This window comes from Cavia porcellus, unplaced genomic scaffold, assembly GCF_034190915.1.
Source record: "Cavia porcellus strain 051 isolate PalLab524CR breed Dunkin Hartley unplaced genomic scaffold, mCavPor4.1 scaffold_11, whole genome shotgun sequence".
NCBI classification, from domain to species: Eukaryota; Metazoa; Chordata; class Mammalia; order Rodentia; family Caviidae; genus Cavia; species Cavia porcellus.
In genome coordinates, this window is record NW_026947494.1 from 71,706,014 (window position 1) to 71,778,102 (window position 72,089).

Here is a 72,089-nt window from a genome sequence, read left to right on the forward strand (position 1 = left end):
TATCACTATGCACTAAACTAAAGTCACAATGGGTCAAAGATTTAAATATTAAAACAGAAACACTAAATCTACTGGCAGACAAATTAGGTAGAAATTTGTAGACATAGTTGTGGGTAGAGAATTCATGAACAAAAATCAAACTGCATGGGAAATACTTTCTAGAATCAATAACTGGGATCTCATCTTATTAAAATGTTTTTGTATGTCAAAAGAAATATCCCCCAGAGTGAAAAGAAAACCCATGAATTGCAAAAAAATCGTAGTCAAGTGTCCCTCAGACAAAAGACTCCTGTCTAGAATATATAAAGAATTAAAAAAAATCAGAACCCCAAAATTCAAAGATGCAATCCAAAAATGTATATCTGATGTGAATACACATTTCTCAGATGAAGAAATATAAATGGCAAATAAATACGTGAAAAAATGTTCAACATCATTGGTCATTCAAGAAATGCAAATTAAAACAACACTGAGATTCCATCTCACTCCTGAAACAATGGCCAGGATCAAGAAAACTACCAAAAAAAAAATGCTGGAGAGGCTATGGGGAAAAAGGAACTCTTCTGCACTGTTGGTGGCAGTGTGGACTGGTGCAACCACTGTGGAGGTCAGTCTGGAGATTCCTCAAAAAGCTGGGTTTGGAAGTCCCATTAGACACAGCTATTCCACTTCTGGGCGTATTCCCAGAAGAACTGAAAACATCATACCACAGTGATATATGTGCACCCATGTTTATAGCACCACAATTTGTAATAGCTAAATCTTGGAAACAACCCAAATGCCCATCAACTGAGGACAAAAAAAAGATGTGGTATTTTTATCCAATTGAATACTACTCAGCAATAAAGAATGATCACATTGAGGCTTTTCTAGGTAAATGGAAGTGACTTGAGACCATACTCGTAAGTGGAATAAATCAAGCTCACATGTGTAAATACCATAATGTCTCCCTAGTGTAAGAAACTGAAAGAGTAAATAAGATACAAAATCTTCAATAATTATTATGAAAGGGTAAAAAAATGCTCTAAGAGGAAAAAATAACTCATACATGGAAAAGGAAAGAGAAACAAATTAAGATATAAATTTGTAAAGTTAAGATTATTAAGATGTTTGTACTACTAATTCTATTAGTCCTTGGAACAAAACAGCTAACTAACATCCGTAGGATGAGATCAATTTTGCGTGTGTATATCTGGAAACTTAAGTAGGTAACTATGCAAAACAACAAAATTTGTTATGTTCCTACCACCTTATTTTGAAAGCTTACCTTGTCATTGTTTTGGGCTCTTATTTATAGTTATTTATTTTTTGTTTTGTTTTCCCCTTTAATAGAGAAAGGATATATGTACATGCATAGGCTTATACATACCTAGAATTTCACCTAAATTGTTTACAAGAATTGATTTTATTATGTGTGATAGTGTGAACAAATACAGTGAAGAGAAGGAGACACCATGGTTGCCGTTGGTGATTCCCTATCATTTTGTTTTGATGCCCAATAATACTTTCATTCCTGGTTTTGATTGGTTTTAGTCTGTTTTCAGTTATTTTATTTCAATATATATGAAGGTATGGACAGCTGCTTTGAAGAAAACAAGAGATGCGATGGTAACCGTTACTGATTGGTCTTCAATTGGACCCTCACTCTTTGGTTTTGATTGCTTTTATACTATTTTGATTTGTAGTAACTTATTGTGTGTGAAGGTATGGGCAACCATTTCAAAGATAACAAAAGATATGGTAGCCACTGTTGATTTCCTGTGGTTCTGAAATCCTGTGTTATTTGCTTGTTTTCCTCTGACCTGTTTTGTTCTGTTCTTCTGTTTTACTTTGTTTTGTTTTATTCTCTTTAAAATAAAACAGAGAAATATACAACTTCAAACATGTAATCCAATGAGATGTAATGTAATCTAGATTGATCAATCTAGCATGCTAGTCAAGTGAAATTTAACAAAGTAATTGATTAAAGCATCTAAGGACATAGTAAATGCTGCTTTTGTTGATTTTCTGAAGTTGAAGGAAACAGAAAAATCTTTTTGTACATTCTTGTCTCTGTTTCATTTTGGGTTCACATTTTGCTGTTCACGCATTAAATTCTCTCAGTTCTTGAGAAAGAAACCCCAAATTAGAGATGTGTGGAAGATATTTCTCCCTCTTTATTTATTCCTTTGAAATGGCACAGTTTTCAAAGCTTATGCAATAATAGCAGTTAAGACAAATGGAGAGAAAAAAAGAAACAAAAGTACCATCTCAACAGGACATTCATTTCCAAACAATCCTGAGAGAGACCCCCCTCCCGGCATGTAGCCCAACCTGGTAACTCTGGTACAGGATGTAAGACCTAGCATGCGGTATAAACATGAGGGGGCTTCTGAAAGGAAAAGTCAAAATGCCACTTGTGAGAGGCACAGTCCAGGGAACAGAAGTGGCGGTCACCTGTCAGGAGCCAGGCTGGAGAGAGCAGAGTGGTGGCTGCTGCTGTCAGGAGCAGGGCTGGATGGTGGAGGAGTCACAGTCACCGGGCCTTGTTACCCACGCTGAGGCACTGTTAGCAGGTGTAAAGTTACAGCGGGATGGAGAGGCTTTTGTAGCCTCTGCTCACCCCAAGATGGCAGCAGTTGGATCCTCTCAACAGCCCGAAAGGTCTAGTCATGATCATATGCACTAGCCCAGGATCAGGAATGAGGTGTGTCGGTATGTACTACAGAAGTTAGAAACGCCAAAGTGTTTTGTCTCTGAAGAGCGGTAGGATTTCCAAAATCAACATAAGCCACCAGGTTACATGCTGAACCAGTTCAACTCTGGACCCAACAACTAAGATCAAGGCCATTTACTGATAAGAGCAGAACTTGAATGATACTTACCAAGGTCTTTTTTTGTTTATTTTAAGACTCTACAACTGTTTGGGAACATCAGTGTCAGACTACACTTCTAACTTTGACCCGTTGTGTATTTTATTTTCTATACTTATGTTGAGGTGAGTTTTCATTCTATAGTTTGTAAATATTTATTTATTTATTATTTATTTATTGGTCTTTTTGAGACAGGGTCTCGTTCTGCAGTTCAGGCTGGCCTTGAGCTCACTTTGTAGCCCAGGCTGGTCTCCAACTCATGACGATCATCCTGCCTCAGCCTCCTGAATGCTGGGATTACAGGTATGAACCACCAGACCTGGCTGCTAGTTTGTAAACTTTAGTCAAATTATATTTTTAAAAAATCTAATACTACTGAATGAATAACTCTCACCCCACATTTACCGCTGAGGACCTCTATAAATTTGGCTCAAAAATCAAGTTTATGCTTAGAGATAGAAAAGAAATAACTTAAGAGAGAGAGAATGAGGGGTCGCAGAAGCACCTCGCCTGCAAAAGGAGTCCAGATGTTCTAGTATATGCCTGGGACTGTGGTGTGGGGTAAGGTACACTGCCCTCTAGGGGTGGGCAGTGGAAAGTACTTTTGAAAGCTGAAAGGCCCAGTATTCCATTGCACTTGTCTGTATTGCTATAATATTTCTAATCTCCTTTCTCTGTAATCTCCTTTTGTCAAAGATGAATGCTAATAAAATATATTCAAGTTCAGACCATGCATATGAGGATCAAAGGCATGATCATTCATAAGCAAAATGAATTAAATAGGCAAGAATGCTCATGAAAATTAAATCTGCTGGACATGGGGAAGAACATTGGAAAGTGCTTTGACTTTTCCAGGACATAGAATGTAAATTGGAGCCAGTTTCATCCAGAGATTAAAAGAAAAGGAAGTGGGCTGGGGATTTAGCTCAGCGGCATAAGCGCCTGCCTTGCAAGCAGGCAGTCGTGAGTTCGGTCCCCGGTACCGATAAAAAGGAAGCCACTACTACTCCTGGTAGAAACATCTATGCTCTATGTCCGTCTGTCTCTGTCTCTTTCAGATATATATAACTCTCTCCACATAACTCTCTACTTTTCTCAGACTTGGAAGCCATTATTAGCTTCTATTTCATTATACAAATGAATAACAGAGTGGCAAATAGCTTTTCCAGAGCCACCCAGGAGTGAGTGGCAAATTAGGGATTAACAGATATGTAAAGAAATATAACAGATATGTAAAGAAATAAGCAGGACATTTTCAAGGGGTTAACTATGTTGCTAATGTCATCAGTTTCATTTTATAGATCAACATTCATTAGTTCTTTACCAGGATCTGTTTTCTTTGGTGAGTTTGCTCCAGAAAATAAAATATTTCTGTACTTTTAATAGAAATTGAGGGAATTAGAAATTAAATAAAATGAAAATGTGGGAAAGCACATAATTGACAAACGAAGGGTAAGGGAGAAGCTGAGGGGAAATTCCTGGAGAAATAAGCTAGCTATCAATTAATGCATATGAGATTATACTTTAATCACAATTAGGAACAAATGAAAGTTTGAAGATTAAGGATCAGAGGAAAGTTTTAGATTTAGGTAAGAAAGATATTAAAAAATACCTTAGCATGGCTGTTTCTGACAAAGAGTGGCAGAAATTTGAGCCCACATTTGGGAGAGACTCGACTGAAGAGTGAAAGCTGAGATAATTCAAGAATTTATGCAAATCACTTTCAAGGAAAATATGGACTCAGACAGACCCTATTGAGGAGCAAGATAAAGGAAACACAAAGACACTGCCAGTGTGGGAACATTCAAGGCCAAAATTCTATCTTGTGTCCCTTAGAGTGGAGAATTTTGGCGATAGGACAGAATAAATAGAATGTTTTAAAAAACCAATGGATACAGGAGATTAGGAAGAGTCAGTAAGAAAGGATAGTGTCCTAAACTAAGATTAGAATGGAACAAAGTGTGAGGGGTTTTTTTGAAGTTTTTAATGGTAAAAATATCTAAAAGTGAATAATCATGATATACAAGTAGTGATGCACAGATTTAAAAAGACACCGAGTTTGCTAAAAGACAGAGAGAGAGAAAAATGAAAACAATGGGTGAAAATAATGAAGCCATGTGGATATTTTGAATAGCAAGGAACAAACAGGAGACTGAGAAAAATTAAGAAGAAAAGTGATAGATGGACAAACTATGGTCATAAGAAAATGGCAGTAGTTTTAAAAGTTATGCATTATTTCATGTAATTCTCATTATATATCTGCAGTAAGATTTGGTAACCAGGGAAAGGGGTCAAAGGGTCACCAGCTGGTAAATCAAATCACTTATCAAACCCAGGCCTCCCTCAAAAGCCTGTAGTGCATCAGCATTCATATTTTGTGTTAATGACTATTAACATTTTTAACATTTTCTTAAAAAGAAATATTTTAATATATCCAAAATATTATTACATATCATAGGATAAATCATTTTTCCATATACCTTGGCCATGTGTCTCAAGTTTCCCTCTAAATATGGAGAGCCCATCTGTCCATAAAAGGGTCCAGTCCAAGTGTTATTACTCTGGCCACATCCTTACCTCTTCTTTTCATGACACTGACCTGCTCTTTAAGCATTTCGTGTTCTGCATTTTTCTGATTGCTTCTTTAGGACAAGTTATTCTTTTATGAATCTCTTATAAACTAAAATTTTTACCTAAAGGCTTCATAGAGTCAAGTTAAGCCTTTTGGCAAAGAGTAGCACAGATGAATGTGTACACCACAGGGTATGGACTAGGTCTGGATAATGCATGGCGTCTCCACCGTTGTGAATGTCAGTTTGGTCTTGAATTAGGATGGCTGTAACCATATTCTTCATTAGTTCTCCTCTGCCGTTGTCTAGTGTTGGGAGCTGCTGAGCTAGTGATGGTTCACATATGGGGAGCCGAGGGCGTGGAGCACCTGAGGGGTTCCCTTAGGGCAGGGAGTGCTGAAGGTGAGCAGGTGTTCCAGCCTTCAGAACACAGGGCATAAGCAGTGAGCCAGTTAAGCAAAGGGCATCACATGACAAATGCACAAACAAACATTGTGATGGCTGAGCAGTCTCTTCCTCCCATCCATGGCTCCACCTGACCCCAGTTTTCCGTCTCCATCTTTATTTTCTTCATGCCCCCAGAAACCTAAAGAGCTCTTTTAGATGTGACATATGGCCCCCGAACAGGGACTGGGGTAAGAAGTTGCAGGCAAGGGGACTCTTCTCAATGAGCAACCAAAGAGCGGTGCATTGACAACAAATCCATCAGGTGTAAAACTTAGGGCAAGAGAAGAGAGAGGAAAAAAAGTGGGCCAGAGAGAGAGAAAAATGGGCTCACTAGGGCCAGTGAAGAAAAGGTATGTTGAATTTCTCTAGTTTTAAAACATGGGGCAAGCATATTCTCAAGAACCGCCAGGTTATATGGAACTGGTTTTAGTATTTCTGATTCCTCTATTTACTTTATTTTTGTGGATTTTCACTAGGAAGTATTTTAATGATCATTGGTTTCTTAATCAGACCACAAGCAATTTGGCTGGAAGCATTCGTTTAAGACCAAATCCTAGGTGACAAAAGAGAGCAGAACAATGTCACTGCAACAAAGCATAGGCTCTCTGACTTTGTCCAGTTAGATAGGGGAGGAGCAGTTGGGATGGGAGGGTGAGGAGGTCCTTCCTCAATGGAGGAGTGTTTCACGGCAGCTTCAGGTTTATGGTGACTGATAGTTTAGTTGATTCACAAGCAGAGATTTCCACCTCTTCAGCACAGAGGAGTTTTGTTGCACCACAGGGTGAAAATTTCTTTTCTCAGGGCATGGAGCTGTTTTCTCTCTATCACTTGAAATTGACATTAAAGGAAGCCAGACCATTAGGGGAGTCCATGAAAGGTTTTCAACATATCTGCCTTGTTACTGAACTTTGAGTCCCCAATAACCCAGAACAAATTACACACCTTCCTGAAATTGTACCCTTCAAAACCCTTAAAACAAGTTGCCACTGCCTGCGGTCCCAAAGCCTAACTTACCCTACATTTAATAGAGTTCCTAGCGCAAGAAATTATGACTTCAAATGATTGGAAAGGAATAGCTAAAGCATGTTTAACTCTGGGAAACTACCTGTTATGGAAAGGAATATTTTCTAAATTGGATTTACAGGGGGTGGATCAGGCAGCACAATACTGTTCACAGCACAGCTATTACCAGGGATATTTTAATGGGAGGGGTACCTTTGCTCCCACGAGTAATCAACTTATCTTTTAATAGTAAATCTAGAGCAGATTAAAATAGCTGTCACAAGGGCTTGGAGGGTGTCTCACCCTTTGAGGGGTCTCACCCTTAATCTGACCTCCATTCATCAGGGTCCTGATAAACCTTTCCAAAATTTTGCATCATGCTTGTTGTAGGCTAGTGGGAAAGTTATAAGTGATACAGAGGCTAAGGAGTTAATATTCAGGCAATTGGCCTTTGAGAATGCAAATAAAAGGTGTAAAGAGGCTTTCAGTGTCCATAAGAAACAGACAAAAGAAAACCCAGAGGACACTAACTGAGATGATTCGAATTTGTGCCAACATTGGCCCCTCATGCGTGCAGGGGCTATTACTCAAGTTACTTGCCCGCAGTCTAGAGAAGGGGAAGAGAGCGGGCTGCTTGTTTCAGCTGTGGAGGCGGAGGAATTCTTGCTAAAAACTACTCTGCTGCACCTGTGAGGGCAGCACAGCCATTCCCGGTTCCCCTACAAAACCTGGTGTTTGTGTAAGGTGTAGGTGAGATATCACTGGGCAAATCCAAAACTGATGTGGGCAGTCAGACTATTTTGGGAAACTTCCAGTGGGGCTCACTCTGGCCCTGCCAAACAGTGAGAGCACTTTCCCCAATTCCTCCCCCACCACCCTCTCACACCAAGTGTGTCTCCAACCTCTGGTGGCAACAAAAGACGGTGCAGGCTTGGACCTTATTCCCTCCTCCAGATTTGTACTAACTCCTGAAATGAGACCCCAAATTATTCCTATGAGAGCCTACAGGCCTTTGCCCCTTGAAAGAGCGGGTCCCATCCTAGGCTTAACACAGTCTCATTGTAAGAGGTCTTCAGGTGTTGCCCAGTGTCATCTATGCTGACCGTACCGGGGAAATCAAGGTTATGATTCAGTCTACTCAAAACACTGTCCAGGTCAGGCCAGACTCTCATGTTGCCCAATTGGTCATTCTTCTTTTAATGGAAATTGGGAAATTTACGTATGAGGAAAGGGGATCCAAAGGTTTTTGGTCTTCTGATATATTTTGGGTTCCATAGATTAAAAAGATCATCCCAAGATGGAACTAAGTATTGAAGGAAAAACATTGAAAGGCTTTTAGACACATTTATGGATGTTTCAGTTACTGCCCAGCACCATGGCCTAAGGCATGGCCTCTCGATGTGACAACTGTGGATCTGCAGGGCGTGGGAAATGTGTCTCCTCCTAGTAGAAGTGCTAAGTTACTGACCTGGAGTGATGTGGAAAGCCATTGCAGATATTTATTACCTTATATTCTCCCCTATATTCTCATAATCTAGGGTGCAGTGACATATTACCGAGTATGGGGCCATACTTGGTTAGTCCAAAGTGACTCTCAATGGGGCGAGCTTTCCACTCAAGGAGTTGGAAAATACAATCAGGTAAGAATAAAATCCCTTCCAATAGATCTTAAAAAGCACCCCCTTTGGTATAACGCACTCATCCTCACAGTTTCAGGAGGGGCCTTGATCTCTTCTCTCTCCCACAAACAGCATCCAATATAACTCAGCTGTCTAACCAGCCTGTTTGGGTTGCTGTAAGGCTCCTCATTCAGGAAAAGCTTATAGCAGCTCATGTACAGGTTAATGAACAGGCGATGGCAGGGCACTAAAATATTTTTCAGAATAGTCTTTAGAGTACCCCAATTTTTATAACAAAGAAGAAATCAGGGAGATGGAGGTTACTACAGGGTTTATGGTAGTTAATTATACCACGAGACGTATGGGAGCCCTTCAGCCTGGCTTGCCTGGCCCCACCGCTGTCCCCTTACATTTTCCCCTAATGGCAAATAGTCCAACCCCATGTCTAGAGTTTGCAGTTGCAATCATTTGGCCAGTCCACCAGGTTTATCCATCTGCCTATATCATACACTATATAGATAGCATCCTTCTAGCACATGAGTCCTTAGCCATTTTGCATCAAGTATTTACTAAATTAAATGATACCCTTTGTGATTCATGTCTGATGGTGGCCCCTGAAAAGGTGCAAACCACAGCACCTTTTTCATAGTTGGGTCATCTTATCCAACACAGGAATATCGTTACCCAAACTGTTCAAATCTGTTAATTATCTTACAACCCTAGCTGATTTTCAAACACTATTTGGTGATATTAGTTGGCTCCACTCAGCTCTTCAACTAGTAACTCATGATTTTATGCCTCTTTTTAACATCTTCAAGGGAGATCTGGTCCCCACCTCTCCAAAAGCACTTACATCAGAGGCTATCCTGCCTTGGATAACGTTAACTTGGCTCTTTCTAGTGCTCAGTTCTTCAGCATTAACCTGTCTTCACTAACATTTTTAATCATTTTCCAACACAACATCTGCCCACGGGGTCCTTTGGCAGTCTCAGTGCCCTTTACAATGGTCACACACGCTACATAAAACAGTTACTCCCTTTCATAATGCTGTGGCAGGGCTGAGCAGCCCACAGATGAGCACACGCTATTCAATGTTTTGGCTGTGAAGTGCAAAATATTATTCCTTTTTTTTTTGTTTGTTTTGGTTCAGTGATTATGGCAGTTCTTGTCCTCTTGGCAAACCACATTAGCAAACTTCCCTGGTGTTACTGACTGCCATTACTGCCAGTGTAGCTGCCATCCTCCAGACAAATCTATTCACTTCACATCCTCTGTTTTTCCCTTCTAAAAGAAAGATCTTCATACTGGTAAAGGAAGAGACAGCCTGCTACTGACTTGAGGTAGAGGATATGCTTGTGTTTTTTCCCAGAAAACATTGAATGTTCTATCTGGGTGCCAGAGTGTGTTGTCCAGTTGCTTCATGAACCCAGATGCAGAGAAGGAATTTATCCCACCATTCAAAAATCTGATGACAGTGATGCCTCAGAGGCCATGCCACAACCAAGAGACAAGGATGGGGCTGGGCTTGATCTGGGACTAAATGAATTCACGCGGGACACTCAAAACCAAAAATAGGAATAAAGGTCTGAGTAAGGCGATAAAATGTTTAGAGGTAACTGAACTGAGAGCAGTGTAAAAGAGAGACACGAAGGTTACTGATATTAAGATGAAATAAAACACAAACATATATATTAACTATGGATAAAAACTTTCTCAACAGGTCTCTGCTCACTGACTTACAATTAAAACTGAATAGTCTACTCGTAGTTATAAATTCCTAAAATTATAAAAGTGATATTATAATTTGACTCAGTTAAAAATGCATTTGAGTGCACTCTGATTTTGTAAGATGTTTTGAACATTTTTCAGTCTGCCAGTGTATCTGTTAGTCTGTCAACTGTAAAAGTGTATGTTGATTTGTCTCTCATATCCATAAACGACTGTTATTTTTATATAAAAAAGAAAACAAAACAGAAAAAATGATAGAAATGATACAGAATTTCAAAAAAAATAAGAAAAAATAACAAATCACTAGTTGATATATCACAAGTAGTTTTCAAGTTACAAAAGCAAAACATAAAAATGAACAGACAATCGACCAATGACAGTACAAACTATTGATGAACTATCAAAAATTTAGTAGTACGGTTATCTATCTTTCACACTTAAACATATATTCAGTTATAAGTGTATACCTACAGGTTGTTTTTTCTTTTAGAGTACTTTCTTTCTCTTTTATTATTATAGTATCTATTATCCAGTTTGGATCTCCTTACTATTGTCATTATTTCTTTACACTAGAGAGAAAACACAATATTTATAAGTGAGAATATGATTTATTTCATTTATGAGTAAAGTCTCAATTTCCTCCATTTACCTATAAAAGTCTCAAGATCATCCTTTTAATAGCTGAGTAATATTCCATTATATAAAAATATCACATCATTTTCATCCATTCTTCAGTTGATGGGTATCTTGGTTGTTTCCAAGATTTAGCTATTACAAATTGTGCCTCTATAAACATGGGTTGTGTATATATCACTGCAACATGACCTTTTCAGTTTTTCTGGGAAAATACCCAAGAGGGGAATAGCTGGGTTGAATGGAACTTCCAATCCTAGTTTTTATGAGGTATCTCCATACTGATTTCCACAGTGGCTGCACCAGTCTACACTCCCATCAACAGTGGAGAAATGTTCCTTTTTCCCTGCAGCCTCGCCAACATTTGTTATCATTTGATTTCTTGATGGCAGCCATTCTTTCCGGGTGAGATGAAATCTCAGTGCTGTTTTAATTTGCATTTCTCAAATGACTCGTGATGGTGAACATTTCTTCATGTATTTATTTGCCACTTGTGTTTCTTCATCTGAGAACTGTGTATTCATCTCAGATGCCCATTTTTGGAGTGGGTCTTTCAATTGGGGGATTTGATTTTTTCCAATTCTTTATATGTTCTAGATATAAGTTCTTCCTCTGAGGGACTGCTGGCTAAACTTCTTTCCCATTCTATGGGTCTTATTCTCACTCTGTTGGAGAGTGCAAAAAGACTACTAGAGTTTATAAACAAATTCAGCAGTGTAGCTTGATACAAAATCAACACTAAAAATCAATAGCATTTCTGCACACAAACAGCAGACTCACCGAGAGAGAAATTAGGGCAGTATCACCTTGAGTAGAGCAGAGTGCACTCTTTTAAAGTGCAAAAATCTTTTAATAAGATGAGATCCCAGTTGTTGATTCTTTGAAGTACTTCCCATGCAGTTTGCATTTTGTTCACGAATTCTCTGCCTACCCCCGTCTCCAAGATTTTACCTACCTTGTCTTCCAGTAGATTTAGTGTTTCTGTTTTATATTAGATCTTAGACCCCTTTTGACTTTAGTTTAGTGCATGATGAAATACATGGGCCTAGTTTCTGTTTTCAGAATATAGAAAGCCAATTTTTGCAACACCATTTATTAAAGAGACTATACTTCTAGTGAACATGTTTAGCCTCTTTGTCAAATACAAAATGGCTGAGTGTCTTTGTAGTTGTGTCTGCATCTTCTAATCTGTCCCATTGATCCTCAGGTCTCTTTCTTTGCCAGTACCATGCTGGTTCTGATACAGCAGCTTTGTAGTATAATTTCAAGTCGGGAATTGAGATGCCTCCTGCCTTGCCTTTGCTGCCCAGAATTGCCTTTGCTATTCTAGGTTTTTTGTGTTTCCAAATGAATTTTAGAAATATTTTATCTAGAGCTGTAAGGTACATCAATGGTAGGATTGCATTAAATCTGTATATCAGTTTTGGGAGTAAGGCCATTTTCACAATGTTGGTTCTTCCTAAACAGGAGCAAGGAATATACTTCCATTTTCTAAAATCCTCTTCAGTCTCCTTTTTTAGAGTAGTATAATTTTCAGCATATAGATCTTTTACATTCTTGGTTAGGTTGATTCTTAAGTATCTGATTTTTTTAGATGCTATTGTGAAAGGTGATATTACCCTAATTTCTCTCTTGGTGAGTCTGCTGTTTGTGTGCAGAAATTCTATTGATTTTTAGTGTTGATTTTGTATCAAGCCACACTGCTGAATTTGTTTATTAACTCTAGTAGTCTTTTGATGGAGTTTTGGAGGTCTTCTATGTAGAGTATCATGTCATCTGCAAATAATGATAATTTAACTTCCTCCTTTCCTCTCCTTATTCCTTTTATTTCTTTCTCTTGTCTAATTGCTCTGGCTAATGTTTCCAGAACTATACTGAATAGGAGTGGTGATAGTGGACATCCTTGTCTTGTTCCTGATTTAAGAATGGAAGCCTTCAGTTTTTGTCCATTTAGTATAATGTTGCCTGTTGGTTTGTCATAGATGGCCTTTATCAGATTGAGGTAGGTACCATCTATTCTGAGTTTCTGTAGGGTTTTTATTTTGGTTGAGTCTTTCTCTGGTTTTGCTATCAGAGTAATACTTGCCTCCAGAAATAAGTTAGGGAAGACTGCTTCCCTTAATTTCATAGAAGAGTTTGAGGAGTATTGGCATTAAATCTTCTCTAAATTTCTTATAGAAGTCAACCGTGAATCCATCAGGACCTGGGCTTTTCTTTGTTGGTAAGTTTTTAATCACATTGTGAATTTCAGTAGCTGATACTGGGTTATTCAGAATTGTTACAGCCTCTTGATTGAGCTTTGGCAGTTCATACATTTCCAGAAATCTGTCCATTTCCTCTGTGTTTTGTACTCTATGTGAGAAGAAATATTCAAAGTAGGTGTTCATAATCTTTTGAATTTCCATGGAATCTGTAATAATTTCTCTCTTTTCAGTCCTTATTGCATGAATTTGAGCTTTTTTTCTCCTTTTCTTGATAAGGTTGGCTAGAGGTTTATCAATTTTGTTTATTCTCTCTCAAAAACCCCCCAGCTCCTTGATTCATTAATTTTTTGTATTTTTTTTAGTCTCAGTTGCATTAATTACTGTTCTGATCTTTATAATTCCTGTATTCTATGAGCTTTGGGTTTTACTTGCTCTTCTTTTTCTAGAAGCTTGAGATGCAGTATTAGGTTGTTTATTTGTGTTCTTTCTGTTTTCTGGAAGGGACAAATTATTACTATATATTTCCCTCTTAGGACTGCTTTCATTGCATCCCATAGGTTTTGGTATGTTGTATCTGCATTTTCATTGAATTGTAGATATTGCTTAATTTCTTTCTTTCATTTCCCCTGTAATCCATTGATTGTTCAAGAGGTTGTTACTTAATTTCCATGTATTTATGCAGGTTTTGCAATTTCTTTTACTGTTAATTTCCAATTTCAGTGCACTGTGGTCAGATAATATACATGGGATAATTTCAATCCCTTTACATTTACTTAAGAATGTTCTATGGGCTAATATATGGTCTACTTTGGAGAATGTCCCATGTGCAGCTCAGAAGAATGTGTATTCCGATGTGGTTGGGTGGAACACTGTAAACATCTGCTAAGTCCATTTGCTCACAGGTTTGATTCTGTTATTTCTTTGCTGACTTTTTGTCTAGTTCATCTGTCTCTTTGTGACAGTGGGGTGTTAAGGTCTCCTATTATAATTGTGTTCTTGTGTATCTGGTTTTTCATGCCCATTAGTATTTATCTTATATAGTTGGGTGCTCCTGTATTTGATGCATACATATTTATAATTGTTATTTTTTCCTCTTGTAGTTTTCCTCTTACAAGTATGTAGTGGCCTTTTTATCTCTTTTAATCCTTTTAGGTTTGAAATTCACTTTGTCTGCAAACAGGATAGCTACCACTGCTATGTTTTCTGTAGCTATGCTGAGCAACTCCTTTATTAAGGTTGTCATTTGTCTTTATGCGAGAGGTTATTTCTAATCTCATTTCCTCCATAGCCTCATGGAGCTGTTTATTTCACTTGCTATCTTTTCAGAGATTTCCAGTGTGGGACTTTTGAAGTCCTCTACTTCAGTGTCTCCTGTACTTGCTCCTGATGAGCTAGATGTTTAAGATTGCGTTTTGAGTTTTGTCATTTTCACCTTTCAGGCTAATATTTGGGCTTTTAATCTCACTAGTCTCAACTGCTGGCTATGTGTATTTTAGGGTCCTACTGTGTGGTTGATGTTTGTTTGATTGCTGGGTACCACAATGAAGAAGAGGGCCAGTCACCTGAGTTCCTCCTGCAGGGCCTGTTGGGTGAACCCCATACTCTTCCTAGGCTTGTGGTTTAGGACTATTAAGTCAACCCTTTGTTCCCACTGTCCCTATGTCGTCAGGTTGTTCCAGGCCACGAGATCTCCCTGTCTATAGTGTTTGCCTGAGCTGGCTCCCTATTGTGGCACTGGGTGTCTCATAAGCCCTTTTGATTTCCTTCAGGGTGGGGCAGGCCTTATTGGCACTCTCTTCAACCCACCTGATGTTCTCTGTATGGAGGAAGGTCTCACCCATATTCTTGCCAGGCTCACCAATGTTTTATGGCTGGAGTGGACTTCACTACTGCTCCTGTCTGCCCACGGAAGTCCTCTATTAAGGGGCAAACTCACCACACTAATCCATGCCCACTGAGGTTCTCTGTTTGGATAAGGGGCCTGAGTCTCCCATCAGCCCAGTAAGGTTAATCCACTGTGGTAAAAGGTCCTAGGAGGAGGAGGGACAGCCAGAAATCCACAGCAGAGTTAGGTCCAGAAGGTCAACGCGGGCTGGGTAGCTGAAGCCAAGGTCTGGGGTGGCAAAGGGACCGAGCAGCCAAGCTCCACATTCCCTCCAAGGTCCTACTATTCTTTATTTGAGCTCAACAATGTTTTTCTTTTAATTTTGGATCATTTGTTCATAATTTCATCTGGGTTTAGATTTAAAAGTACACATTCTCAGCTGGTCAAAATAGCATCAAAATGAATTTTCTCGGAGGCCTTCAGAAATTTGCTAAGATAACTAAGGGGACCTTTTGGGCTTGAAGAAGTATTGATTAAGGTTCCCTTTGATGAATAAAAGAGCAACTGCCTTGGAAAAATCTCAGCCTTTGTTTATTATTAGTAAGTCCCAATGATCTCCATAGTTTTGTGGGAGATATTCCAGTAAATGTTATTTAAGCTATACTATTGTTAAATGTCTATACTGGTCATCATCAAGAAGACTGTTTCCCAGATGATACAATTTTTGATTTAAAGATGTCTTGGTACAAAGATTTTTTTAAAATTTTATTTAAGGAGAAAAAGGAAAAGAAAAAACAGAAAAAGGGTTCAAGTTATACAGAATTTCAAAAAAACATAAACAGTAGGAAATCACTAGTTAATAGATTACATATTGTCATCTTAGAAATAGTTGTTCACGTTACAAAATTAAAACATATAAAGTGGACATTCAAACAGTGAGACTGCAAACAGTTCTGTTCAATGATCCAACAAAAACTCAGTAATATGGTTATTATACACTTAAATATACATGCAGTTATATCCTTTAGAGCACTTTCTTTTCCTCTCTTTTTTACAATGACTATTACACATTTTGGGTTTCATTACTCCCAGAGTTCTTATTACTTTTTTTGAAGAGAATAAAACCAAATGTGACATAACAAAACAGAGTCAGTCAATTCAAAAGGATGGACATAGTACATTTATCTGTTCCGGTTATAGCACCAGGATTGCATTTCCAGTTGGTGTCTCTCAGCTTAGTTCATTCCTGAGTCGGAAGGATGTATCTCCCCCTGCCTAGGACTCCCCACACCACACCATTCCTGGAGTCTAAGCTGGCTATCTCAGAGAGCCTCCATAGCTGCTGTTATCTATCCACCATGTTCTTCTGGAAGTCTCTGTACAAAGATTTTTATGTAGCTATGAAAATTGATGTCATTGTTTCTGTAGTGTATTGAATATATTCATGCCAGCAGACCTGCAGGTTCTGAGGTATGGAGTAAAGACTGTTTATAACGATAGGCTTTTCTTTCAGATTTGCACAGCTGTCTTTAACAAAGAATTTATGCGACATACATCCCCTTAAAGATCAGTCAATTAGGTAAAGTTTTCTATGTAGTAGATAATTGAAAAAAAAGGAGGTAATACTATGTCAGAATGAAAATTTAAGTATGTTACAAAATGTCAGCATGTCACATTGTAACTTATGTATGATTTGTATGGTTTTCTAATCTTCTGTGTAAAATATGTGTTTTCTATTAATACTCTTTAAAGACCAAATATTAGAGCATCCATAATTGCTAGAGAAAAATGGTTCTATATTCTGTTCTAAGGTGCTTGATATTCAAATAAGATAGTAATATTAAGATTACCGCCTCCATTGTAATGTAATGTCATTAATCTTCTCTTCTCAATGGTCAGTTAACTAAGGTTTAAAGACAAAAAGATTAGAAAGATAGATAGGCTAAGAGGACAGCCAATATTTTGACTGCAGCCCTCTGAGGTCAGCGAGGACCCAGGACACAAATGAACCTCTTTTATGCGATCCTGTAACTCAGTGAGACTCCAGTCTTCTGATCAAGGAGATTATGGGACCACAAAGGAAGGTGATCTGCAAAGTGTAGTGTGACTAAGGAGAGTCAGTAAGAGGGAAAAATCCACCAGACTTTCACAGAAAGCCACTGGGTTAAGCAATGTCTGTGACTCATGCAGAGAGCTGACACTGAAAGAAATACTAAGAGGTGTTGTGTGTGGTTCCAGGATAATTCCCGAGAACAGTTAACTGACCTTGTAACAAGAAGTTGATTTTTATTAGTACAGGTTTTACTTTAACTTGTCTTAAACATCCAGCCCAAAAGTATAATCATAAGGAACGAAGTTGTCTGCAGAGTCCTCCAAACCAGCTCCTCCAAATTCGACTGAATCAACTACAAAAACAGAAAATGGGGAGCTGCTGGGAGCTGCTGAGCTAGTGTGGTGTGGAAAGCACAGAGTGCCCAGAAACACCTCAAGGGCACGGAGCACCTAAGGGACACCCTGAGAGCAGGGCAAACAGCTGGTCCAGCCCCAAGAACACATCATGCTTCCCCCCAGGAATTTAGCTTTTGCAGACACACAGTCTAGCTATGATTTTCACTTTGTGCTAAGAATGGATTACATATCTATGTTTATATATTACTGGGAAAATCACATACAAAATTTATTTCCCTATCAATCGAGTACTTAATAATTTTTACACAAATTGATAACTATTGCCTACAATAGTTTCATGAGATGTTGCAAAATACTAATCATGTATTTCTATTGTCATCTACAGGTATTGACTGGCATTAGTATTGACTGTAAGTACAACTTGGATTTATCAACTAGGACTACCAGGTACTCGGAAATAGTTTTAACTGGAAAGAAAATAAATTCTACTTACCCACTTGAAAAGTAATTCTCTAGGTTAATGAGCACCTCAAATGCTGACAAAGAAGTTTTTAATGACTTGAGAGTTATTATAGGCTTACAGATTTTCGTAACTCCAGAGTGTTGTGGTTATACTTTGAGGTTCATAGGGTACCAAATTAGGCTGGTAGGAAGTGTATCAATATAGCTTTTGTGCTTTTTTAAAAATATAATTCTGTTGGTCATAGAAGTTTTCTTTCTTTCCATCAGAAAATATCCTGGGTTTACATTGAGTTTCTCTGTTGTAAGCCTAGAACTAGCCATTTCTTTGAGGAATCCTGCATACTTTTAGTAAGGAACATTAGACATTAAAATATGGGTTCAAATGATAAGCTTTTTAAAAAATTTGAACTGAAATTCTACAGTAAAAGTTTTCAAGCTTTTTTCTGAATTGCTAGTCACATTATTAAATATCCTACTGGACATTTAAAAATGGCTTAAGTGTTCTATGATGGTATTTTGTTCTATTATGGTACATACTCTTTCTGTTTAAAGCTATTAAGCATTAGGCTTAGCAAAATTGAACTGGTTCTACAAAATCTTCATTGACCTTGTTAATGAATAAACAAAGCTATTTCATAGATTTTACTGGACTGAAAATATTTTTATTAATAATTCTCAAATTCTCTTACTAGAAAAACCTGAAAGAAAAGGAAAAACAAGATAAAACTGTATTTTCCCTGGATTTACTATTTCTCATTTGTCTACCATTAAGCCCATCATAACATCCTCAGACATGCTGTCGGTCAGTGCTTAATTTTCTGAAACAGAAGCAAAACTAAGATCCTATTCTTTTTTCCTTTATTGAGATATGACTGATCAAAACTTGTATATATTTGAGGTACACAAAGTGATGTTTTGACATGTATTACACATTATGAAATGATTACCATGATCAAGTTAACATATGTAGGACCTTAACACACATTTTGTGATAAAAGCAATTGAGATCTACTGTCTTAGCAAATTTCAAATATGCAATAGTCACTATATTGTAATATTAGATCTCCAGAGCTTATTCATTTTTTATCTTGTAAGTTTATACCATTTAATCAGTATCTCTTTTCTCCCATCCCCCAAACTCTGATAATCACCATTTTACTGTCACTGAGTTTGAGTTTTATTTAGGAATATAAGTGAAAACACCTGGTTCTGTGTCTTTCCATGCCTGGCTTGTTTCCTTTACAATAATGCCTCTCATATTTGTCCATAGTATAATAAAGGGTAGGATTTCCTCCTTTGTAAAAGCTGAACAACATTCTACTATATGCAAATATCACATTTTCTTTATCCATTTTATCATTGTAGGGTCCTTAGGTTGTTCTGTCTCATCTAATATAACAGCGCTGCCATGAATGTGGGCATGCAGTTATCTTTTCAAGATGGTGCTTTAACTCACTGAACCACACGAGCGCAACACACACTTGCTCTTAGATGATACAGCTACTCCTCTACATGTAGGTACTGGGGGTGAAAACAGTTGTTCCTTTGTTTCGTATCCTTGATAGTTGCCTAAGATCCAAGTCATTTTAGGAAAGATGTGAAAATGACAGTTTTGATATATCTGACTGCTGCTCAGAAATGATATCTGAGATAGCAAAATCCTTTTTGGTTTACAGTCTACTAGGTGCACAAGATTTCTTCGTTATAGCAATTCGAGGAAGCTAAGATTCGTATCTCCATCAGAAAAAGACATGCTATTGTTACATAACTGTTCAGGAGCCTTCCAAATACTTTTCCTGCCATGTCATTCTTGATATAACAAAGCTGCTAGGACATGCAGGCAAAAACAAAGCTACTATGGTAAACACTGAGGAAAAATGTATCAGCACAAAACATTGAAATGTGTTAGAACACAGGAGTTAAACAGAATCCAGATTACTGAAGCTTCCTAAATCAGCATTTCACTGGAGGATATTTTTAGCAGTAAATTCAAAATTTACCATATTTTCTAGAAAATAGCTTCATGTTTATGGCAATCTGTAAAATGAATATACCAGTATCTCTGCATGTACATTGCAGATTATGATTAAGAAATAGGGAAGACGTTAATGTTAGGGCCTCTTAACATAAAACAGAGCACTTTCACATGTTCAGTCCATTTAATAGGTGAGGCTGGAAGGCCTCAGAAGGATCCCGATTTCTCTCTCATCCTTCTCAGAAGCGATTTGTGGGTGCTGAGATGTAGCTCCTGGGAGCCTGCCTGCCTACCTGCTCAACATACCGGTGGTCCTGGGTTCCATCCCCGCAGAAGTGATTCACAGAAATCTGAATTCCTCAAGACAGGTCATAAAATCACAAGGCCTCTCCCCCAAAGCAAGCTTCAAAACCTAGAAAAAGTCTCTGCTTTCTCTTTCTTCTTAAAGTAGCCTCATAACAGTGATCCTGCCTCACATGCAGAAGAAAGGAATACTAACCGGAGGCCAGGGAAAATTCGAACACACAGGGCTTGCTAGGATTGCCCTGTGTGACCACCAGATCAGACTCCTTTGTCCATTCGTCTTCTGCCTAGCTGTCCATTCCTTATAGAACCCAAACGTAAACAGTTTTTTCTGGGTCTTTGGGTCTTCATTTCTCAAGAATGGTGTGTCATGTAAAACTTTGTTTTCAACTGTTAATTCATCTTTGTCATTGCTGAGAGCTTCATCTTTATTTACAGTGTCTTTACAAGGCATTTAATTTTTTCCCAAAGACAACGAGAGAGAGAGAGAGAGAGAGAGAGAGAGAGAGAGAGAGAGAGAGAGAGAGAGAGAGAGAGAGAGAATATGAATGAGAATGAATGATTATGGGACTGAACCCAAAAATGGAAGACAAGAGAAGAATGGAGGTTAAAAAAAATAAGAATGGAGGTTAAACTTTGTATGTTTGTCGGAAACTTAAACTAAAAAAAACCTACTCCCTCACATGGTATAAGTTATTTCTAGAAGTTTTGGCATCTCCACTATAATTAAGTTTTGTAACAGGAAGAATGATGCAGAAACACTCATGCTTCTGCATATATTTAAATGAAATCAGGTAAAAGCTTTGGAGAAACATACAAGTAAAATTAGTGGGTCTACTTGAAAGCATGAAATAAAAATTTAAAAGTCATGTATTTACATCCTTTAAAGATGTAATCATCTTTATTATTTTCACTGACAAAGTAGATCCCTTTAATTTGAAAATTAATTTAGAAAAAGAAAGTAATTTGGGAATTATCCAGTGAACCTTTGCATCTAAAGAGACCAGATCAAATTAATGTGTGTCATGATTCATCGCGGTGTAGCTTATCATCAGGAATTCAATCAAGTTTCATTGACATTTTCATTGTATCAGAAGCAAAAGGATTAAAACATTGAAAAAAAGATTAAGATATTTGTGGATTTCATTGTGTTAAAAGTAATTTCTTATTCCAAGGGTTATATATAAGAGAAGCACCATCTTTCAGAATTATAAGCTTTAGTGCCATTTTTAACGTTAAATAAACTTAAAATTTATATTTATATTTATATTTATCTAAATAAAAAGGAAATCTATGGATATTTTGTACTTTTCTAGTGTTTTAGCATTCATGAACAAGAACTCTTAAGGGTATTCTCTGATGAAAATGAAGAGTTTTATGATATTTTCTTTTTGAAAAGTGATTCCAAGAACACAGAGACTCAGGCATGTTTGCAGACTGCCTTATCTGTTTATCAAGGTTATTTGGAAATCCGTAAACTCCAGTTCACTTCTGCTTGCGTGGAAGATTGCATAAGGGGGTTAATTTAGAAAACAAGAACAATATAAAATGAAAGTGAGAATATTCTTGGGTTCAGCCAAAGTCAACAGCTCCTCAAACGGAGTTCATTCTGGCGGCATAAGTGTCACATGATTAATGCCTTTAGTATCAATTGATTTTCTGCAGTTTTTCAGTGAGAAATTTATATTTCAGCATGTTCAGTTTACTATTGCTAAATTTTATTGGCTCCTCTTTCACATTCTTGAGATATTAGTCTTTTTTTTTTTTTTTTTTTTTTTGGTCTTTTCCGTTTTTATCGGTACCAGGGATCGAACTCACGACTGCCTGCTTGCAAGGCAGGCGCTTTAGCCGCTGAGCTAAATCCTCAGCCCGAGATATGAGTCTTAGTAAGTGATGAGGATTTCCATTCTAAAATAAAACACTAAAATCTAAACATATTATGTACAATTTATGAAACATTATAAATAGGTATTATACAGACTAGCACTGCACAACCTATATAAATATATAAACACAAAATGTCTAATGAAAATCATATTACAGGCAATCAGTGTTGTGTGGCGTGTAGTTTGTGCGCTCTGCGTCTAGTCTGTTTCTTTCCTTTTCCTCTTCACTGGACACAGTCCTTTGTTCTCTGCCCCTTTTTCTTGCTTTGTCGTTTTTCTGCTTTCTCCCTTTTTATCTAACTTCTGTGCCTACTGCACCCACTTCCCTCTGTCTCCCAACAGGACCCTTTGCCCCATCTTCCTCTTCTAGGTTTCAAACTTCTTGCGTTCTCCTGTGCCCGCTATCTGTCTCTTTGATAGTGTAACTGTGAAGTTTTATTGGTCTTAGTCAACTCTGTAAAATTATTCTCGAATTCCTTCCGACACTATCAGAGACACAGCTAATGCATTCATCAGCTGCGGGTGAATTCCTGGGTGGTGCTGGTGCGTGCACTGCACTGTGGATGTTTCCTTAGGGTATACACAGTGTAGAAGTGGCTGTTACAGCACGTCGGTGCCCAGCTTGTCTCAGCAGACACTCCTGTAGCTGATCCGCCTGATACTACCAGGTCCGCAGAACTGTTGCTGACAATGGGCTGCCTCTTGGGCCCACACCAGACTTCATGTGTGACATTAGTGGTACTACGGTACGTTTTCAGGTAACTCAGTGCCGGGCCAATTACCTGCAGCCTCTTTTCCATATTCACCCTGGCATAGAGGCGAAGGACTACAGTTGGCCAGACTCAAAATACACCACTTAAACTAAAGACACCTCTAAGTGTTCACAAACCTCGGCACAACAGACACACACAAGCAGACAAGCACAATGGGACACAAGGAGATAAGGCGGCAAAAAGCTCAATCAAAAAAGCTGCAGCTGAAACGATCAAGAAGTAGAAAAGGTCACTAAACACAGGAAAAAGTTCAGCACTGCTAACTGTTCCAGAAATGCAAATTAAAAGACACTTGTTACACCTCACTCCAGAAACAATGGCAATATTGAACAAATGACATCATAACAAATGCTGGAAAGGCTAAGGGAAAAAAAGAAACTTCAGTGTTAGTGGGAGTGCAAAGAGGTTCAACCACTACATAAATTGGTACAGTGATTCCTTAACAAACTAAAAATGGTGGTGCACGCCTGTAATCCAGCATTTGGGAGGCTGAGGCAGGAGGATTGCCATGACTTTTGAGACCAGTTTGAGCTACATGGAGAGAGCCTGTCTCAACAAAACAAAACAAATTCCATTTGAGCTATTTCCCTTTTATGTATATTCTCAGAATAAAAGACATAATAGTGTTATATGTATACCCATGTTTACGGCAGCACAATTCATAAAAGCTCAATTTTGGAAACAGCCTGATGTCCACCAACAGACAAGTGGATAAAGAAAATGTGGTATTACACGGAATGGAACACTATTCTGCCAAAAACAAGGGTAAACCTGGAAATTTGCAGGGAAACGACAAGGACAAGACAGTGTAGAGCGAAGTAAACCAGACACACAGGCTTAACCACCACATGGTTTTTCTTCTATGCGAACCTCATATATACATAAAGTGCAAAATTTAAGTTAGACAACAGGAAAAAGTGAGATGGATTTTTGGCATACAGGATGGGAATAGAGAGATGCAGAGAGAGGAGGAGGGAAGGGTGGGAATGGAGATTTGGGAGGCGACTGGGAATTGTTATGTACATGCACCAAGTCCCGGAGAGACAGGGGATCACTGTGTACTACAGTCACATCAAAAAAATCACATTTACGGTGCACATGCACGAGCAAGAAGGGGTGCAAGAGACGCAGGGAGGGGAGAAGGGGGCAGGGAAAAAAGAACGGAGAAGTGTCACGTCCACCTAGCAACTCGCTCCGAAACATGTAGCTTTATATACCACAAACATGTACCACTAAAGTAATTAAAAAGCAGTACAGTGAAAGGAATGTGAGTGGTACGCAAACAGCACGGTACACAAAGGCTACAACCACACGGCTCATACCGGAAAGTCAAGGTACAAATAATTTGAAGAGAAAACACATTTTGTGGAGATGGGAAGAATGGTAAAAAGGGCCGAGATGTGGCTGGCCTCTGCAGGTGCCAACCTCTCACCGTCAATGTGTTTATTATGTGTGGCAACGTACTCTCAGGAAAGGACAGGAAGAGAATGGCAAGAACGAGGGGAACTCTTCAAAGGGGAGCGGGATTAACAGCAACCCGTCTTTAATTTTAATGGAATTATTTTTATTTACAAAAAAGGGCATGGAATAAAAAGGGATTGCAGTACTCATTTTGATACTGTTCCATTTCTAGGGGTAAAGTGAAAAGCCTCCCCAACTAGAGGCTGTTTCTCACACCACTATCATGAGTATAAACTGCAGGAAGCAAGAGACAGGAAGGAATTTCATGATGAAAAGGCGGCAGCTGCCTCACCCCTCCACCCGCCTGGCCCTCTTCCGATGCCACCTAAATGACATACATGTTAACCAAGGCCTAGCTAAGAGAAAAGCCTGCCTTACCGGTCGGTCGGGTCCGTGTGATGTGCTTAATGTGGTCTGCCTGCCCAGCCCTGCCACACCCCCAGTGGTGCGTCAAGAGAAACTGAATGACAGAAAACGTTACTCACGTTTAGAACAATCGATTATCCACTCTAGTAAAACTATAAATCAGACACTTGCAAAAACATTTTCAGTATCAGTGAAAACATACTTTATTGGTGACCAGACACTTCAAAGTTTTGATTACACACATCATGCAAAACAATTTCCTTCACGTTTGTCTAACTGCTCAGTTTTATGACCTTTTTGAGATAATTATGAATTTTACAGTAACTTCAGTAGTAAAAATCATTCAAGAAAATGACTTTCAATGATGCAAACACTATGCAACACATAGGAACATACTGTTCATCTTTCTGGAAGCTTAACTCTTATTTACATTAGTAAATAAATCTAAATTTTGGAAGACCGCTATATACAAAAAATGGCAGTGGTTTTCGTGTATGCCTCCATAGGTACTCACTGAACTGATAAAAAGAAACAAGAAAATAATTTAAAAAGTTAATTTTCCAAGTAACTTTTTCCTGTTTTGTTAACCCAAAACAGGGCAATGCCCTTGTATTTACAGATGCTCATTTTTGTGAGCACAGCGGTACACACCTATAATCCCAGATACCTGGGAAGACTGAGGCAAGAGGATTGCTTAATCCCAGTCGTCTGAGTCCTGTCTGACAACACAGCAAGACCCTGTGCTGGAGGGGAAAAGACATTCACCTCCTCCAGCAAGTCATTTCCACAGGATAACAGTTTGTTCTATTTAAATGGTACTTTATTCTGCTAATCTTTGTGAACTGGGCTGTTATTACCCAATTTCTCTTTAGTAAACAGAAAGCAGCAGGCTTCCTATTGTCCAGGAAGACTTAGGAAGACTCTTCTATATGGCACTGAGGAAAACTCTCCGCGGGAGGGAGACCCACACTTTGGCCCGTGGCAGCTGCGATAGCACCCTGGTGTTCAGACAGCTAGAAAGAGTGTGAAGCTGAGTAACCAGTACCCAGGAACAGGGTCCGCTCAGGTCACCGGGCAGTGAGCAGCAGGGGAGGCTCTTCTAGGTGTCGGACGGTGGGTGTTGGTTACAAGTGTCCAAAAGGCAAAGTGGTTTTCGGATTGAGGGGTGGCAGAGGCTGAACAATTTTGAGGAGCACGATCGAACCCAGAGTCCCTTAAACAGATCGTTAGTAAAAATTAAGTTAGTGCTAGGGAGGGCATGAGGAAGTGGGGAGGCCGGCAGAGAACACCTAAACCTGCAGGGAGATTCCCCAAAAGCTCACCCACACCCTCTTAGAAGATGGTGAAGGTGCTGTCACTGAGGGCTCCAGGAAAATGAGTAAAACACTACTGGGAAGCCAGAAGACACCTCGCCACACAGTGACAAGGCCAGCGGAACTGGATACTGTAGTTACATGGGAAGCAGGAGCTTAGAAACAATAAACGGCTATTTAGCTGAAACTTTCAAGGAAACAGTAAGATCTGACCCGCTCTCTTCTTTCTAGAGTGATACACTGAAGGAAGAACTCATAAATATGAAGAAGCCAGGATCTAAAGACTCAGGAAATTCTCAGCCTACCCAGAGGGCACAAGACACTATAAGCAGAAGTTCACAGCAGGGAGGCCTGCGTGGAGGGAGAGCCGGCGTGACTCTACCATCTTTTTTTTTTTTTTTTTTTGTTCTTTTTCCTTTTTATCGGTACCGGGGATCGAACTCACGACTCCCTGCTTGCAAGGCAGGTGCTTATGCCGCTGAGCTAAATCCCCAGCCCCATCTTTTGCTAGTGTCTCAGAAAGATCAAAAGGCCTGAGTATTCAGTCTGTAAAGAGAGTAAGCGTGTGACTCACACACCTCAGCTATGTCAGAAAAATCCAGAAGCAGAGTGGGAAAGATGTGAGGAGAAAGCTCCTGTTCCACAGAGTAAACCCTGGTCACATACACAGGAGACCCTCAAGTTTCTGACATATTATAATCGAAGAAAGGCATAGAGCACGATCTGAGCGGAAGAAACAAGCTGATAAAATTATTTGGCTGCAAATGCGCACTTCTGTGGAGAAAAGGCCTGTGAGCTGCAAATTCTCCCCAGGCCCTGCAGCCTAGTGATGCGACTGGCTGGCTCGCTTTTCACCCCATCTCCTGCTCTTGGAACAGGAACGTCTGTCACCTACCCTACAGCTGTACGCAATTATACAGGGAGGCCACAGTTTAAGTTCCAGGTTCATGGGTGGTGAGAGGCCACGCCTGGGGATTCATACCCAAAGCCTCTAAAGGAGATGATTTGAACGGTGAGATTTAGGACTTCTGAGTGGAGAAATTCAAGTCAAATTTTGTACTCTGAGTTGATGCTGTTACAGGTTCAGACTTCTGAGCACCTCTGGATGGGATGACTTTATCTAGGATAAATGTGACTCTTTTAAGAGAGGGGTGGACTGGGGTAGGTCAGCATACTAATGCCCTCTGCCCAAGGTCATATCCTAATTCCCAAACCTGTGAACACGGATCCTTCAAGTGAATTAAACAACAACAACAACAAAAAAACCCCTGCTAACCAATTTGCAGGTGTGATTAAGATTACTAATGTCCCTTAAAATGAGGTGCTAACCGTTAGGTATCTGGCAGGTCTAATGTAATCGTGTAAGTACTTATAAGCAAAGATTTTTTCCTGGGTGTTACCAAGGAGATGTGGTCACAGAAGGGTCAGAGACGCAATGCCATGATGTTATTAAAATGAAAGAAGGGACAAAATGCCAAGGAATCAGGGTAGTCCCCAAAAGCTGGATTATCAGGAAATGGTTCTCTAGAACCTCTTAAAAAGAATGCAGCCCTGTTCATACCGGAGTTTGGCATAGTGAGACCCACACTGGGCTTTCATCCTATAGAATTTTAAGAAAATAAGTCTATGCTATTTTAAACTACAACTCTGTAAACAAAGCAGAAAAGGTGGCCAAAAAGGAAGAGGGGTCTGGGAACGGGAATTCTGCAGCTTAATTCCTGACGTAGTGTACCACACTGGAGAAATCCTTGGTTTCAGCAGAAATACAAACACTTATGCCAGTAATTCTTTAGATTTAGTCTAACTGAATTTACCTTCCTGTATTTCTACAATAGCTTTGTTCCAGAACAGAGTAAACTAGGGTTGACTGGAACCGTGTTTAGCATATGTAAAGGATATCCTAGAAAAGTGTTGAATGAATGAATGAGACCAAGGCAGACTCTGAGAGGGCCTGTAGTTACTTGACTTTAAAGCATTGCTGACTATACACCTTCATGAGAACTGCTGATCTATATAAATCATCTGATCCTAGTTTATGATGGTTATAATTCTGTAAAATAAATGTAAGACAAATGTACTGTGATACTACTAATACAGCGAAATGGGTAAGTAAAAAGGGCATTTAAATCCTTAACGGATGAAATAATTATAATATGACCAAATGATTTCATAATATATAGAATATAGATTTCAGTAAATATTACAAAAATTTTCAACTTACTTGACAAAGAAATTCTTACTGGCTGCTGGTCATTACTGCATCAGGAAATTTTAGTGCAAATTTTATCAAATGGATTTAACAAAAAGGGGTTTTGTTCATTTACTCTGCAACGAACGCTGTTACATTAATACTTAGCATGTAACAAACTGTTTTGCTTAGATATTTATAAACTATCAATATAAGTCAGCCCTGTGACTAAAAGTTCAAACATATTTATCTTGAGATCATACCAAGCCAAGTTCATCTATATTGTAAGCCTGGATGATACAATATCAATAAAACCAAAATTTATCTGTACAATTAACAAAAATAATATTGAGTTTCTTATGCTGGAAGTACAGTATTCTCCTTATTAATATGGCCCATTAGTTACTCCTATCGGCAACTGCGTGGATAGGAGTGATATTATTTTAGTTGCTGCAGTATCACAGTGTTAAGAATATCTGCTTCTTGTAGTGTTAAGCTTTCATCTGTTAGCTCCTTATTTGGAAATGACGTCACAAGAGTAAAGTTAAGATTTGCAAATTCAGGCCGGGACCTTACAATAAAGTCCCGGACATCCAGGATCCTGAAGGAACAAGAAAAAAATAATTTGTTATAATAAATGCATATTTAAAATTTTATTTTGCAAAAAAATACACAATTTCATAATCAAATAGTAAGAGATCAACAATAGTTGTTAAACTGTGTGTCATCTTTAAAGTAGAGAGACTTACTCAGAGTATAAGACAAACCAAAAGATTCTTACAGGAAGAAATACAAATCTTTCTTCTTCACAAACTAAGATAAACTAATAGTATAAATGAAACTAATTCACATGTATACTAAAATATTTTTAAAACAATGGAACTTGGGTAAATATTTGAACTTCAGTTCAGGCTGGCCTCGAGCTCACTTTGTCCCCAGGCCGGCCCTGAAGGTGTGTGATCCTCCTGCCTCGGCCTCCCAAGTGCTAGGGTAACAAGTGTCCACCACCACACCTGGCTGAACTTCTATTTCCGCCTTCACTTTTTGTTTGTTTCTCTTAGTAGAGAAAACACACGATGTGTGAGTGTGTGTCTAAACCATTTCACTAAACGTTTCGATACAAGCTTTTAGCTAAACTCAAATCATCAGGGGTAAGATCATACAATTCCAATTCTTATTTAAAGATGTTGTAACTGTAAGCTCCACTTTGTCTACTTTGGTAGAAGAATGTATCTTAGTCTTAAAATAAAACATAACGATTAACTTTGGAGTGTTCGTGACACTTTTACTGCAAAATAGAGACAATTTTCAGGTAGAATGTGAAAACAATTATTAACAATACTGTTTTATTAAAAATGCAAGCTGTGATTTTTTTCCTAGTATAAAATGCATTAGCACTATATGGACAAGAAAAATGTAACTTGGATTGGCATCTGGCAGGATCAGTCTGTAAATTTTAAGAATAATTTTTTAAAAAATTCGTTTGTATTTATATAGCAACTCAACTAAGAGCATAAATGCATCCCTTAGGGTTTTTGTATCAAGGAATAAAGATATTTTATATGCACAACAAATTTGTGTCCAATATTAAAGGGAATTTAAAATAATCAGACATTCTGGATAACATAATTAAGCTGTATTTACACTATACATAATTATATGTATAATTTCTACAGAAAGTTTATCTCAATTAGAGATAACTTAAGGTTTCATGATGCTGGATTAATTCTGATTCCACTTCATGTGCTTTTGTCTACCCTGCAAAAGGGGTATTTGTGTGGTTTATTTGTGTGTGGCATTTGAATTTACAGTAGTATTTGGATGGTTTACAGAGATTAATTGCTATTTTACTTCCTATACATATTATCCTTCTGTTTCCTCTGACAAAAACTTATTTCAACAGTAAATAAAGAATTTCACATTATAATTAAATTGTGCTCGTTGTACTTGGGGTGGTAACAGGAGCCAGGGCTGGGGAGACGCTCAGGGGCACAGCGCCTGCCTGGCAGGTGCAGTAACTGGGAACTCCATCCCCAGGGCACCGCCACCCCACAAAAGGAAGCGAGCAGCTTCGCTGGGAAACAGCTTACCTGTGTGTGCTATTAAATCTCTGGATCAAACGGCTCCCGTCTGCTAACCTGATCTGAACTTTTGTAGTTGGCACCGAATCATCCACAAGAACAACTGCGTTAAATATGGATTTGTCTTCCTCTTCTGGGGAGGAAGGCGTGCTAACAATTTCAGGAGTGAGGCTAAAAGGGAAGAATTGAAGAGTGAGAATACAAATCTGAGTGAGTGTGACATAAAAAATGATGATAATAAATACCACGCTGTGGAGCTGATTCTTCAGCGACTTCTCGTGATTTCCAGAGCAGCAAGACCATGATTTTGCTTGAATCTCCTCCACCTCTTCCAGCTCCTTACATTATGTAGAATTAAAATTCTCCATGGTTCTGTGTCTAATATTGCTCAGAAATCTAACTTTATATCCTTTCCACAATTATCCTTTTGGAATTTCATCAGATTATCTAGCACAAGAGTTTTTACATCACCTTCTTTAATACTTAGCTTTTAAAGTCTTTCTACTTAAAACTTCCCCGTCATTCAATTCATCAGACAATAATGACATTTTTATATACTATTTAATTCAAGGTTTCCATTACAAAGAAAATTTTACTACTATCATCATTCCTAAACAATACAGTGTAACAGATATTTGCAGAGTATTTATATTGTATTTGGGATTATAAATATTGTAGGGATGAACTAAAGTACACAGAACACAGGCACAGGTTATGATACATACACCTTTGGTCCACTTAGCTAAAGGGAGCGTTAAGTATCTGTGTTATTGTGTGAACATATACAGTGTGCTTACAAAAGCAGAGAAGACTGCATAGCTTACTACATACCTAGACTGTAAATTTACACGGCATAGCCTACTACTAATGCTATGATGAACTAAACAACAGGAGGTTAAATCAAATACAGGAGAAAACGATGGGATCAGGAGATGTGGCATTGATGAGGTATGTGAGGCCCTGCTGGCATGACACAGTACAGTATTTTACAGTGAACTGCAGTAATTCCTATAAGTACACAGCCAGTAGCAGCCATTTATTATCACGCATTATGCAGTGCACTTTGGTGTATGTTCTCTGTTCTTGTAAGGCTGGCAGTGAGGAAGTCTATACCAGCACTGCCACAAACAAAGTGCTTTGCAAAGTTTTCGGCTACACTATAACCCTGCAGGACAGCATGGACATGCAGTTCTTTGCACTGACTGACATGCTGTTACACAGCACATGATGGCATCGTGCAGATTTACAGACAGGACTTCAGCACCTGTCTGTTTTCATATGCACAGGGGCCCTGAAATTACACACCCGCAGACACTGAGTAACAATCCTTTACTTGTACTATAAAGGCAATCACTGTGAAGAGGAAGGCATGCTGCTCTTCTGGTACCCGGTGACAGACCTGTTGGCTGTTATAGCACAGTCATGATGGAATGTTCTAGTGTTCCTGCTTCATGGGCGTTACACACCTGACTGGGGGGGGGCATTTTCTTTAGAAACAGTGTTATTTTAGGTTTGCTTTTGACCAAGGAAAGCTTTGTTTTCCGCCACTTCGAGGTGCTAATAAACTAGCCAAAGCATAAAAACCTCCTTCTTTCCTTAAGATAGCAGGCAGATTGCTGTCTACAATCAAAGCTTGGTTCAGGCTCATGATGAATGTGCACTCTTACCACCAATCTCCCTTGTATCACTTTCTGGCATTTTCAGCAGCTATTTGCTTTATAGAGAAAATGGCCTTTGCGAGACAGCATCATCAGATAACAAGCTTACATGCAGGAGATGAATTTGCAGATTATAAACAATGGCTCTTCTCAGTGGTCTTTCCTTTATGCTATCCTCTTTGACTTAAATACATTTAACATACTAAAACAGATTACATTTTAATATACATTCTTGGCCATAAATTTAAGCATGCACACAAATACAGCAAAACCATAATCATAATCATAATCTCAATAAGTACCAAATAAAAGTGAGAAGGCCTAGAAAATTAATGGGAGTGGGGAAGAGGTTCCTAGTCATAATTTTAGATAAATCAAATAAACAAACCAAGAGGGAGGAAGCCAGACCTGGCTGGCAGGAAAGAGAGATGAGGAACATTTCTAAATAGACCCAAGATTGGACAGCGATGAGTTAAAAAAGCAAAACCAAACCAGGTTGGTCAACGCATCTTTCTGTATTTCTCACAACTCCTTGGATATTCCAGGAAGCAGTCTCTATTAGGAGAAAGGACAGCAGAAAGGGAGGCTAGAGACATAAAAGTACAAATAACCACTATTAAATCAATATTAAATTCCTTCCTATTTTGAGAAAGGAGAAGAAAAAGACACACACATTGAATAAGGCGTTAAGTGGATTCAGAAAGAATCACGAAAGGAACACGGGGCATAAAATGATTACTGTGTCACCACCAACCTGAGACCCCACATCACACACTGCACCGTGGGAACGAACGCAGGTAACTTTCACCAACACAGTTCATATGATTTAGGAAGATTTCATCAAGCCCTGAATGAGGGCTCCACGGATACATTCTGACATCGACTGGATTTTACATTGTGCTTTTCAGAGTCTCAGGTGCTGTTTGGAAATGTCTCAAAAGGCAATTCTCTCCTGGGCCACAGTCAGAGAAGCTCAGGTTTTTAGATACTGGGCTTCCATAATTTGGAGAAAGACTCTGGATGTTTAAAAACCACTGAAAATCACCAATCTGGTGGATATCTCAGCAAGCAAGGGAGCATCACAGGTTCCAGAAGCCCCGCGGCCTGCGTAAGTGCTCAGTGCACTCTGCCCAAAGCCCAGACTGTTCAGGACCCTCTAGGCTTCCGGGTGCAGTGAAGTGGATAAGTGGGTTTGAGGCATCTACATCCGCCTCGCCATCCCGGCTGCGCTTGGAGAACTGTGGAGCTTCCAACAAGCAGGTGGGCGCACAGTGTCCCTGAAGCCCAGCTTATCTGGAACTATGGAGTTCTAAACAGGCAGAAGAGGGCCATTGGTTCTATAGGCCCAGTGGCTTGGGGTAACTGGGTGCCAGAGTCTCAGGAGCCACGAACATAGAAGAGGATTTCCAACAGACCCTGAGGAAGCTTTCAAATAACACTTGAAACACAGAAATATAGGAAAATGACAAAACGAAAGACCAAATTACAACCTCAAACCTCCAGCCCATCTCAAGAAACCCTAGGATCAATGTATATAGAAGAAAATATATGCCTTTCACCTCAAATATCGGACACAATAGCTACTGAAATTAACAAGCAACTCCAGGAAGCTTTAAAGGAATTCAAACTCGAAATAATCTTCCAGGTAAAAGAAGAAATGATAAAAGAAATGAAAGAGATTCTGAATATATCTAAAGAAAACACAGTTAAAAAACTGGAGAAATTAAACAAAAAGATAGAATCCCTAGATGAGCAATATAAGAAACAAACAGAATACATAATGCAGATGCACAGAGATATACAGGGAATAAAAAACTCCACTGAAAGTTGTAAAAACCGCCTCAATGAAAGTGAAGATAGAATTTCAGACCTTGAAGACAGGATTGCAGCTAGTGAACAGGAAAGGAAAGATCTTTTAAAAATAACAAGGAATCAGGAAACAACAATTCAACAACTGCAAGACGATGCAAAGAAAAATAACATAAGAGTGATAGGGATTCATGAAAAAGAAGGAGACAACATAAAGGATGTCAAGAGGATACTTAGAGAAGTAATAGCTGAAAATTTCCCAAGCATGAGATCAGAAACCGACATCAGGATCAGTGAAGCATATAGAACTCCAAATAGTCATAACCAAAATAAAACTACACCCAGACATATAATAATCACCATCCCAGAAATCCAACACAAGAATAGATTATTAAAAGCTGTCAGAGAGAAAAGACAGATCACTTATAAAGGAAAACCTATCAGAATCACAGCAGACTTCTCAGCACAAACAATAAAGTCAAGAAGAGCATGGAGTGAAGTATTCCAGATCCTAAAGCAAAATGATTTCCAACCTAGACTGATGTATCCTGCAAAACTATCATTCAAAATTGATGGTGAAATATGATACTTCCATGACAAAGAAGAGCTGAAGAACTTCATGATCACCAAACCAGCCCTGCAAAAAATATTGAAAGACAGTTTAGATACACAAAGGAAAAAACCACTAAGCAAAGCAGATAATTAAACAGAACAGAAAGATAAAGATGCAACAGCAGAGAGATAACATGTCAACAAGAAACCAGCATTTAACAGTAATAACCATTAATGTAAATGGTCTCAATGCACCAATCAAAAGAAACAGACTAGCAGAATGGATCAAGAAACAGAATCCAACCATATGCTGTTTACAGGAAATCCATCTAACACAGAAGGATACTCACAGACTGAAAGTCAAAGGATGGAAAACAATACTTCATGCAGCAGGAATCCAAAAAAAAGCATGAGTAGCCATTCTGTTTGCAGACAATGTGAACTTTAAACCAACAATGACCATAAAGGACAAAGAAGGTCACTACTTACTCGTTAGGGGAAAACTCCAAGAGGAAGAGATAACTATCTTAAATATATATGCACCAAACTCCAGAGCACCGAGTTATATAAAACAACTATTAACAGAAATGAAAACTCAAATTATCAGTAACACAATTGTAACAGGAGACCTTAATATGCCATTGACACCAAGGGACAGATCAACCAGACAGAAAATGAGCAAAGAAATAACAGAACTGAATCACAGTTGCGAACAAATGGATTTGATGGACATATACAGAATGTTCCACCCAACATCAGAATACACATTCTTCTCAGCAGTACATGGATCATTCTCTAAAATAGACCATATATTAGCTCACAGAACATATTTAAACAAATGCAAAAGAGTTGAAATCATCCCTTGCATGTTATCGGATCACAGCGCTCTGAAATTAGAAATTAATGATAAAAGATACTGCAAAAATCCCACAAACATTTGGAAACTGAATAACACACTCTTGAGTAATCAGTGGGTCACAGAAGAAATTAAAGAAGAAATTAAACAATACCTAAAAGAAAATGAAAATGCAGATACAACTTACCAGAATTTGTGGGATGCAATGAAAGCCGTCCTCAGAGGAAAATTTATTGCACTGAGTTCCCACATCAGGAAAACAGAACGAATACGAATAAATAACTTGATGCTACACCTCAAACAGCTAGAAAAAGAAGAGCAAGTCAAGCCCAAAGCCAAAAGAAGAGAGGAAATTATAAAAATCAGAACAGAAATCAATGCAATAGAGACTAAGAAAACAATCCAAAGCATCAACGAATCAGAGTTAGTTCTTTGAAAGAATAAATAAAATCGATAAGCCCCTAGCCAACCTTATTTAAAAAAGGGAAGAAAAAGCTCAAATTCATGCAATAAGAAATGAAAAAGGTGAAATCACTACAGACCCAATAGAAATACAGAAGATCATCAACACCTATTTCGAAAACCTCTACTCTCAAAGGTTTGATAATACAGAAGAAATAGACAGATTCTTAGAAACATGTGAAGTACCAAAGCTAGATCAAGAGGATGTAAAACTGTTGAATAACCCAATCTCTGTTAGTGAAATTGAAAATGTAATTAAGTCCTTACATAAAAAGAAAACCTAGATGGATTCACTGAAGAATTCTACAAGAAATACAAAGAAGACCTAACGATGACTCTCCTCAAACTATTCAATGAAATTGAAAGGGAAGCAATCCTTCCTAAGTCATTCCTGGAAGCAAAGTACCAAACCTAGTACCAAACCTGAGAAAGACCCAACTAAAAAAGAGAACTATAGAGCGATCTCCCTAATGAACACAGATGCAAAAATCCTCAATAAAATATTGGCAAATAGGATGCAGCAAATCATGAAGAAGATTATACACCATGACCAAGTGGGATTTATCCCAGGAATGCAAGGATGGTTCAACATACGCAAATCAATAAATGTAATCCACCATATCAATAAAGCCAAAAGTAAGAATCACATGATCATTTCTATAGATGCAGAAAGAGCCTTCGATAAGGTCCAACATTCATTCATGAAAAGAACTTTACAGAAAATTGGAATAGATGGTCTTTACCTCAATATAATAAAGGCCATTTATGACAAACCAACAGCCAGCATCATACTAAATGGCCAAAAATTGAAAGCCTTTACTTTAAAATCAGGCACAAGACAAGGATCTCTTTTATCACCACTCCTATTTAATATAGTACTGGAAGTACTAGCCAGAGCAATTAGGCAAGAGAGAGAAATAAAAGGGGTAAAGATAGGAAAAGAAGAAGTTAAATTATCATTGTTTGCAGATGACATGATATTCTACATAGAAGACCCGTTAAACTCCATTGAAAGACTCTTAGATACAATAAATAAATTCAGTAATGTAGCTGGCTACAAAATCAATACTCAGAAATCAATAGCATTCCTATACACTAACAACAAAATCACAGAGAGGGAAATAAGAGAAACTACACTCTTCACATTAGCAAGCAAAAAAAATGAAATATTTAAGAATTACTCTTACGAAAGAAGTGAAAGACCTATACAGGGAAAATTATAATACCCTAAAAAAAGAAACTAAAGATGATCTCAGAAAATGGAAAGACATCCCTTGCTCATGGACAGGAAGAACGAACATTGTGAAAATGGCCATTCTCCCAAAACTCTTATACAGATTCAATGCAATCCCAATAAAAATACTATCAACATACCTTATAGATCTAGAGAAGTCACTCCTAAAATTCATCTGGAACCAGATGAGACCTAGAATAGCAAAGGCAATTCTAAGCAGCAAAGGCAAGGCAGGAGGCATCACAATCCCTGACTTGAAGTTATACTACAAAGCAACAGTAGTAAAATCAACATGGTACTGGAATCAAAACAGAGACAAAGATCAATGGAACAGATTAGAAGATACAACCACAACTACAAATGCACTCAACCACCTTATCTTTGATAAAGGAGTCAAGCAGGTTCACTAGAAGAACGACAGTCTCTTTAATAAATGGTGCTGGAAAAACTGGCTCTCCATTTGCCGAAAACTAAAGCTAGACCCATGTCTATCACCATGTACTAAATTAAAATCTAAATGGGTCAAAGATCTGAATATTAAAACAGAAACACTAAATCTATTGGAAGACAAATTGGGTAGAAACCTTGAAGACATAGGAGTAGGTAGAGAATTCATGAACAGGACTCAAACCGCACGGGAAATACTTCCCAGAATCAATAACTGGGAACACTTCTTATTAAAAAGTTTCTGCATGTCAAAAGAAATCTCCAGCATAGTGAAAAGAAAACCCACAAACTGGGAGAAGATTTTAGTGAACTCTCTCTCAGACAAGGGACTCTTGTCTAAAACATATAAAGAATTAAAAAAACTCAGACCCCCAAAATTCAAAGATCCAATCCAAAAATGGGCATCTGAGATGAATACACACTTCTCAGATGAAGAAATACAAATGGCAAATAAATACATGAAAAAATGTTCATCATCATTGGTCATTAGAGAAATGCAAATTAAAACCACACTGAGATACCATCTCACTCCTGAAAGAATGGCCAGGATCAAGAAAACCAACAGCAACAAATGCTGGAGAGACTGTGGGGAAAAAGGAACTCTCCTACACTGTTGGTGGGAGTGTAGACTGGTATAACCTTTGTGGAGGTCAGTCTGGAGATTTCTCAAAAAGTTGGGATTGGAAATCCCATTTATTCACTTCTAGGCATATTCCCAGAAGAACTGAAAGCATCATACCACAGGGATATATGTGCACCTATGTTTATAGCAGCACAATTTGTAATCGCCAGATCTTGGAAACAACCCACGTGTCCATCAACTGAGGAATGGATAAAAAAGTTGTGGTATTTCTATACAATGGAGTATTACTCAGCTATAAAGAAAGATCACATTGAGATATTTATCAATAAATGGGCGCAGCTTGAGACCATACTCATAAGTGAAATAAATCAATGTCGCATGTGTGAATACCGAATAGTTTCCCTAATGTAACTAATGATTCAAATATATAAAAATATGTGGTAATCATGATTCCCCATTATGTGGCCTTGAAGCCTTATAAAGTTTTCACTTATTAATTGGAAAGGCTTTATTCTGGGCTTCTTGATATGGAAATATTTGAAGCTATAGTATATGAAGTTTTATTCAAATATTTCAAGGAAAAAGACAGACACTATGGTAACTACTAATAAAGTCGGGTTATTTGGTGGTGAAGCACTAGGTTGCTGAAACAGTCATGCTTTGGCCTGTATTGTTATATTGTTATGTCCTTTTTTATCTCAATCTCTCCCTTATTCATTAAAAAAATTGTTATTTTTTATGGTTTTTTTTAATTGAGGGGAAAAATTAAGGAGGTTGGCAGGATGTGTTGTAGCTTTTTTTGATTTCCTGTTAACTCGTTTTGAGGTCCTGTGGTGCTCCCACTATCTTGTTTTGACTGGTTGGACTCTGTTCCATTCTGTCTGATAGTGTCGGGTTTGAGGGTGTGGGCAACTACTTTGGGGGCAGTGGGATTCACTGGGATGCCCATTCTGGTTTGACTATTGTCTCCTTTGGAGGTCCTGTAATGTTTACAATGCTTGAGTTTTGTTGGTCTTGTTCTCTACTGTTTTGTTCAACTTTATGATGCCTGGTGAGATAGACAATTCTTTTTGGGGAGACAGGAGACATTGTGGTGACCAGTGTTGATAACCTTGTGCTCTGTTCTTGCATCGTGTACTATGTCTATCCTTGGTTTTGACTGGCAGCTTTGTTTTGCCATATTTGACTTTATTCTCTTTCAAAAAAAAAAGTAATAAGAACTAAGGAGTAATAAAACCCAAAATATGTAAATTTTGTTGTAAAAAGGAGAGGGAAGGAAAGTGCTCTGACAGATACAACAGCAAGTGTGTTTAGGGGTGTTAAATAGCTGACCATATTAATGTTTTTGGTTGGATCATTGAACATGGCTGTTTGCAGTCTCACTGTTTTAATGTCCACTTTGTATGCTTTGATACTTGACCAACTATCTCTAACTGGTGATTTCTTACCTTTTTTTTTTTGTAGTTCTGTATTACTTGTACCCTTGCACCGCTTTGTTTTGTTTTGTTTTTTCTTTTTCCTTTTAAATAAAATAAAAAAAAAGAAAAAGAAAATCGCCAATCTAAGTATACTACTCCTGTGGCAACAGCTTAGTGTTAAAGTGGTGACAGATACTACCTTTTAACCTAGTCAGTGGCCTTTTACAGTTTCCCCTTTTGAAACTATGTAATCTAAGAGGCATGTGACATAATGCTGGTGTTTAACTCCTCATTTCCTGGTTCAATCATCTTAAGCAAATTATCACATCTGCAAAATGGAGCAGTAAGTGTCTCAAAGAATTGTTACTAAGAGAACCAATAATATCAAAAAGTGGTACTGCTAGGTACTGACACTAATATTACCAGATCTGTGTATCTAAATAACCGGAAAGGTCTTCCCACTTCAGATTTCGGGTTTATTTCATAGGCCTTTTTTTTCCTCAAAATTCATGTTTTTCAACATGAATTTTTTTCAACAAGCATTTTCTCACTGTAATTTTTACCTTCCCAGTTTTTGCCCTTCTCCACTGAAAGCCTTGAACCTCAGTCTCGGTTTTATGTATTCTTGATCCTGATGATCCTCCATGTCCAAGTTCACTTGGCCACCATGAACCAGTCGCTGGAGCTCCAAGGGAATCTCTCTTAAAAAGACAGGGAAAAGTTTAGTTGTAGTTTTTTTAAAAAAAAAAAACTACACTGTAGAGATTATCATAATCAAAATATGAGCTATACTATCAAACAGTAATTTTTGTTTAACTTTAAAATTTCCAAGTTGACTGATCTGAATGTGCAGTTCTTTCTTCAGGTTAACTCACACTGTTCCTTGGTGGTTCTCACAACAGGAAGGGTTTGTTTGTCAGAGTGACCCTGGAGTACATTCAGGAAGGTACGATGTAGGACAGCAGTTGATCCTGACAATGTGCATCAGGAGAACTACTTACGATAAACATTTATTTCTAAGCCCCCGTGAGGAAGCACAGAGGCCTGGCAGGTGTGGTTTCTTCACAGGTGACTGGTGTGAGGGCAGGGAGAGGAGAAGCAGGGGAGCGAGGGGCTCGTCCTGGGCGATGAAGACGGCCCTGGGGTCCAAGAACCAGAGACCTACCAGAGATTCACATGGATGACTATATTCATAAGGGCTGAGCCTCAGACTTACACTTGTCCTACAAATAAAAACCACTTTGAGGTATCTTTATTTTAATATGCTTTGGCATTTCCAGGAATCTGTCTGCTCTGTAAGCCGAGGAAAGGCTGCACTTTGCTTTGTGTGAAACTCAGACACCCTTGAGTGCAACGCTACTCACAGTGACTACGCTGACCACCTCATGGACCTCCCCATCTGTGTTCAGACCTGGCGCGTTTACATGGGCAGGGCCGTATTCAGAGACGCACAAACTAATGACTTCTCACATCTGCTGGGGTGCCACACTTTGGTCATTTGTAAGTTGAAATAGCTACCAATTTCTGATAGTTACTCTCCATTATTTAATATATTTAAGGTAGAATTATATGAAGTATAAGGTAGAATTAAAGTTGTATCAATTTTGTGAGAAATGATGTATACAGGAAGATGGTATTGTCTACAAGTTCTTCTTTTAGGACAGTGAAGACAATAATATAAAGTACTATAAAAAGGAAACAATGAGTTTTGTATAGTTGAGACCACTACCTGTCATTATCCATTTCTTCAAGAAGCCTTTTCTAAAAAGGCTTTTTCTTTTTGTCCCAGAAATGAACTCAGGACCTTGCATTTGCCAGGCAGGTAGCATGCTATATCCCCAATCGCTAAAACTTTCTTGAGCATAATCTGTACTTGGTGATATGGCTCAAATCTAAAACTCCCAATACACCATTTGTCTGAACATAACTACAAAGTGTATGAATTAACAAAGTCAGTTTTGATCTTAATATAGAATCAAATCATCAATGTTTTCATCTACGATATGTGTTGTACTCGACTCAAAAAACAAGGCCCCATGATGAAAAACGGGGCAAGACCCCAAGATGGTAAACAGGGCAACACATCTTTTTAAAAGAAGCGCTTTTATTTTAGCTGGCCCAGTGACACAGTCAGATGGAATTTGCAAAGCTGTGCAACTGAGTTAGAGTTTTGACTGATTTTTATAGTTCATTTATGATTAGCTCATTGATCATTAAGTATATAGCAATGAGAAACAGAAATAAGGTGGGCCTTTGTTCCCCTTTGCTTGAGGTCAGAGGCATTTCACAGTGGGTGATTAGCCAAGTCATAGCCCTTGGTCTGCCAATTCCAGGAACATTTGTGTCTCATAAAGGGAACAATGGTTGATACAGCATCATTTGTCTCTTACAAGGGGAACAAAAGTTGACATAGCACACAGGTCACTAAGGTGGGGGGGATGACGCATTACAGAACAGCATAACGATGTGGTCAGTCAATTTATAACTATTTGGTTGGTTACTAGGATAATGAGCTCAGTACAGAATGACAATATTACTAATAACTATCTTTTTAAGTAACTATTTTTGTTAATTATCTTTTAATCAATTATTTTAATTTTTAGCATCTTAGTATAACATATGGAAATGAGCATCAATTTCAGTAGCAAGACTAGTTTCACTTGGTCATTGAACACTTCCCCCTCCACTTGTTCCCAAACACATCAGCAACTCTGGTAGTTTTCAGCTACACAGCATGGACCTAAACTGTTAGATCCAAGTATTTCCATCACATCCTGGCTCTCAGGATAGCCTCCCAGCGTTCTCAATGAGTCCAACACATTGCTTACTGAATTTCTTACCCTTGCTGTGGGTGTCCTGACATTACCTGTGCAGAATTTATTTTTTAAAATTAAGTTTACTGGTACACTTTAGATATGCATAATGACCACATACTCCATAGGGAGCTTTAGAATTTAAATGTAAAATTCACGCTATCTAAAATGCCTTTTCTTCAGATTGACTTGGTAAATGAATGCCACACAATCTCATTTCCACTCCACTTCAGGCACCACCGCTGAACACATTTCGCCTTTTGGAAAAACTCTACCTTCATTCCCTTTATGGGGTATAATCTACTTTGGTTTCATTAATATCCTATGGTTAGTTGTATTTCTCCTTAGGAACAATTCAACTGTCAACCAACAAAATCATACTGCTGAAAAGTTTTATTATCATAGCAAAATCACTTGATTCCTCAACCTTTAGCAAAAACATGGATTATAATATTCTTCAGATGGGCTAGAGCACCGAGTATTTGGTTCATTTTCATAAAATGTCATTTCAAACTAACCTTTTGAAACCCTGCCAGCCGTAATATCACTGTAGCAGAGCTCTAATATGGGTTGCTGGATTTCAGGCGTGCATATGGTCAGAATGATGCTGTCAGCAGTAAGCAAGATAGTGACTCAGGGGACTGGTGGCCACACACTAATCAGTGCACTGATTTATTTCATTAAAAGGTTTCTTTTCAGAGTCCATAGAGTCGTCAGGTTAAAAGAGTAATATCCACTGCTCCTTCCTCACAAAAAACCAGAATAAACATTTCCTTAATAAGCACTACGTAATATATTCCAGTAACTACTTCTTTAAAAGTAGCAGTTGACTACTGAAAAATATTTCGTTTAAAAAAAAATACCACTATAGGGAACGAAATACAAATAACACATCTTACCCTCTCTTAACAGACTCCAAAAATTGAGCGTTTGTTGGGTCACTGTAAGGTCTCAATTCTCCATCATCTAAACTGAAACCATTGCTCCACAGCTTAAGCAAGATCTGAACCTTTTGGACATAGAACATAAAAAGTGTAAGAATCCATCTTCATCAAACAACGTAACTTGCAAATGTGATTATCTCACAACACACTACATCATTTACATAATTTCAAATACAGAGATATGAAACTAAATGTTTGCTCAGCAGATTTTTTTTAACCTTAACTGACAATGGTTACAAATACCAAGGTCCTGCAGGTAGACCTTGGCCTTAAGTACAATCATTCATGGTTACTGAGAAAGGTAAAGCAATTAGAAGAAAAAAATCCAGCTGACACATTGTCACGTCCACCCTAGTCCTATATCTCCAACCGTATCTTTCTCTAGTACACAGCTTCCTCATGCCAAAGGAAAGACTCACCTTTCAGTAATATTCCAAGAAACTATGAATGTTTAAAATGAAATTATAACTCCAAAATTTCCATGGGGAATGGAAACAGACATCACCATAGGTGTTCTCTATTTATAACTCACTTTACACTATCACAGTATGCAATTTACAGTTATTATATACATGGAAGGCCATTCTAATGGTGAGTTACACGTCCTTTCCAGTTAAATTCTCTAAGTCAGGACTGAAAAAAATGAGACTGAAAACTCACAAACTGTTTCTTTTAATCCATGTTTAAACTAACGGTAGAGATTATATTTGTATTATTAATTTTTAATTTTAAAACAAATAGTAGGAACTAGAGGCAAATACCTACACATTTTCCTTTTACTTACATCTTGCAGCTGACTTTCTCCATATATATATTCAGACCGTTTATAAAAGGAATTGCCCAGTCTATATCCTCCACCTGTAAATGACTAAAATACATACTGTGTTAAAACTTCACTAAGGTGTATGCATCAAAATAATATTATTACAGCTGATATATTTTAAGATAATATATCACAACTGTCCAAACTAGTAGGCAATATAAAATTTTATATATTAGAATTAAGGCCTTATGCTACAGAGAAATATACTCAAGGAATTAAGTTTCCTTTCATAAAAACAGTAATAGCTCAAAGGTTTGCTAATTTAGGCAAATCTCCTTTTTTTAAAGACAGGGTCTTGCCATGTAGTTCAGCCTGGCCCTGAACATGCCATGCAACAAGGCTGGCACTGAATGTACGGCAGCCGTCCCCCTTCAGCTTCCAGTCTCACCACTGCACCTGGCGATTTAGGCAAAGCTTAAAAGGTACACATTTATACGCTGAAATACACATTTTCAAGTACATATATACTGACAAAGGCCACCGTAAGTATTTTATGACAAGTCACAATAAGTTACGATTAGACTATATTTCATGAAATTTCACAGAGTAAAGAATTTTTAGGAGGTGTAAATTACTAGCCATTAGTAAAGTACACATTAACATCATTAATCATTAGGGAAAGGCAAATTAAAACCACACTGTGGTGTCACAGTGCACTTACGAGAATGGTTAAAATTAAAAACAGTAACGCTGAGTGCTGAGAAGCATGCAGAGAAACTCTCACACACTGAGAATATAAAATGGCACAACTGTTTTGGAAGGGGAGGCTATGAGGAATACAAAGGACAAAGAAGTAACACACACGACAACTATAATAGCTCTCAGGGACTTTCTGTTGAGCGATGATGCTCATGAAAGATCACCGATTATATGGTTCCATTTATACAACATTCTCATGGAAAAAAAGATTGGTGGCAGCCAGAGATTAAGGGTAGTGGGAGACAAGATATGTGATGAGAGACCTTTGTCATAATCTCGACTAAGGTGATTATTACACAAATCTACACACAGTAAAACAACACAGAACTATCACTGGTACACACTGTACCAATGTCAACTCCTGGCTTTGATCTTGAACTACTGTATAATCATACAAAATGGAATCACAGCAAAAACCTGGGTGATAAGTGTGTGCTTTCTGTATTCTTACAAATTCTTGTGAACCTACAATTATCTCAAAATTAAAAACACAGAAAAGAAACTGCCTTAACTTTCAATCATTAATAGGTTACAGTCTCATAAAAATGAAACAATATTTAAAATGAAATAAAAGTTAGAAAAACAATGTTTATAAACAGCCAAAAAAATTAAAGAGATCAAATATAGAAATGATGTAATTTTACAATAACACAGACCTTTGATTTGTCATCACCTGAAGACCTCGTGGCTTCATTCAGAGGGATGGCCCCATGTTCCTTTGCTTCTTTGAAAAGTTCATTCACAATTTTCCCAGTTGAAGGTCGAACGATACGTAATCCACTGTATTCATGCTCACCTGAATAAAATCTTTAAATATTATAGATCATGAATAAAACTTAGAATAATAGACAAATTACTCAGGTAATAAACTATACACTCTTGTTTTTCTTTTTAAGAAAGCATTCCTGACTTCTTTGAAAATCTCCTTTAAATGAGATAAAGAAAAGACCAAGCAGGAGCGTTCATACACTTCTGCACTGACTTCGCAGAGATCCTGACAGTACGTTCACCACTAAGCGTGATAATTAGTATCTGCATATCAAATGTATTCTGACAGATCAGTTTCTTTTGAAATAGTAGGGAAACCACTACTGAGTACCAACAACAGTGAAAAACCAGAAGACAGAACTTCCTCTCGAGGAATCCACTTGGTGGAAACTGATCTATAGATTTACACAACGTAACATCAATTTCTAGAGTATCGGACGAAGCAGAAAAGGGTTACTCCGTGGAGATTTCTGGTCTGAGAAAGACTCACCAGCATCCTTCTATGTTAAAAGTGGACAATTTAGACCATGCACAGTGTGTTGCTTACATAGTGACTAATTTATATCTTGGTAAATGTTCCTAGGGAACATAAAAATTTCCCTTAGCTAAAATCAGTACTCTATTTTTATTTTTCAAGATTTTTTTCAATCTTGGATATAAGAAAATGCAACCAATAAAGTACCATCACAAATACTTCAAAAATAAGATGACAAGGTTCACACACCTTTCCACACCTTTGTCCGAGTTCCAAATTCACTCAGAACTGATTCACAAAACAATTCAATGGAAGTAAATTAAGTCAATCAGTATATGCTCAAAACAGGGAAAACAAACACTCCAAGAGTAAAATGTAGGTAGACAGGCTACAGTAAGTACTTTGAAAATTTGAGGAAAGTATAAATTAAGGAAGTAGTTTAAAAATATATCTCTACAAGGTATGATAAAAAACATGGTAAGTTTATATTTTATTTTAATTACAGTAAAAGACGCACTGCCATTAACCTTTCTCAAAATACTTCCCCTCACTTTGACCAGGCTTATTACACCATTCTTTTACTATTTAATGCTTATTTTATGAAAAAACAAAATTTCAAAACAAAATAAGAGCAGTTAATACACTACCAACATCATCAGCAGTTCTGCAAGTCTTTTTCGTGTCTTTAGTTGGGCTGTGGAGGCCACCTTGATATCTTTAACAGAGTCAGTTTACCTTTCACGGTCATGAATTTGGGGAACAGCCAGCAGGCACAGGGTGTCAGCTGCGGTGAACAGGGTGATCGAGGGACACAAAGATAATTTTACAAACTTGATGGCAGCTTGGCAGCAGCCTTCACTGCACTTCTGACCACACTGTGTAAAGACGATCCTGGGGACATTCACGCTGCTTCAGAAAGTGGTAAGAGAGATGGGGGGAGCATGTTCACTGCAAGGGTAAGTGTTCCGATAAGGACTAACGGTGATGCATCCTTCCTGTAGGAAAGTATTAACATTTAAGGATTCACTGTTTATTTTATTATATGCACACAGTCTGCCAGAAAATGTATTATACAGCAAGAAAAGAGAAACTTGTATATTTCAACACTAAATTTATTGACATATCATGAGCTTAATGTCACCTTGGCTTCTACAATTACAAGAGGTGCTCAAAGTGGCGGCTAATTGAAGGTAAATACATTTTTTTTTTTTTGCCAGTCTCTCTCTCCACACTCACACTTTGACAAATTAGAACAGAAATTACAATTAAAGGATAGCGCATTTGATCATGCTAACACACCAACCTGCTGATTACCAGAGACAAACTGTGCTTTATAATGGAGTGATGTGGTTGGTGGTCAGGACCTTGGCCAGGTGAATGTATTACCAAAACTGAAACACTTCAAATTACACAGCGCCTCATGTAATTTAATAAAAAGCAGACAACATCAACTACACAGTATTGACAAAAAGCAGTTAAGAATTCAGTATAAGCAAACAACGATCTAGAACGTGGGACACTTTATGAGACGTGTCCCTAAGCTGGATCAGTGGTGGTGAACCTGGAGTATGCATGTTGCAGCGAGCTGCTTTGATCAATGCAAACTCTAAAAAGATTTGCCACCACTGCTCTAAACTCTTCAAAAAAGACAATGTAAGAAACTTTAGATTACGAAGGTAAGCAAAAATAAACAAAAATGTGGGGAGAATGTGCTGGACTAAAAAATTCAAAGCAGGAATAATCAAATACAATTCAGGTCCTTAGTTAAATTCTAATCCCAAAAAAAGCTGTGAGAAATCTAAGTATAGACTACACATTAAATGACATCACAGAACCATTTGCTTTTCTCTGTGGTACTGGGGACTGAACACTGGGCACACCCTCAGTCTCAACCCTTTTTGTGTGGTGCCGGGGCGTGGACTCAGGGCTCTGTGCATGCAGGGCAATGTACCAGAGCCACGTTCCCAGCCTAGTCCTTTTTGTTCTGAGACAGAGAACAGTGAACTTGCTCGGATTTGGATCCTGCTGCCCAAAGTCTCCCAAGTAGCTGAGATTTTATAAATCTGCCACTGTACCTGGCTCCCTGTTAATTTTCTAAGGTGCAATATATTATCAAGCACCTTCAAGTATATAGAGGTAAAATATTATGAAAATATGATGGCTACATATTCTTTCAAACAGCTGAGTAGAAATGAGAATCAGCATGCAAAAGTGCAAGATTATAACACACTGATACTTGGTAAACACAGATGAAGTATACTCAGTATTCATTCACTGCACTAACCTTCTGATTGTCTACAGGTCTCAAAAGGGCAAAATAAAAATTTGGAGAAGTTCCAAAAACTGTTTTTCTTCTCATTCAGGTCAAAATATGTCATTTTTGTCTCCCCTACAAAAAGAATGTGTAGTAACAAAGCAAAAAAATCATTTCTGGTAAATTTTTCAGCTTTTGATAAAGTTATAAACTTTCTGAGTATGAGATATGATCAGAAAATTCAAGTCTTTCCCCAGGGATAAGATCTGCAGCACTAAACATATGTTAACAGAAGTGCTGACAGCAATAAAATACACTAGATTCTCATCTCTTCAGTCACCACAGTGGTACCAGAATGGCAAATATGTCCAAAGGTCACTCACAAGACAAAGTGTCACACAACACCCGGACAGACTTCAAAAGTTCAAGATCTTTAAGTGGAGGAGCAACAATCCATGGACAGATGGGCCTTTACAAACATGAACACTTAAAAACAAGTGACAAACTGAACACAGATGTTACTTTGTGTTACGGATTAAGAAGTGGTGGTCAACAACGCCAGCTGGATTACATCAGCATGGCACTAAGCAAAGATGCTCCCCATGAAGAAAGTTGCCAGCATAAATAGGTGGAGAAGGTTAAGGTGTTAGAGTGTTAATGCATTGTTGCATTGAGGCATTGAGGGTACTCCTATGAGTTGCTGTTTGAGGTGTTAGATTCTCCTGGAGAAACTCTGGTCCTCACATTGAACATTGTTTCCGGGCTCCAGAGGGGAAGTTGTTGTGCTGCTTGGTCTGGCTTCCTGGCATGAACTCGGCTGCTTGTTGGAGGAGCTCGGGGCTTCCGTGTCACTGAGGATGGCTGTGGTGCCTTTCAGGACAGCCCCGGTCTTTGTTGTGAGTGTGACTTCTCGGCTCCAGCGTAGAACCCTTATCCCACCAGCACAGCTCCTTCACCCCGCTGGCATGGACTTCCTGGCTTCCACTGCTCACCTTTGGGCCTTCCCAGCACGGATCCGTAAAGAGACTGGCGTGAGTCCTTGTGGGCTCTTGACCTCCAGCTGGACTTGTGGGAGGTGTTATCATGAGCTCTGGGTTTTTATCTGGACTCATGTGGGACATTGCTGTGGGATTCAGGCCCTTGACTAAATATTCTATGTCTTTGGTGTTGCAGATAGATTTCCTGCATTTTCTTGTTGTTAACTCCTAGTGACCATTATAAAAAAATATTATAACTCCATGTCCTGATTCTAATTGTTCTCTGCACAACCCCTAACCACAACACTTTGGAAGCAGAGGACCTGAGACTTTCGTCAGGTCCTCAATCAATCTTGTGACTCAAATAATACTAAGGAGCAACTGTTGCCAAGAAAAATAGCATTCAAGATACAATTTCACATGCCTAATATAGAAACAAGAATTAAGAGAATTTTCTAAGTTTTTGTTAGATTTTTGGCTATAAAGATTTTAGGAATAGTACTTAAATATCAATTTTTAAAAATTATAATATTAAAAATCCCCAAAGCCAGCTGAACAATGTGGGATTTGTGAAGAAAAAAGGGGGTTTGCTTAAAATTATATAATTTTCTTAAATGCGTTTTGTAATTTTTAAAAAATAAAACATACCGTTGGGGTGGTGTTCGTGGGCTCTTAAAGATCACAGGTTTAGGTCTCTCCGACTTGGAAGATTTGCACTGGGCTTCATCTTCATAGAACTCTGCCAAGGCCAGCTGCAGGTAAGAGGCTTGTTATAAAGTGTAACACTAGAAACGCATCATTCCATGCAAGTCATGAATAGAGCGTTAACTTGAAACTGAGCAGTAAAGATTTCTTATGAAAAAATGAAGGTGGTTGTTTCAAAAAATGATTCATTTTCAAAATACATTCACCACACATCTGAGAACCAAACATCATATATTTTACCATAAACTGAAGTTACAATACCTGCTTATTTTCTATCAACTATTCAAAAGTTTCAAAAATGCCCTAGGTTACAAACCATTTTCAAATCTGAACTTACACCTTCCTCTAGTTCTTTTAAGAATTCTTGAAACTGTTTTATACTAATGCTAGCTTCTTTCATCAGGCCTTAAAGATGATTTCATTTAGCTGTTTACAAAATCCAAGTATATAAAAACAATTTTAAAAGCATTGTTTAAAAGTCTCCCAGACATAAATGTCAACTCTGGCAGGCAAATGAGTTTCTGAAAAATATAAATCAATGAATTCACATATGGTTTATACATTACACCACTTACAAAGCAATACAGCAATACAGTATTATGAAGGTATATATTATAGATAGCACACACCTGGGTATCTTCAAAACAAAATAGCTATATTTATTCTTGTAATATTATTTACTTATTTTTCCCCACTTGTGACATCTTTGAACAGTAACACAAACAAAGTTTCTGTATTCAATTAAAATTAGCATGACCTTAAGATACTGAGTTCCTGTTCTCCCAAAAATCAAACAAAAATTAAAACAAAATGAAAAAAAATACATAAAATGCTTCTTTTGGAAACACAAAATATATGGAAACTATTACCATGAATTTTTTCCTGAGTAGGAAAAACAAAACGAAACTGAGAAGCAGGGCAGTTAATTCTTTGTTTGCAGTGCTGGGGTAAACTGTACCAGGGCTACATCCCAGCTCTTTTTTGAAAATAGCAAACTTAAAACAAACAAACAAGAAATATATATATGAAGGCAAAACTGAAAGATTTCATTTGTAATCTATTTTCTTATTTCAACTCTAACCCCACAACCATATATATATATATATATATCAATTTGTATTCCTAACATGGTTATTTTGCTAGAAATCCCAATTACAAACTGCTTTGTAACCTTAAAAGAAGAGAATTCAAATCCTAACATAGACACTTACTATATGACTTTCAGTAACTTATTTAACTTCTCTGAGCCTTGATTTTTATAACTTTAAATGTGCACAAAAGTCTCATTTGAGGGTTGTTTGAAAGATTAATCATAAAGCACACATGTTGGTTCCATCAGTAGGAGACATTATATTAAGCAAAAGTTTAAAACTCATTGTAATAGTGATTCATTTTCCCAAATATTTCCTTTCTTTCAGCAGTATTATCTACGTATCTCATACGGTTCTTCACCACTTTATCTCCTCTGATAAACAAAATGAAATGAAACAGGAGCAGGAGAAGGGGAGAAATGGACTGATGACTTGTTTTTAAAATTTTCATTAATTTCACCCCCCTGAAATCTCTCCAAAACAGTGTTTTTTATGGATTTCTTTCTGAGTCAATTATGGAATTGCAGCTCTGTGAATTGCTTTTATGATATTCCTAGTCTCATCCATGGAAGTGTTACCTGCATTTCAAAGACCTATTTAGCACATTTTACGTAAAAACTTTTATTGTCTTAACTAAATAATGTTTATTTTGTAAATCTTCAGTGCATATATTCTCCTCTAATAACATTTATCTTAAATATCATATTATCATTATAGGTTAATTATCTCTTATCTGAAAGGCTTGGGACCAGAACTGTTTTACAGCTCAAAGTTCCAGATTTTGTAATGTTGGCATAGACTTTATTAATTGAGCACCTTTATACACATGTCCAAAACCTGAAATGCCCCAAAAGCTATAACTCAAGTGTTCAAACCATTGTGGATTTTGGACCATTTCAAACTTTTGGATTTTTCAGATTAAGGAGGGACACTCCATCTGTATTTATACATTTTTATATTATCCATCCTACTGGAATTTAAGTTTCCTAAATTGTCTGTAATATAGTATTTAACAGGCACATTGCATTATATAAAGACTATAACACAATATGAACCATAAACATACAGAGTTTAACAGTTATGGATTTTAAATTGAGATATTTGCTATACTTTTGTCCCTTGTTTTTGCTTTAAGAATTAAATCAGTGTTTTTCTTATGTAAAACAAATGAACAGAGCAAATATCTTTGACTCCATGAATGTGGATCACATAGCAATAAGAATACTGGGAAAATGACACTAGAGCAGTGAGTCTATCTGGCTGAAAGGACCTACTGCAGTTATTTATGGAATACCATTAATTTCAAAGTAAGTGATATTTAGAACGAATTGATGCCATGTGGTATCATGTATATAGGTTCACTAGTAAAACAAAAAATTTAAATTTATATTTTACAAAGCAATTATACCATACTAAAGACTGGGGTAATTTAATCAAAACTAATTGAAATACTGATCAAAACCAATAAAGTAATAACTAAATCTCAAAATTGAATACGATGACATTTCAATAATACAGACAAAATGATTCATCAGGATGGTGCGCAAAGTGTTTTGGATTTTGGAGCGACTGGATTTTGGATTTTTTCATTAGAGGTGCTCAACTGGAAAGTCTACACAAAGATTCCAAAATCTGAAACGTTTCTAATCCTAAACCTACCAGACAAGAGACAGTTAACCTGTACTGAAGAACGCTCCTCTAGAATTTGGTGTGAAAAATTTGAAAAGAAACCTAAAGTATCCTGATCACCTTTATCAAGCCAAATCCTAACCTTAAACACTGTTATCCTTAATCCAGCCTCTACGCCAAATTCCAACCGATATGGAAACAAACCATTTTCTTTTGATATTATTATAAGCAAAACTGGAACAGATGCTTAATTTTTTTAAGATGCTTAATTTTTAGTGACATTAGAGAGGAATAATGGGTGAAAGTTATGGCATATTTGACAAGCAAAAAATAAAGATCATACAGAGACGGTGCTCAAATTCTTTCCTGACATAATTTAATCATTACACTACTACAACAAAGACACTGAGGATCAACGAGGTTAACAAATTTTTCCTAAATTCACACTAGCTACTAAGGTACTAACTGGCAAGACCAAGGTACAAACCAAAGTGGATTTGGCCACTGATGCGTTTTTCTCAACACTGGTGCTGCCTTTTAGGTCTATATTAGAAAAAATGACGTGTAAAAGTGCTTACTCTGTTCCTTGAATTGTTTATTACTACTGACTCCACTTTGGGCATTGAACTGATTCAGAAATTCTTTCCTCTCCTTAAACTGATCTCTCTAACCTGTAAACTCTTCATCTTATCTTGGCATTCCATGATACTTTACCTTAGAATGTTGTTAAATATATTTACATACTACTTCTTTAAAACGTGTGAAGGTTTCCAACAGGTAAAACGCCTTTATCCTTCCAATACTGTTAGAACAAGCAACAATGTGACCTGGCAGCATTTACAGAAAAAGAAGAGTAAGGCATGGAAAACTACTCACTTGGGGACAAGTTGGTCAACCATTCAACTGATTCAGTTTAACCAGTTAATTGGCTACGGCTGAGTTTACTGCAATTAAGCACTGGGTTAGTCTACTGAGTTCAGTTTAGAACCCTCCTCCAAATCTGTGCTGTCCTACAAAGTTTATTTAATACCCTTCAACAGTATCCTGCGCTGACCATGTGTTTGATGTACGATTGCTCTGCGCAGTCCTCTGACCTTAAGAGGGCCATACAGCAGGTAGTCAATACATTCTTTGATGTGGAATAAAGATGGGGCTATACGTCTTTTCTGTCAAAATTTATCAATTCAATCTCAATTATTTTAAATGACTCCTTACCTCTGTTTACCTACTGAATTTTAACTACAACTGTATTAGGAGGCAGAAAAATGTCTAACCTAAGCAAACTGGTAGTTGGTTAGCTAACGTCTGTGTTCTGCAATATTACAAAGTTTTATTTCTTCGTTTATTATAAGCATTGTTTTATATACTAGCTTTTACAGCCAGGCTATATTAGCCAATATAAGATGAAGTGCTTTAGCTTATCCCTCTAGAAGGGCTACTCTGTTAGACTTATATTTAAGGATTCACGTAGAAAGACCATCCCAGACCTGCACGAACAAGCCAGAACAAGCTACACCTTCAGCTGATTGATTCACCAGCTGAAACAATAAATCACGGTCTCATTAAGGAATAAGCATCAGCCGGGACTCACCGGACTCCGAAAAACGCCACTCTGAACAGTTGCTTTTTTGCATTGTACTCCAGGGGAAGGGAGGCGAGGCCCCGTCCTGCGGCTGGGCACCTGTTTCCAGGACCCCCTCAGCGCACTCGCGTCTCCCCGGGGAGAGCCCCCCCACCCCATCCCCCGGCTCGGAGGCGACACGGAAACAGCCGAAGGCAAAGGCGACCTGCGCCCGCCCGCGCCGCCGCCGCCCGCGTAGCTCCTGCGCTCCCCGAGTCCGCAGGTGGCCGCACCTGTAAATCCCGCGCGCTCGGGGGCCCCGGCCTGGAAGACTTCCTCTCAGCTTCACCCCTTTCGGCGCCGCCGCCCTCCGCCATCTTCCGCCACCTTGCGGCGCCCACCGGGGGCGCGCTTCCCACGACTTCCGGGACTGGTTTCCTAGCAACAGCGGGAAGGGCGGGGTCTCGCCGTGAACCCCCACGGAGGAGGCGGAGCCCTCAAGGTGCATGCGCACTCTCACAGCGCCAGGCTGCGGGTGCATCTCTTGGTGGGTTCCCACCTGTCCTGGCAGGTTTTTCCTTAGAGGGGGTTGCGTGTCTGGAGTTCGCTCTCCTTCGCGCTTGAAGGCACTGTAGCTTGCCCTAGAGGGTTCGCTTGAAGCAACAATGAAAACGTCCTCTTGAGTGTTTTATCCCGTGCACATTGCAACCTCACCTTTCTAGACTGCTCATTTTTCTCGTCTTTCCCATGGAGGACTGGAAGGTACATGTCCTGCACAGCGTGAATTAGTATTGAGGGTAGCGAACATGGCACCTCTAACACTCTTTGCATTTAGAGCTGGCGCCTACTAAGCTCTCTTCACTAGACTGGGATTCGCTTAAAACTCCTGTCTTATCCTAGGCCTCACATGACCCAGGGTTGCAAAGGCAAAAAGAAATATCCCCAGTAGTAGGAAAACTTACAATCTAGTAGGGAGAAGAAAAATGTAAACAGATGACTTGCAATTTGTAGTACAGCTTTGGAGGAAGTGTTGTACAAGGAACAGGGTGCAGAGGGAAATGTTATGGTTGAAATCTAAAACGTACTGCAGAAATCGCCTACGTTTGGAAGGTGGTTGGATTCTGGGGGTGCAAAACTCATCAGTACACTTGGTCACTGATGAGGTCCGAAGCTGAATGTGCTGTGAAGATGTGGGATCTGGGTGGAGGTGGGGCACTGGGGAAGGGACTTCGAGGAGGTTTTCTTGCCCTAGGTTCCTCCCTTGTCTCCTTGCTTCCTGGTTGTCATGGCTTGAGGACTTTTTTCTCCGCTATGCACCCTGTTTCCGCCTTGGAGCCAGCCTACAGTGGAGTGAAACTGTGAGTCAAGATGCATTCAGCCAAAACCCGGTCATTTTAATTCCTTTTTCCTTTAACATCCCAGTTTATTGGGACTAAATTGTTTAACTTTCTCCTCCACAGTATTTCTTCAGGATGTCCTCTCTTTTTACGCTTACTTCAGTAATTTAGCTCAAGTTTTTATAATCTCCTGCATAGATTGTAACACGAGCTTCCCAATTAGGTCTCCGTGTGCTTCTGCATTGTTCTCCACATTGTTCTCTCCACTATTTTTCAAAAGCACAAAGGGGATCATGTATGTAGTTCCTCCGACTAAATCTCCACGGTCTACAGGATAAAGACCAGCTCTTTGAGGGCTGGGGATTCAGCTCAGCGGTGTAAGTGCCAGACTGGCAAGCGCTTGTTCATGAGTTTGCTCCCCTTCCAAAAAGAAAAAAAAAAAAAAGAGTGGGGTGGGATGAAAGAGGGCTGGAGGTTTAGCTCAACAGCACAAGTGACTGCTTGGCAAGGGCAGGTCTGGAGTTCCTTTAGCAGGTTGAACACACATTGATTTGAAAATGTCATGTCTTTTGCACTTCATTGTCATATCCTTTGCTTGGAACTTTCTTGTGTTCCTGATAACCTAATAAACACATTTCATCTTTCAGGATCATTAATTCAAATGTGACCCTATAAACCTTACCACCTTTCTGAGGCAGTTTGCCCATATTACTATAGAGCTTTGCATGCAATTTTTATTATGAGGAATTTTTAAAAGCGCATTATTACCTGATACCTCTAGATTATGAGATCCTCAAAGAGCAAGGCTTATGTTCTGTTTCCTGTCTCCAATGTTTGGCCTATTAAAGAAGCTTTATAATATTTCTTGAACAAATAACGCATGCACACACACATAATTACAATTTGGTGTCCTTATTTTCACCGTTTAGTATATTTTGGTTTAAATTTTATTTATAAATTTCTTATTTTCTCAATTCCATTGGTTTACTTCCAGTTTATTTTTTATTTATTTTGAGAAAAGCAAAACAGGAAACAGGGTAGAATAATACAGAATTTCAAAAAAATTGTAAGAAATCACTAGTTGATAAATTACATATTGTTATCTTAGAAGTAGTCATTCAAGTTATAAAATCAAAGCATAAAAAATGGACAATGAGCACAAACTATTCTATTTGAACTAATAGGAAATTAGTAGTGTTTATCTATCTTGCACACTTAAACATACATACAGTTAGTTATATGTGTATACCTACAAGTTGCTCTTTCCTTTTGAGCGCTTTCTCTCTCATTATACAATATCTGTTATACATTTTGGATCTTCTTATTCTTTCATTTTATTATTTATTTTTTATACTAGACAGATTATATGATATTTACAAATATGAGTCTGATTTATTTCACTAGTGAGGACAAGTTGACTCCATTTAACTATAAAAGCCTCAAGATCATCCTTTTTTATAGCTGAATAATATCCCATTGCATAAAATACCACATTTTTCATACATTATACAGTTTACTTCCAATTTAAAAATGCATATGATATAAAAATATACAGGATATAGGTTGTATTAGCATACTTAAATTCCAGTGAAAAGTACAGTGATATAATCACTAATTGAGGTGTCTCCACAGGAATGGGTTCCTCCAGGTTGGATGAAATTACTCTTCCCACTGCCTCCTGGGTAAAAAGGACCCATATTCAGTTAGCTTTCTGGCTGCAAGGCAACGACACTGTAGTGGAATGAGATGGCAGAGGAAAGCTGCTCAGTTCATGGCCACCAGGAGCCAGAGCCGTAGAAGAGTGCCAGAGTGCCAGTCTTCAGTGACAACTGCAGTAGTGTGAAGATGACATTTTAAGAGGACATCAGAAAATAGAAAAGCAACCCCGTCCTGGATAGGCAGAACCAACGTTGTCAAAATGGCCATTCTCCCAAAGCTGACATATAGACTTAATGCAGTCTCGATCAGAATACCAACACCATGCCTCACTGAGTAAGTGAAAACAATCTTAAAGTTCACGTGGAGCCAGGAAAGACCCAGTGGAGCAAAGGCAATCCTGGGCAGCGAAGCAAAGCAGGAGACACCACAATCCCAGAGTTCAAATTCTATTACATAGCGATAATCATAAGAGCAGGAAAATACCAGCACAAAAGCAGACCTGTAGAAGAGGGGAACAGAAAAAAATCCCAAGAACACTCAGCCACCCAATCTTTGACAAAAAGGCCGAAAGCCTTCCCTGGAAGAAAGAGAATCTCTTATAACAAATGGAGCTGGAAAACTTTTTCTTCATCATGTACTAAACTAAAATAATGGCCTGAAGATCTAAGTATTACAACAGAAGCACTTAATCTACTGGAAGATAAAATAGGTAAAACTCTTGAAGACATAGGAGTAGGCAAGTGCGTTCTGAACAGTACCTTAATAGTAGAAGAAATAACATCAAGAATCAACACACAAGATTCATTAACATAAAAAACTTCTGCACAGCAAAGGAAACAACCAACAAAGTGAGGAGACAGCCTATAAATTGGGACATTTTTTTGGCAAGTATTCTTCGAAAAGAGGACTAATATCTTGAATATATGAAGAATTAAGATAACAAAACCCCAGAATAAAAGGCCTAATCAAAAAAATGGACAAATGAAGTGAATAGACATTTTCAGAAGTACAAATGACCCATAAATACATGACAAATTGTTCAGCATTTCCAGCCATTAGAGACACGTAAATTAAAACAAGACTGAGATTCCATCCTAGTCCAAAAGAAAGGCTGTCATCAAGAAATCAAATACGACAAATCCTATGGTGGGGAAAAGGTACCCATCTACATTGTTGATGGGCACATAAACTAGTGGAAATTAGTATAGAGATTAACAACTAAAAACAGAAATCCCCTGCTTTAGCTATTCTCCTTCTAGATATCTTCCCAAACGAGTTAAAATCACCAGATTACAGTGATCCATGCTTCACCGTGTTTATAGCAGCAAACTGGTAATACCTAAATCTGGGAAGCAAAATATATGTCCATCAACAAATAAGGGGTGCAGAAAATGTGCTTATATACATCTGTGACACATTTGCACTCCACTAGTATAAATAAGGATAAATTTGTATGAAAATGATACATTTCAAGACATTTTTTTTTTTTTTTTTTGTCTTTTTGAGACAGGGTCTCGCTATGCAATTCAGGCTGGTGCTGCACTGATCCTTCTGCCTCAGCCTCCCGAGTGCTGGGATTCTGGGCCTGCGCCATCAAAACAATAATAGTAAGTGAATAAATCAGACACATATGCTTAAATATCAGGTGGTTTCTCTTAGATGACAAAACCAAAGCATAAACAAATTAAAGAACAAAATAAAAGATAGATGAAAAGAGACAAGGATGTAGATCTTTTACAAATGGCAAGGGGACCAAGAGATGGGTTAGTGGAGAGGAAGAGGAGGGAAGGGGGATTTAAAAACAATTGAGATGAATTCCGCACCTGTGCAGAGTCCTCATGATGAGTGGAATTGTCATGTACTGCGCACATGTACTGACATAAAGCTTAAAAGTTAGAAAATGGTCAGTATAACTTCTTCAAATCTTTGTCCGCCCCCTCCACTCGGTCTTTCTTGGCCCACGTGTCAGGCTTTTTCTGTTGTTTCAGTTTTAGATTGGACACTTTCTAGTGGCCTAACTCAAGTTCTTGAATGCTGTCTTTTGAATCATCAATTCATTATTAATCACATTCAGTCAATTTTAGTATCAGATAACTTCATTTTTCAGTTCTAAATTGTATTTACTTGTATAATTTTCCTATCTCTCTTTGGTATTATTACCTCTTCACCCATTAAATATCTTTTTTTCCTTTTGGATCCTTAAGCATATTTTTAAATTTTAAAAACAAAAAAGACAAAAATGGCAATACAGAATTTCAAAAGAAAATAATAGATTAACACTGTTAATATATTGCATATTGTTATCTTCAAAGTAACTCAGGTTATAAGATATAGGTATGAAAAATGACCATTTGAACATTGAAAGCACAAACTGTTCTTTTTGATGAACTAACAGATTAGTAATAGTTATCTATCTTGTGTGTGTGTGTATATATATATATATATTTATGAATACATATACAGAGATGTTGTCTTTTCTCTTTTTTCTTTCCAGTTCTTCCCTTTTGAGAAATACCTTTCGCTTTCACAGTGTCTGTTGTACAGTTTGGATCTCATTTGCTATTTCAGTTCTTTATACTAAAGAGACAATATAATATTCACATGAGTCTTATTTCACTTACGAGTATGGTCTCAGGTGTAAGCATATTTTAATAATTAAACAAGATTTCTTCCTGGGATGGGGTGTTGCTATGTTGCCCAGGTTGGCTTTAATATTAAACTCAGAGAGTCTTCCTTTGTTAACTTTTGGGGTCGAGTTTATTCTGGTCTCATAAAATGTTTGAGCAGATGTTCCTTTTTCTTTTCAATCCCTTAAGATCTCTTATAGTGTCATTATTTCTTCTTGAAATGTAGGCAGAATTTATCAGTAAAAACATTTGGGCCTAGATTTTTCCCCCTGGAAAGTTTTCAAATTATTCATCAGTTTATTTAATAATTATAAAATCTATTTTCTATTTGTAAGTCAGTTTTTTTGTTTGTTATTTTAAATTTCATATTTATTGGCATAAGCTAGTGTTAGGTAGCATTCTGTTACTATAGTTAACACCTGAGATGATCAACTTATAAAGAGAAAAGTTTGCTTTCACCTGAAGTTTTGACGATTTCAGTCTGTGACCCGTTGTTGGGACTGTGGTGAAATGAGGGTGGAGAGATCGGTTGAGGAAAACCACCCACTTCACAGCAGTAAAGCAAAGACAGACAGAGGGAGACTGGGTTACACCACACAGGGCACAGACACTCCCAGGGACCTAATGACCTCCCGTGGGTCCCACCAGGGCCCCCACTACCTCCCGGTAATGCCCAGCGCAGACCACGGCTCTGACCTACAGGCCTTTCGAGGGTATTGTAGACCCGAAGTATCGCAGGTGGGATAATAACTTCTTGTGACTTTGTTTACATGTTAAAATGAAAGAATCCTCTTTTTCACATTCTTGATTTTTGTTAATTCTTTCTTCTTCCTTCCTTTCAAAATTTTCCAGGGTTTTATAGATGTTTCTTTTCAAAGAACCAACTTTTGGCTTAAATGATTGAATTTTCAGCCACTCTTCTCCGACACGCTTCAGCATATTTCCCTGTAAGAATAGACCAGCTTCATATCTTATGCGAAAAAGAAATAAAATTGAATTGAATTGACCATCCAAGTTCTTTTTTTTCTGTTAAACATAGTAAATATACCAAGCAGTGTAAGAACTGGGACTTACTTATGGGTGAAAAAAAGGAGGCAAAGCCGTATGTGGAGTTGAAAACAAACTGAATAGAGACTGAAACTCAGTGCCAAACGAGACCACGTGTGGAGTTCAGAGCCACTCAAGACCTTACAGTCAACACTGTATGGCATTTGGATACCGTTTTTTAGTTTTGCTAAGATAAACGTGGGATTTTTAGTCTCTGTCTTCATGATTTTATTCTGAATGCACACATGAAATGCTCTGGATCTAAGGCAGAATGATTATTATTTATTATTTATATTTGGATAATATTTTGATAATATTTTGTATGTTTCTCCTCTCAGTGATCATGCCTGGAAGACAAATTACCATAGGTCCCATAGGGGAAGGAAGGAGAAAAGGAGAGAATCTTCCCCAGCCCTGGAGATTTAACAGAGGATCCTGGGCTCTCCTCTAAAATTTTGGAATGGAGATACATTTCTCCAAAGGTCATGTGACTTCTAGTGTCTCTTTAATGACCTGCAGATGTTTCTCCTGCTTCTCAGACCTCATTTCCCTAGAAATGTAAACACATCTCACGCCAACCTTTGGAGTTCTCTCTTGGGAGTTGTAAATTAACTTCTCAAGGTTTTCTCTTAACCTGGGTTCCAAAGTTTTGTCTGATTTTTTCTTTTGTAGTACTAGAGCTCAAAACTGAGGAGTGCTGAACTACACCCCAACCTTTTAAAGTTTTATTTTGAGACAGGATCTAACCAAGTTTCCCAGGCTGACCTCACAGTTAGTGACCCCCTGCTTCAGTCTCCTGAGGAGTTGGGAAGTGCCCATCGCTGAATCCAGCTTGGAAACTAAAGTTTAAAAGAAATGTATTTGGAAAACCTAAACTCTATAAAAACATTTAAAGTATCTTCTGGAAACAGTAGAATTTCTTTATGCTAAAGCAAATGTTGTCATCTTTTTAAAAATAAATGTTTCTCACTCAAAAAAATTAGAAAAGTGTGTTTCTAAGCTCTGTTCATGTCTGTTGGCTTTGTAGGCTTATTACAAACATATTAATGTTTCTGTTACTGTGTTCAAATTGCTTCTTCTATTCCCATTATCTAGCAGCATCTCCTAAGAGTATTTCCAAAAAGCATTAGTAGAAATTTACATATTCTGAATGTAAATTTTTATGGTTGAAATAAAGAATATAGAAAATTACTTCTAGTAGAATTTAGACTGTGTAAAATTTGAGGTTTTGATGGTTCAAGATGTACGCTAGTGATCATATCAGTATTTACTAAGGTAGATAGGTCTATTAGTCTCTGATAAATATAGTATACACCCCCTTTTCTATGGGAGATGCATACCAAAACAATATTTCAAGTGGATGCTTGAAACCACAGGTGATACAGAATTATTTACATAGATTTTAATTTATAAATTTGGCACAATAAGAGATTAACAAAAAACAAAAGTATAGTAACATACTGTAATAAAATTTGTATGTATGTGCTCTCTCAAAATTTTCTATTTACTTTCATCTTTTCATTAAAGGACGCACTTTTTGACTGTCTTTGGCTAAGACAAATTCTAATCCCCAATATCTCTACTCTCGCACTTTGGATCCACTGTTCAGTAAAACAATAGCGATTTGAGCATCAGCACTGTGGTCCCATGAGCGCTGACTGGCTAACCTAGCTGGTTCGTAAGGACTGCGAGCCAGGTGTCTGTAGCATATGAATTCACAGGATGATGGGATAGTTTGTGTCCCAGGCAGGACAGATGGGACGGTGCCGGGTTTCATCATACTTGCTCAGAAGGGTGTGCAATTCACAGCTTGTGAGTTGTTGATTTCTGAAAATTTTTACTTAATATTTATGGGCAAACTACAGAAAGTGAAACCACTGCTGAGGGTGAGCCCTGTGACTCCGGATTACTGCAACTGCTGCCTCTTCAGGTGTTGTAGCTCATCGCGTCCTTTTTGGCTGCCAGCTCTTCTTTATACAGGCGTTAACTAGTAGATACACCTATAGAAGTAATAGATTTTTAATTTGCCGTGGTCTTGAATATCAGGTAACTTTGCTTGTAAGGCCACATGTGAGACAGGACAGGTACAGAGGAGTGACACCAGAGTTCTGTGTGTGGAGTTAGGACTAATGTGTACCAGTCAGAAAAGGCCATGCCTAGGACACCAGACCATTTACAAACTTCAGGGCTAACAAATAGCAGAGCGAGCCTTAGTGGGAGGCTTACCCTTGTTGTCCTCCCTGAAAGGATAGAAGTTCTTCTCTCCTCCACCCTTTAGAACAATAAGGGAAGAAAATTTGGCCTGTCATCTTCAAAGGTGAAGCTTTGACTGGCAGTGATACACGCTACTTCTATTCCTACTTCCTTGGACGAGCGAAGTCCCATGGCCATGCCGGACAAGAGAAGACACCGGGAAGTGTAGTCTGCGTGGCCCTGCAGGGGTGCAGGAGGTCACAGTGAGCAGCACTCTCTGCCACTGGAGTGTGATTCACAATGAAATCCACAATTCAGAGCCGGGGGCATTAAAGGTTTTGCGGCCTTTAGTGGTCTTGGGAATCAGTAACCCCCCTTTATCTTGCTATGTGGTTTTGACAAAGATACCATGGATGTGGACTAGAAAACACATGCAGAAATTAGAACTTAGGAGAGAAATACTCAAAACACTGAGGTCTTCTCTGTGTCAGGCAGTAACAGAAGATTAGAACTGTTCTCAGCAGTTTCAGAATTCCGCGGCCATCTCATCAGTCTGTGTGCACTGCACTATCTGTTTCGGATATTCAGAAGCATTTTCTCCCGCTTTTTCTTATTTCCCAGTTCCCTGTTGTGCAATGTGTTACCGTCTTTGTCCTTATCAGTGAGGTTTTTAGGCACAGAAAAGTGACCAGATAGAGCAGGGTAAAAATAAAGGAGTAACAGCTAACCAGCATCTCTATTCAGCTGCTGAGTAGTGCTCAGGGAATTGAGAAATTTGCTGGAACTTGCGGGCTGAGGGCCACAAAGTCCTGGAGTCCAGCAGAATCCCTCAGGGTTGGCTTCTGGTGAAGTCGTCTTCTTGGCTGCTTTTTGCTGCATTCTCACATGGTAGAAAGAAGAGAGAGGGCTGGCCGTGGAGAGCAGTCAGCAGTTTGGAGTGTCTTCTCCTACGCACAGTAATCGCATTATAATCTCCTGTTCCACGTCCCTCCCAAAGCCTCTACTCCCTAATGTTGGCATATTGGGGATTAAGATTTCATAGTTTGGATTTATGAATTTTGGGAAAAACGATCCATAGTGCCCCGCTGAATCATACAACATCTTCACCATTTTTCATGAGCAAATAAACAGATTTTCTTTGCTGAAGATTTGTAGGGTTCTGGAAAAGGCTCAGTATCTCAGGTTATGCAGTGATTTATTGGAATACCCCTGTCTTACCATTGCTGGGACAAAATATCTGACATCCACAAGGTAAAGGAGGAAGGATTTATTTAACTCTCAGACTGTAGAGCTTTCAGTTCATAGTTGCCTGGTTCCATGGCAGGGTGGCGTGGCAGAGGAAAACAGTCTGTGCAGGGCAGAAAGCACCAAGCAGAAAGCCTTCTGGACTTTTATTCCATCCAGACTGTAAGCCCATTGAATGGGGCCACTCATAGCCAGGGTGAACCTTCCCATCACTCATGCCAAAAATTATGCTAAACCAGCTAGTGGACTCACTAGTACCACACACCTCTAATCCCAGTAGTGCATGACCACCTCAAAACCCCACCTATCAGTGCATGAGGCTTTGGGGAACACCTAGATACAAGTATAATACCCACCTATTCAATACACAGTCTCTGTGCTCTCTACCATGCTAGGCTGTCCGAGGAGAGAGTGAAATTTCTTCCTGCTTACCTCCACAGTTCAAATTCTCATCCTCTACTAGTCAGACAAAACATTCAAAAGCAGCTTTCAGTGAGCGATTCCTCGGAGCCTTCCTCTTCCACGGCAAGCTGCTATCTATCACGTTGTTATTATTACTGTTACTGAAACTGGGTCTTGGGATGTTGCCCATGTTTGCTTCAAATTTCTGGGCTTGTGTGAACTTCAGCCTCCCAAGTGGCTGTATGTGTCACCACTCACAGTTTGGTCACTTGTTCTCAACAAACTCTCTGAATGCAAATGTAGTCAGCTCAATATTAACACATATATGCGTTTTGACCTTGTGAATATATTTTAAGATTATTTCCTAATTGTTCTTGGATTTATGAAATATTTCTGGAGCAGTGAAAAGAACACCTGAAAAAAGGAAAACAACCTGCCAAACCTGGGCACATATATGTTATAGTATTCAAAAGAGATAAAAAAAATCTCTCCCTAAGAAGGGAACTGGACTTTTAGGCATAATCAAAAAAATGTATAAAAAGAAAGCTATCTCAATTACAGCCTAAGGGTTGTGAAAAATAGCAAATTACCTCCTCTCTGGTGACTCCTGTCACCAAAGTATGATGACTAGAAGGACAGGATTGACAAGGAGGATGGAGAGACACGCGCCAGTGTCCTGCAATGGGCTGGCATTAGATGTTCTAACAACAGAAGGGGGGGGGAGGCTGTGCAATTGTAAGAACTGAGTGCTGTGTGTACATGCCTGACCCTACTGCTAATATTCAAGATATTAGATGACAAATCAGTGACACGCCAGACTCTAAAATTCCCTGCACCGTGTCCTTATCTTCCGTATGGGAAGACGTTACTAGATCCTCTTGGTGGAAATCTTTGTCAACTGCACTCATAATAATCTTGTTGATTCTATTATTCAGTTGTTTCCTTGGCTTTATCTCCTGTAGACTTAAAGCTGTATCCTGCCCAAGAATGAAAATGCCTGGTGTCTATCAGGGCCTTTAGATTGACCCTCTACAGAGCATCTCTAACTGCTGATCAACAACTACCATCCTCTTCAGCCTGAAGAAGCCAGATCAGTCATGGACCATTACACCCTCATGGCGGTTTGGGGTACTTCTTCAGGGGGTATAATGTTTTAGGCAGCTAAGTTAGATAGAATATTATAGGCAGTAACACACCTTGCAACTGTGGGGAAGACACACCTCCCACTATGGGTCAGACCTCAAAACAAAAGATAAAACAAACGCATCCACACCCTAAGTATAAACACTGGGGTCTGATATTCTAAATAGGTATTAGATCACCCTGAGGAAGCCAGAAGGAGCCATAACCCAGCCCCCTGTTCTGTATTCATTTTGGATTCCCCATTTGATCCCAACTTAATCAATTTTTACCTGAGCAATTACACTCATACGCTCATTGGTGACCACAGTTCTGTCCTACCTCAGGCTCACCTTGAAAATTCCCATTTTCTCCATGTGGACCTGCCTCACTTCATGGTTTTGCTCTATTAAAATCCCAGGAAAAGAAAGATTCCTTGGCAGGCCACTCAGGACTCCTTTTGTGTCTCAGATAGAAGTTTTTTTTTTTCCTCTCAGTAAATATATTCTGCTCAAACAAACGAACACCACCCCCACCCAACCCAACCAAACCAAGAGCGTGTGCAATGTGACAAGAGTCCACTAGAGGGAGCAACTCAACTCTATGGACTTCAGTTCTAAACTCACTGCAGCCCCAGACCCAAAGTCCTCCTAAGTTTTTATCGGACATGAACCTTTCAGAAATACTGTATTATATAAAATGTATAATAAGGGATAACAAAATCCATTTCCTGGCCTTTTGGCTAAGGCAAATTGTAGAGGGAATTAAATGTTTTATGACTATTAAATAGAAGCATGACATTAAATTTATTAAAGAAAATGGAGATGAGCTGCTGATGTGAATCTGCAAGCTTTGTTTTCATTCACTCAGCAATGCCTTAGGAAAGAGAGTAGGTTTAAAAACCAGTCTTTGAGGGATCAAGTATCAGTGGACTTTTATTTTATTAACTGACTTGGAATTTTTTCTTTTTTGAAACAGGGTCTCACTGTGCAGTTCAGGCTGGCCTTGAACTCACTGTGTAGTCCTGGCTGGCCTCGAACTCACACGATCCTCCTGCCTCAGCCTCCCAAGTGCTGGGATTACAGGGATGTGCTAACACACCTGGCTGAGTTGGAATTTTTAAATATATTATTGCTCAAATTTTCATCTTTTTTGTGGGTGAACACCGGAGATTTAAGAAGCATTTGGATTTTTCCTTCTCAGTTCTTTCATCCTCCTCTGTTGTTATCCTTTGTCCCTCTTCCTTAGGCAAAGACTGTCCCTCTGTGATAAGGACCAGAAATAATTTGGACAGTGAGTATGAAAAAGAAAGTAAAGATCTGAGAACCCCAAACCTTTCGAATTACATGGGATCTTCCCCTGTCTAGTAATGCAAGTTTCAGAGTGTAATGTACTTTTCACACAACCCTATAAATTGCATTTCATTGCCAAAATAAGGAGAGAAAGACAGGACACGCAGGCAGACAGACAGACAGACACATACACATATACACAAGGAACCTTTGATTGTTATGAGACTTCTCAATTTTATGCTTGACAATAGTGAAGTACCTGACGTTTGATATTAGCTGGGTTTGGTTTGTATTTACTTCTGTATGACTGTGATTTTTTTTTTAGTCAATAAAAGAGCTGATTGAAGATTCAACATAGTTATCACTACTCCTGTGCATGTTTCTTGACTCTTTGTACTAAAGAAAAATAGAGAGGTTTACCTGATTGCGTGTCTGAAGGTTTTTCATTGTTGCCAAAACAAAACCAAGCAGCATCAGAATAACACCCGTGAGCCCTTCCGTATAATTATATGAGCGCAGTGTCTGTCCCCTTGGAGTAGTGGACACGGGTAGCAAACATGAAGGGACACGTTTGCAAACTGAGTGCCTGGTGGGTGGATATTTTGGAGAAGCAGTGATGTATATTTCCCATCGTTTTCCCAGTCTGGGTAGAAAGCTTTCAAAAATATTGTGGGCAACTGGGATTAAAAAGTAATTAATGCCAAAAAGCAAATTTTAAGATTTTTCAGTATTTTTAAAGGAAACTTAAATAGCAAAGTGTGTACATGCAAAAGAGAGGAATAAGAAAATAATTATTTTCATTTCAGAAGTTTCTTTCAAAAAGATATTTTCCGGGGCTGGGGATTTAGCTCAGCAGCATAAGTACCTGCCTTGCAAGCAGGCAGTCATTAGTTCGATCCCTCGTACCGATAAAAAATGAAAAAAAGTCAAAAAAAAAAAAAAAAGGTACTTTCCAAAAAAATTTTTCCATGAATTTTATAAACTTTGAAAACTGTAGCATGTTTATATATTTTTATAAAAAGGGGCATTCCTACATTTTAGAAGCACTGATGCTATATTAGAAGTGTTACAGCCCCCATATTCCTATGAATGGCTGCTTTCTAGTCCACTTCTAAGAGCACATAAGGTAACGGTGGACATCCTTGTCTTCTTCATTTAAGAGTGAAAACTTTCAGCTTTGACCATGTAGTAGGATGTTGGCTGTTGGTTTGTCACAGATGACTTTTATTAGATTGAGATAAAGAGCACCTATTCCAATTTTCTGTGGGTCTTTTTAAAATCATGAATGGGTGTTGGAATTTGTCAAAGGCTTTTTCTACATCTATTGAGATAATCATATGATTTTTTTTTCTGTTGGCTCTGTTAAAATGTTGTATTACATTTATTGATTTGCATATTTGAACCATCCCTGTATCACTGTAATGAATCCACTTGGTCATGATGTATAATCTTCTTGATGATTTACTGCATTCTGTTTGCCAGTATCTTATTGAGAATCAGGAATATTGGCCTTAATTCTCTTTCTTTGTTGGATCATTCTCTGGTTTTGGCATTAGGGTAATGCTTGTTTCCAGGGATGAATTTGGGAATATTGCTTCCTTTTTAATTCCGTTAAAGAGTTTGACAAGTAGTACTTTAAATCTTTTTTAAATTTCTTGTAAGATTCAGAAGTGCATCTGTCAGGGCCTGGGCTTTTCTTTTGGGGAGATTTTTAATTGCATCTTTAGTTTCATTGACTGATACTAGCTTGTTTAGAATTTTTGTATCTTCTTGATTCGGCTTTGAATCAAGTTGTCACCACTCTTTTTTTTAAAAGGATTTTTTAAATTTAAAAAACAAAAAAAAAGATAGAAATGATATAGAGTTTCAAAAATAGTAGGAAATTACCACTGGTTAATATTTTGCATATTGTTATTTTAGAAGCAATTGTTCAGGTTATAAGATTGAGGCAGGAAAAAAATGATCAAACAATGACAAGCTGTTACCACTTATTCAATATAGTTCTGGAAACAGCCAGAGCAATCAGAAAAGAAAAGGAAATAAAAGTAATAAGGAGAGGAAAGGAAGAAGTTAAATTATTGTTACTTGCAGATGATACCCAAAAACTCCACTAAGAGGCTTCTAGATTTAATAACCAAATTCACAAACACAAAAATCAATAGTCTTTCTGTACCCAAGTAACAAACTCAGGGAAAGAGAAACTAGGGAAGCAACACCTATCACAGTAGCATTCTCCCAGAATGCAATACATGAGAATTAATCTAACAAAAGAAGCAAAAATCTTCTGCATTGAAAAGTACAGTACTATGAAAAAGGAGATCAAAGAGGACATCAGAAATGGAAAGGCAACCGTTGTTCTTTGGTAGGAAGAACCAATATAGTGAAAATGGCCATACTTCCAAAATTGTTACACAGACTTAATGAAATTCCAATCAAAATATTCCAAACACATTTCATAGAATTAAAGAAAACAGAACTAAAATTTATTTGAGACCCAAAGAGACCTAGATGACAAAAACAATTCTGAGCCACAAGAGGAAGGGCAGGACACCACAATCCCTGACTTGAGATCACATTATCAAGCTACTGTGATAAAAACAGCATGGTACTGGCAAAACAAAAATAAAAACATATCCAAGGATCAATGGGACAGGTTAGAAGATGCAGAAACAACTCCGTGTGTGCTCAGCCACCTTATCTTTGACAAAGGGGCCAAACACTATTAGTGGAAGTGAGAGAGTCTTTTTAATAAATGATGCTGGAAAAACTGTCTTTCCACTTGCCAAAAATTAAAACTAGACCCATATCTTTCACCATGCACTAAACTAAAAATGGATCAAAGATCTAAATATTAAAACAGAAACACTAAATCATCCAATAGAAAAGCTAGGGCTTTTGAAGACACTGGTATAGGCAAAGACTTTATGAACAAAACCCCAACTGCACAGAAACTATCACAAGGAATCAACAACTGAGATCTCATCATATTAAAAGGTTTTTGGCCATCAAGAGGACCATTAATAAAGAGGCCACCCACAGTCCAGGGGAGGAGGATGTTGGCAGATATTCCTCAAAGGACTGCTATCTAGAATACATAAGGAATTAAAAAAAAATCACATCCCTGCCCCAAATTTAAAGACCCAATCCCAAAATGGGCATTTGAAATGAATAGACACTTCTCAGCTGAAAAAGTATAAATGGCCATTAAACATATGAAAAAATGTTCAACATCACGGGTCACTCTAGAGATGCACATTAAAACAATCCTGAGAAAGGAAGAATGGCTATCATCAGGAAATCACCCAGTAACAACTGCTGGCGGGAGTGTGGGGAACTGAAACCCTTCTCCACTGTCGGCGGGAGTGTAGACTGGAGAACCATTGTGGAAGTCAGTGTGAAGATTCCTCAAAAAACTGAAGCTATACGTTCTGTTTGGCCTAGTGTTTCCCTTTTTGGTGTCTTCCCGAAAGAATTAAAAGCATCATACCACAGCAAGGCACACCCATGCTTATAGTGGCACAGTTTATAATAACTAAATCTTGAAAAGAGACAAATGCCCATCGGCTGCTGAGTGGATAAAGAAGTGGGTTTTGTTTTTGTTTTTGCTGCTGTACTCCACTGTGTATAAAAAGACAAAAACCTTGAAACCATATTCTTTTTTTTTTTTAATTTTATTTAAGGAGAAAAGAAAAAAAAGCAGGGAAAGGGTACAGGTTATACAGATTTACAGAAAAAAAATGAACAGTAGGAAATCACTAGTTAATGGATTACATATTGTCATCTTAGAAATAATTGTTCAAGTCACAAAATTAAAGCTTGTAAAGTGGACATTCCATCAATGATACTGCAAACAGTTCTGTTCATTGATCCAATAAAACTCTGTGATATCATTTTCTATCTTATACACTTAAATATACATGCAGTTATATACTTTGGAGCACTTTCTTTTCCTCTCTTTTGTACCATGACTATTACACATTTTGGGTTTCATTGCTCCCACGGTTCTTATTACTTTTTTGGAAGAGAGTAAAACCAAATGTGACATAACAGAACAGAATCGGTCAAGTCAAAAGGGTGGACATAATAGATAATGTAAAAACATAATACAAGGTGATCAACAATGGTTACCATAATGCCTCCTGCTATCTCTAATAGAATTGCCTATATCGTTAGTTATAATACAATTGAACAAAACAGTAAAGAATAAAACCGACAAAACCAAAACATTGGAGACATTGTAGGTCTTCAAAAGTAGATAAAAGTCAACAAGAATGGGCGTCATAATGAATCTCATTATCTTCACAGCTGATGCCTAAACTTTCGAACCTGATACTATCCAGCAAAACAGAATAGGGGAACATCAGTTAAAAACCAGATGGTGAGAGTAATACAGGGCTTTAAATCAAGGTAATGAAAAGTCAAAGTGGGTTACTATAATATATCCTGCTATTTTTTTCCTTTAATTAAAAGGATAAAGATAAAAAGTAATGGAGTGGAGATTGAGATAAAAGAGGGCATAACAACGAAACAGCGCAGATCAAAACATAACCATTTAAGCAGAATAGTGTTTCACCACCAGATAATCCTAACCTAAAAGTAGTTACCATATTGTCTCTTTCTTTGAAATCCTTGAGTACAACTTCATATACTGTAGCATTAAGTATATCAAACAATGTAAAACCATTCAAGAGAATGACACCATTACAGAGTATTTAGAATAGACTAACAGAAAATGAACAATGGTTTCTGTATAATCTCCTTGTCTTTAAAAGGTTTTTGCTTATAATATCGTACATAATAAAATCCAATAAGATACAGCCTATTTAGACCATTGGAGACAGAAGGACAAAAGCTAGATGAGACTTCAAAACAAGATGATACTAAATCAGTATTACCTATTAAGATGTCATTTTCTCCAAAATAGCTGTTCTTATCCAATCTTGTCTGCCTCATTTCTGTTGAGCTCTTTTTCTGTCAGTAGCTGTCAGTTTGTCTTCTTTATTTTGTTCTCTGCTCCATTCGTTGTGGCCTCTCTGCCATTATTTCTGGATTCTTTGTATTTTTCTTTTTTTAGAATATCCTGCAATACTCTCTGTAGAGTTGAATTGGTGGTTGCAAATTCCCCCAGTTCCTCTTTATCCTGGAAGCACCTTGTTTTTCCATCAATTTCCAGGGACAGTTGTGCAGGATATCTCAATCTTGGCTGGAGATTATTATCTTTCAAAGCTTGAATTATTTCCCCCCACGCTCTTCGTGATTTGATGGTTTGTGCAGAGAAATCTGCTGTAATTCTGATGGGTGTTCCCTTGTAAG

General features: G+C 38.1%; 1 protein-coding gene across 1 annotated transcript; it reads right to left on the minus strand.

The window, feature by feature from the left end:
- Positions 1 to 24,693: 24,693 nt before the first annotated feature.
- Ubxn2b (UBX domain protein 2B) lies at positions 24,694 to 54,305 on the minus strand. Its single transcript, XM_063258470.1, has 8 exons — positions 54,149 to 54,305; positions 49,518 to 49,621; positions 45,052 to 45,202; positions 43,658 to 43,741; positions 42,829 to 42,938; positions 39,680 to 39,817; positions 30,107 to 30,268; positions 24,694 to 28,617 (listed from the first exon to the last, which is right to left on the minus strand). The coding sequence occupies exons 1-8, from the start codon at positions 54,230 to 54,232 to the stop codon at positions 28,455 to 28,457; spliced, it is 996 nt and encodes a 331-aa protein (XP_063114540.1). The 5' UTR covers positions 54,233 to 54,305; the 3' UTR covers positions 24,694 to 28,454.
- Between the last annotated feature and the right edge of the window lie 17,784 nt (positions 54,306 to 72,089).

What these genes read in the sequence shown, in the direction of transcription:
- Ubxn2b (XM_063258470.1), bottom strand. Translation starts at nt 54,232, where the DNA reads ATGGCGGAGGGCGGCGGCGCCGAAAGGGGTGAAGCTGAGAGGAAGTCT. An exon ending in GAGAAAGTCAGCTGCAAGAT is followed by an intron (nt 42,939 to 43,657) that starts GTAAGTAAAAGG and finishes TATGTCCAAAAG; the next exon opens with GTTCAGATCTTGCTTAAGCT. An exon ending in TTGGAGTCTGTTAAGAGAGG is followed by an intron (nt 39,818 to 42,828) that starts GTAAGATGTGTT and finishes TGTCTTTTTAAG; the next exon opens with AGAGATTCCCTTGGAGCTCC.